Here is a 72,089-nt window from a genome sequence, read left to right as displayed (position 1 = left end):
AAAGCACAGGGATATTGCATATTGAACCCCCTTATATCACTATATCACTGAAGTATCAATTTTGATTCAAAACATTAGAAGGTGAGATTTTGGGACTCAGGTATGGAATTCATGGGTTTTGCGAAGAAAAAAGAAGGTTTTCGCTTTTCATGTGGTATTCTCTTAGCTTGTAGGTTTATACTTATAGGCCAGTTATCGCTTTGTATTCAGTTATTGCTTTACACATAGTTTTCGCTTAGACCAGTTATTTCATGCCTCTAGCTTTCACATTTATAGAGTTTTCGCAAAGGGCATGCAAAAAACTATGTGGTGCGAAAACTACTATTTGTGATAACTTGGTTCCATCTTATTCTAATTTAAAGCACGATTTTAAACATGTTAAAAGTATAGAAGCGCGAGCTTCGATGTTACGTTATGCTTTATGCCTGTAGGGGTATGGTACTAAACCCGGTTTTACGATCCAGAATTTATTATGTTTGGCTTATTTTATTATATGGACTAATACAATGTTATTGGGCTGAGGGGGTTTTGTGGAGGTAATCCTAATTGGGCAAGGCCCATTAGGGTACCATGATGGTGGCCATGAGACTCTCTATATAAGGAGGTCTCCACCTCCTTATCAGAGGTGATGCTCAATAAGAGCCACCACCACTTTTTTGTGTCTGTGAACAAGAAATCCTCAGGATATCTTAGCAGTCACCTCCACACCCCCAAAAAGCCATCGCAGGTCTCAACATCGCATGTCTCAAGCACAGCCGCAGAAGATGATCAAGACGTGGTTCGTTCATCTCGAAAATCCGTGGAAACATTGTCATGGATCAGGTTAGATTCATTTCGTGCTTCGACAATGCCTAAGGACAATTATGCGCTATTACAACATTAACAACTGTTATGAATGATTGTTTTGACTTAAAACTCACTAGGCAAATTAGCATTACTGATTTTAGTATGCACATCAGGTTGACGGCTAAACTTATAGTCTTAATAAGGAATGGTTGGTGCTGAGGAGAGTTATCCTACTAAAGTGACTGACATCCAAGTTCTGAAGAATTTCATGTTACAGTTATCTTGATAATGGATTTGTATATTTATATAATTCAGTTGTACCTTGTCCTGTACACATGATAAATGTCGGTAGTTTTATGATTTTCAAGCCTCCTATTATATACTTAGATATATGTACTTCATTTACTAAGATGAAATATTTGATTTGGAGCAAGCAGCTTCTGGCCAAGTGTGTTATTCATTTTTAGAGGGCGGAGATGAACAAAATCCTAATTAAAATGATGTTAATAAAAATAAACATTCAGGTCCCGGATAATACATGTGTTCTTTTCAACTCCGATGTTGAAACAACCAATCACATTTACACCATGTGTCACTTGGCTTCGGCGGTTTAGAAAGCTCTAATTTTGTGGTGTAAGTTACCCTTTTCTTTTGCCTTCTCAGTTATAGGCTTATTACAATTGCACGTACAACTGCACTTACACTTGGGATTGAAAAATATTTGATTTATCATTTAATATATCCTCAAATTACTTTTGTTTGTTAACATTTAAAATATTTTATATGCATATCTATGTTTAATTTCTTTCACAATACAAATTTTACTAAAACATAATTGTACCAAAAAATAAAGTATATTTTGATATTATAAATCATTCTTACATGTGCTTGAATCGATAATTTTGATGGGTTATACTTACATATTTCGACTATCAAACGATGAAATGTAATCGCTTTGATATCGTTAATATGATTTGTATATAAAAAAAGGTTTGAGTGAGAAGTAGTGGCGAGTGAAGTAAATTGTGTTGTAATAAATACCGAAAATACATTTTTTTTAACGATGTCATATCAGTAATATAGATTTCTTCATGATGGTTTAAACTAATTTTGTTGTATACTCTTATGGTTATCAAAAAGAAAGAAACGGACAAGACATGCCAAACGATACAATAATATATAATTTTGTTTATTTGTACCTTTTTTTAATTATGAATTAGAGAGTATTTAAGATAAAGCAACCGGTGGGCAACTGGGCAGGAAGAACCAAACTAATTATTGTGGGATATCTTAATTAATTTCCACTTCTTTGTGGCATATATAGTAGCATGATTTATATTATATTAATCCCATGCTTAACATTATCTCAATGTTTAAAATCTCCAATCATATCTAATTAGATTTTCTACATAAACTATATGTATGTACGACAAACATATAAAGTCCAATATAATTAAAATATAGGAAAAAAACTAAAACTTAAATAACCACAAAGTTGTTGAAACATTAGGACAAGGTTTGCTTTGCTGTTCAAAAGGGGGTTGTGGCGCAGCTTGTTGCCCGTTTGCCTGTCACTTTATTGTAATCGTTTTATAGTAAATTATATAAAACTTCGATTATTTAAAAAAAATATATATAATATGAACTAAGTAGGTTATTATTTATTTGTCATGTTTTGATGCAAATTAGCATTCAACAAACAATAATTGTGTAGGCCGTTGAGTTCTTTATCCATGACAAGATGAAACTTTACTTGCATAACTAGTATGAAATCCTAATTTATCATAATTGAAATTTCTAAGTCATTAAAGACCTCATATACTCATATGCTTTTTGTGAACCGTGAACCGACGAAAAAAACACATTGCATTCTAAAGGATATTTTGTTTGTGACTATGAATCAATATTGGTATATATCTAATAATATAATAAATTGAAGACGGTTAAGGGGGGTTTTCTCTAAAGGGTTTAACTTCTTATGGGGAGATCTCCAGTTCAATATCAATATATATGGTTTTTGACGGTTGACTTTTAATCTAAACCATAAATGAAACCAATTAGTCCCATTTGAAGATTTATAAGTTGACCGACTATACATTTTAAAATAGTGACCGTGAAACCGGACTTATAATTAGTTTAGCCGGTTTTATTGATTTTAAGTTAAGCCATAAAGCCCAGTACCTTAATTTCACCTTTAATTTTATTATATATTTCACTCTAAATGAATATATTGATTTTGAGTCGACAACAACAGTCTTAGTTTAAAGGCTTAGTAAGATTATGGTAGTAAGATGATGCACTGCTAACCAGATGAGTGTTGCGAAGTATTGTGGTGATTTTAGGAATAGCGTATGTATAGAGTGGAGAGCACGTGTATTTGCCGGTAAAAAAATATCTTAGCACTTGATTTACCCCGCTTTTTTTCAATTATAGTTATCTGTTGAGTTATTTTGGTATATATTAAATTTAACAACAATTATGATGCCAAAACTAAGTTAATTATTAGGTTGGTTAATTTATTGTTTGCCATCAACTACACTTGTCTGATGGTGTGTGTTTGAACAATAATTAGGGACACCGACAGTTTCCTTCACCTTAATTTGATATTATTCTTTTTCTTTTATTTATATAATCGTATCATTAGTTAATTTATCCACTAACACCATATTGCTTCTCTTTACTTAACTATCTCCCAAGCCTAACTAACTTGATATAAATATTTTTTTAATATAAATATCATAATTAATGTTTTAAAGAGTTTGGTGAGGAAAATAGGCAAATTCCCGAGATATATGTGTGAAAAATAAAGTATAAATATTTACATTGATGACAGCTTACAGACAATCGCCAAATGTGACAATCGAAACATGTTGTTGATTTTCTTTCTGGTGTCACTTCAAGGGGTCGCTAAATTGGTGCATTAAATACATATCTTCTAAATCTATAATACTCTTTTTCTTTACCATGATTTGAGATTTTAATATGACTCAAGTATGTTTACCGACAATTTATCAAAATCATATTTTTTGGCTGAGATGTTTTAGCATTCAAGCGTTTTAAGGTGTCTTTTTATAGAAAAATAAAGAAAAAAAAATATCAATATATCTAATAAATATTGTTCCAAGTTCCAAGTGAGGTTTATAGAAATTAACTTTACAAATGTAACTATACTATTAAAGAAATAGGCTTTAAGTCCGTTTCCTCTCTTTCTATTGGTTGTTGATTAAACCTTCCATGTATATCAATCACTTCTCTAATTTTCATCTTAATAAAATAAATCAGTAATATATTTAAATAAGATACAATCAATTCTCTTTAATTATTCTCTTTCATATTTAATTGAATTTTAATCTTGAATCTTTTATAATTATCTTTCAAGTCAATGATTATAATTCATACTTTTGACTTCGGCTAATTATATTCATTTTCGGGAATTTCTAGGCAATTAATGATACTTACGAAATTATCACTACTAAATTATATCATATTATAAGTAACAGGTCAAATACTTATTCATTTTGGTGAGGTAATTACTATTTAACATTTCTCTTAAAATAGTGAATTACCAGAAAAATTACAGTCATGTCAAATAAACAATTCAATTTTAATGTATTTTAGATTATAGATAATATTGATAATTAATTTATATTTCATCAATAGGATTCAATATAAATATATTGCGGATTTAAGTTTAGTATAATTAGTTCTAATATTATATTTCTGGAAATTTATGAAATTCACCGATTGACTCACACAAATATAAAATTTTACTTATATCAAAAACTATACTATGCATAATTATTAAGCAAACCTTTAGGAATAAAATAATAAGAATCATCCACAAATGTCAATTTCATCATATATACCGTTCTGAAAATTTAAATTTAAAACCTTTTTAAGAACCTAACAAAAGGAAATATTTAATTATGGAATTTCTATATTCTAATTAATTATTAATTATTATTTGATTAACTATTTGACTAAGCATCCATAAGGCTTACTATAAATACTTATGTTGACCGATTGACTTATTCTAAATTTAGCAATTAATGATTTAAATATATGAGGTTGATTTCAAATTTAAATTTTGTCATTGGAGTATTATAAAATGTAATTGATGTAATTGATGTATATGAGGCTGATATGTGTTTAAATATATATAGTCTAGATTTAAATATATGAATTTAATTAATTTGTATTTATAATATAATTTAACAACATTACATTTTAGTATTCAAAATTTGAAAAATAATTAATTCTCATCCCCTAATTTTTGTCCAAACTTTAAGGTAATTAAAATTCCCTAATTTTTTGTTCTTAATTAATTTCGTATATACATTTCTTATTTATTCAAGTCTCCCAAAATTCAAATACTTTACTATTTATGTATAAATACTTCACTTCCACACAAAAAATTCTTACACTATCACACCACCACCAAGCAAAAACGATTATCTTTGTTTCTAAGGTTTATATTTTTTCTTGTGTTTATATCGTCCATTTTGTTATTTAGTTTTTTGGGTTAAAAGTGTTATTGTTTTCATATGGTTTTCTAGGAAAGAGGAAAAACGAAGATTATTTCTAAGTCATGTAGGTTGAATTATATCAAGGCAACGGACAATAAGGTTAGTTATGATAATTTAAATGGAAGATTTCAACTCTATTTAGGTTATAATAATATGGAATTTTGGTGTTTCACTGTCAGATGATATTATTAAAATTAGTTTTAGATTTATGTAAAATATATTATTAAAATTAGTATGAATATTTAATATGATATCATTTTTTTATGTAGACAATCTTTCAAAAGTATCCATGACTCGAGAAGGAGCATCAATGATTTTGTCTTTGGGTTTGGTAAGCACTATAAATTAAATCATATTCCACATTTATATGTCTCTAATAAATATATGCTTTAATATTTTGGTTTTTTATTCAAACTGGTGTTCAAGCTATTTCGGATGCTCTTTTTACTGTGCCAATGACACCGGCTGAAAACTCCAAACTTAACACTTAAGTCGCTATAACTTCTTTGACTGTAAGTTTTTGTACCTTTGACTTATTTTGAATCAATTGGTTAAAAGACTTATATTTCATACTCTATTTGATACTCTTATCATATTATTCCGGTAAAGTTTTATATCAATTACAATTATTTTGTTTTCCGTTTTTGTTTGTATTTATATTAATAGTTATATGATTTTTTTATAATCTCTTTAGGTTATATATCAAAATCGAAGATTCAATGGAGATCTTCACTATTTCGTTTTTCCGGTAACGTGATTCAAATTTTCCGGTTGCAAATTTTAACATCAATTTTACAGTTTTTCACATGATTCAAATCTTCAATAATTTGTTATTTATTTATTATGTGAAATTAATATTAATATTTAATTTTATCATTTCAGGTACTTGTCCCCAACTTGATATAGCTAATTTCAAGGATTGAAGATTGCTTGATAAGATGCCTTTTATTTTGTTTAATATTGATGTATATTTCTGTTAGTTTCATGTATTTATTTATTTTACATAATTTATGTATTTCAATTGATTATTATATAATTCAGAAATGAAATTTAGTTGATTATTCTATATATGCTTTGTTATTGCTAATTATTATTATCAAAACAAAATGAATATAATGTTTATTAATTATCAGCATTAAATATTAATGGCAAATTAGAAATTGATTCACTATTTTCAAAAATATTTTCATTTCAAATTCAAATTATTACTTAATAATTAATGTTACTTTGATGACTAGATAATAACTTTTTAGTTTGGAGTTTACTTTTTTCCAAATTTAAATTATATTCAAAGGCTTTTTTAAATATAATTAAATCATTTAATAGTTTTCTAACTTTTCTTAATTTACATTATGATAGTCATTTATCAAAATTAATTACTTCATATAATAAAATTGGTGAGATGAACTTTTCTAATTTCATCAAATATCTCAAAAATTATAATCATTTGAATGACCGGATTAAAATCACATTTAATTACCAAAATTGCATATCATTCAATTTACCATAATTATGCAAAATCATCGGTTTATGAATTAATTGTAATTAAAACTTTTAATTATTACATATATAAACAGGAAAATGTGTTGACTTTTTTTATTTTCAAGAGATTAAGAGATCCAGTTTCATAACATTTGGTACTAAGCTTATTAACATCTTTTCATATTAATTTATTTATTATGCCTACTTAAATTTATATCATCGACTGTTGTAAGAATTATCAAAAGCAGTTTTAATTTCGAGTTCGAATTCAAAACAGTTTTTAAAATAGACATGATTTTCAAATTCGAATTCAAAACGGTTTTAAATTTAAATAATTGACTATTAATGTTTTCTACAACACCTAGGTTATTTGAACTATGAAATAATAAAAGTCACATTTAATCATACATTATGAATTATGTTTAATGTCTAATATTATTTCTTTAATGTTTAATACGATCTGATATTACTATTCACGTAATGTGAGATATAATTTATCAGGTTGCAACCAACTATTTTAAAGAACATGAGGTTTTCAAATGCATCAATGTCATATGTAATTCACATGTTATATTGGCATTGCCAAAGTAAGCAATTTTAAAGTATATGGAAACTTTGAATGATTATATTGTAGTATTGTTTAAAAATGTTTGTCAAAACAGAATCGGGTCACATATCAAAAACATGTTCGGGAAAATGTGAGTTCCGAGTAAAATGATTTTAGTTCAAACGCGCATTTAAGTTAACAAATAAATTATTATTAATTAATCAATGTATTTACGTTTTTATAAAGATTCTTATAATACGTGTTTTAATTACGTTAACCAAAAATTAATTATTAATTAATGTATTATTGTTTCTATTGAAATTTCTATAATTTTCATGTTTTTATTAAGGTAAAAAAAATTAATTATTAGTTAATGTATTTTCTTTTTTTATACAATCATATAAATCCATATTTTAAACTTTTAATTAAGGTTACAAAACATTTTTAAAGTTATTGAACAAGAAGTATGTTCTATAAGGTTATGAGGTTAAGAAAGGATATGTAGTTATAAGTGAAGCAAATAGCATTTTGTCTTTTAAAATTTTGATGATTGTCTGTAGATTAAAGAATGGGCAAAGACACATAGTATCAATGATTCTAAAGTCAGACACTTTAATTCTTATTCATTAATGTGACATTACTCAAATTTCAGATCGCGAATTATATTCGTTTTTGTAAACTTTTAATACGTATACCCAACTCACCATTTTAGAACCTTATTTATTTATTATATAATATTATAATAGACATCGACCATAAATAAACCGATGTTTGTCATGTTATACTATCGTTAAGAAAATCATAAGGAGTTCAAAACGATTTTCGTAAAGTCGTTACGAGTTGTACAAACTTTTAAGCTCGTTTAAACATTCATTGAAACTTGAGGGGGCTGTTATGAAAATATACCTACATATATACCCAACCCAAAACCCTAACCCTACCCTTAACATAATAAACTCAGCCTCCCTCTTTCTCTTTTGTTTTCCGGCAGCCGCCGCCGCCACTTCCGGCCACCACCGCCGACGCCATCACCGTCTTCATATCCGGCAACCCGAAAACCCCCCGTTCACTCACAACCAAACCCTTTCTTCTTCTTTCCGGCAAGCCCGAACTCCGGCAGCCACCTCCAGCAACGCCACCTGCCACCACCATCCACTACATCACCACCAACTCAGCCACCACACCCCCTTTTCCCCGTTTTTCCGGCGACCTCCGGCCGTCGTGGCCTCTCCCCGCCGTCCTCTCTCTTGACGGACTCCCTCTCTCCCGCCGGCACCGCAGCTCTCTCTATCTCCCCCCTCTCTTCTTTCTCTCGCTGCTGTTCCCTCTCTCTCCCGCAACTCTCTCTCTTTCTCGTATATCTCTCTCTCACTCACACTCTCTCTCAGCCGCTCTCTCTCTCCCTCTCAGTCGCTCTCTCTCTTTTCCGGCTATATGAACGTATGATAGGTAAGGAAACTTGGGTTTAGTATTATTAGTATTTCGTATATCAATTTATCGGGTTTAAATTGTTAATAATTGGTTGGGTAGTTCGGTTATGTTTTTGGTCAAATACCTTGAAACGAATCGGGTTTGCGTTGTTGGTATGAATTGGGTAAAAGATGAACACGCGGGAAATGGATATAATAAGTTCTTGGGTTTAATTATTTTGGTTCGGTTTTGTTGGTACGTTTATTAAATTGGAGATCTCGGATTCGGGTCATCCTAGATCGGTTTTTGGTATTGTTTCTTGTTATACTTAATAAATTTATACTATTAGTATTAACATAAATACGTAAAGATTATTATTATTATTATTAACTAGATTATTATTATTATTATTATTATTATCATTATTATTCTTTAACTATTATTATTATCATTATTATTATAAATATTAAAGTTGTTATTAATATTATTAAAGATCATATTATTATTTTCTTCATATTATTACCATTAATTATTAGCAATAATATCATTATAGTTATATTATGAATTCGTTTAGAAATCAAACCGACATCGAGTATGATATCATTATTTACTATCAATATTATTTATTATTATTATTATTATTATTATTATTATTATTATTATCAACAACATCTTAATTAATACTAAGATCTTTATTCTTTAACTATATTTATTAGTTTTATTAATAATAATTAAGGTTATTAATTTTACGTCATATCTTACATATCTATATATATCTATATATATATATGAAACATTTCTTTTTAAAATTATCATTATCATTATTATCATCATCATAAATAATATTATTATAAGCTTCATTATAAATTCATTTTCATGAAAACCGAACTCTTTATTTAAAACCGCCTTGCTTATATTTAATATTGGTTAGTTATTTAAAAGCCCAATAAAATAATATTATTTTATTTTAATTGTCATTTAAGTACGAGTCTCTAACCATTAACAAATTAACCGATAATCCGATTTACAACCGAACCTTCTCGTCCAAAGTTTCCAATATAGTTTCGTTATGGTTTCAAGTTCATTAATATATATTACGTTATTTATTTTAGCTAAGGTGTTTATCGTTTCAAGTCGGATCTGTTCGTTTACCGTTCGAGCTTCATTTATTTATCCGTTTTGTTCTCGGTTCATCAATCGAGGTGAGTACTTTCATACCCCCTTTTCCATCTTTCGTTTTTGGGTGACATTTCATGCTTATCAAACTAAATGCTTTATTTACTTGAGTCTTAAACCCACGAACGTGATTATATACTTGACTTGAATAATTGCTCGATTTGGTGTTCTATGCTTATTTGCCTATGTGTTTACAGCTTTTGGATGGTGGAACTATAAATCCTATACCATTTGGCAATGGCAAGGTGTCGTTAACGTAATGCAATTAACGATAACTATAAAATCCTAGACTACTTGGCAACCCCTTGTAGCTAGGTGGTGCTAATGTAAGCTTATTAGCAATTGTCAATAAAATCCTAGACTAATTGCCAATAGCTAGGTGTCGCTAACTTGTTTAGCGATAACTATTTTATCCAGGTTTATAGCTCTTATTTATTGTTTTGTATACTAGTTTTGTGACTTTTTATTACTATATACTTATATGCTCAAACTTATGAATTGCTCACCAACCTTTGTGTTGACAAACTTTATTTTATGAAATGTTACAGGTTTGACTTTTGTTGACGAACAATATGAATGCTTTTTGTTTATATGAACAAGATGTGTCGTTATTGATTTGATGAAATAAAATGATTTGAATAAATATTGTCACTTTAAATAGTGTCTTGTGTATTTGTCCAATCACGTTGCACCCCGACATGTTCCGCCGCCTTTGGTCGGGGTGTGACAATTAAGAGGTTATTTTAAATGTTTGTTTTTTAGTTTTAGTTTAACACTTTTTGACGTTTGTATCTTAATTTTTTCTTAATATTCATAACACATTTAAACCTGATTAAATACAGAATTTGACCAATTAGCAACAAACTATTAAATCTTTCTATACTCTTCAACCTCACCAAACCTTTTCATTTTCTTATATTTGACCATTTTTTTAATTATGCCTATATGTCAAAATTAATGTTTAAAATAAACACACCATTTTATTATTTCAAAAATAATAAAACTTTTCATATGTTTTGGAAGTTGACTAATTAACCAATTTGATTTTAAAATTTTTATAATTATGTCAAAATTATCTATTACAATACAACTATACTAAATATTTTTTTTCGAAAATTTACTAATTTTTTTTATTCATAAAAATGAACCATAGCTTTGGATTTAATAGATCTAACCATAGAGTCATTGAATGTCTCTTATACAAAATTTAAAATAAAAATTATTTTATAATAATTTGTATATTTATTGATTACAGTTTTATATAATTATATGTTTTTGTTCATATACAAAGCATGTGTGTATGTTTTAACTTCATTCAAAAGTTTATTAACAAATACTATAATTATGATTTGTCAAATTCTAACAATATAATCTAATTCTAGTAGTATCCCAATATCAACAAACATTATTTGACCAATTCTCAACGACATCTAAAAGATTTTGATGATTTTCAATAACAGAAAAAATTTCATTTTTTTTATTTGTCCAATTTATAATTATGTTTAAATGTCAAGATGCATGCCTAAAATAAACCACACATATTTTCGATAACCATTTTATAATCATAGCTCATTGTCTCTTAAAAATAACAAAATTCAAATACGAACCAGTCATGAGCAATACGAAAAACTAGCTCAAAAGAAAGTGTATGGAATTAATATGTATAATTTACCGAAACAAATATGACATTTTAAAGTTAAAAGTTAGACATTTTAATTAAAAAAATGATTTTTTCTTGATGGTAAGTTACTAACTATATATTTTTTCAAGTTTGACATTTGTTAGAAGTAATTCGAATTTGCAGCAGCCAAGTCCAAGAGATTTGCAATACAAACTTTATCATTCATTTCAAAGTTTATACCGTTTGGATAAATGAGACGAATGTGTGGGGTATTAGTTTACTTGTAATCGTCTTTGCATTTACACATATAAACGATTTTTAATATATTTATTATTAACTACATTATACCTTTTTCATAAACAAATTTTAAATAACATTGAATATATGCTTACACTTTTCTTTTTTCTATTTTCTTTTTTAAAATGATACGAAGCACAATTTTCAGTTAACCAATACTATTTTATTTTCTTAAAACTAATTAAAATATATGTTTTAATAAAGATGTGTTATATAATAATTTCAAGTATTAGATATAAGATCATCAAATCTTGTGGTACTCTGCTCAGGGTAATAAATAGTTTATGAATAACGGCAAACATGTTAGTATGTCATTTTCATCTTTTTGGCATTAAAATTCCTTATCTAATACTTTCAACTATTTGATATGTTGCTTGATTATATGATATTTAATTGTAAATATATTTTAAAAAATGTAAATCATTCCTATACATTTCGGTTGGTGATAACAAATTTATCATGCTTAATCAACTTTCAAGTTCTAAGGACTGGATGACTCTATTATCGGAGTTTGTGTAATCCGATTGTGGGTTAATCATGTTTGTGATAACTTGATCATATCATCTCAAAGGATATGATATTAATAGAAAACCATGGTATGATATTAAAGATTTTGATTCTTGATAAACAATGTATATTGATCAATACAATCACATATGTAGTTTACAAGAAAAATTTTAGTTATTTGTAAAATATTTGTGTAATGTTTGTTTTGTAAGTCCTGTAAATTAAATGTAAATTGTAATTGTATTAACAATACATGATAATCGTATTGTTTATTATATTTTGCTTAAAGATTAAAATTTTTCAATTTCCGTGTAATACACGGGTCTCAAACTAGTGTTTTAATAAGGATGTGTATACAAATCAATTTATGTTAATTAGAGGTGCAAGGATATTTCTTCATTATTTTTTTTACTAATATTTGGTTAACTCAATTTATATTGTTTCCATACTTTGCAAGAAAGTTCACAAATTTAATTGTGGTCCATATAAAAAATCACTTTTTTGGTTTTTAAGTAAGATCATACCAATTATTTTTTTAAATTTTAATTTGAACTAAAATTTTCATAAAAAATTATGCTAAATAAAATTAAAAAGACCAAAATTATTTTGACTCATAGATTGGTTTTAAAAGTCGGTGTGCCAATAATGTTACTAAGGAATATGGATCAGAAGAACGGTTTGTGTGATGGAACTAGATTGCGAGTAATTAATTTGGGCAAACGTTTTGTTGTAGTAAAAGTTATTTCAGGTACTAATACCGCTTATAGAACTTATATAATTCGTTATGGTCTAACAACTTCAGATAAGAAACTTTCATTTAAATTGAAGAGAATGTAGTTTTTTCCAGTTATATTCTGTTTTGGAATGACCATTAACAAAAGTCAAGGTCAATCTCTAGCGAGAGTTGACATATATCTCATAGACCAGGTGTTTACACATCGACAACTCTATGTAGCTTTATCAAGAGCGAAGAGTGGTGTTAAAATTTTTATATTAAACAAGGAAGACAAAGTTACAAATAAAGTAAATATGGTTTCCAAGGAAGTCTTTTTAGTAGCTTATGAATTTTACATTTTTAACCTTTGAATATGTTTTCAAATATTGTAATTTGAATGTTGTTTGGGTTTATCTTTGTATTTCACAATCATTGGTTTACGTACCAATATTATTTACAACTTCAAGTTTGTTGTCGTCTCGAATAACATATAACAACTTATGTTGTCCTTTCAAATGACATGTATTTGTTCAAAAATTTAAATATTCTCACCCATGTCGTACACGAGTTAATAACCTAGTATCTCATATAAACCCATGTATAAAAGAAGTCATCATTTCAAACAGGTAAAATGTAAAAAAAAAAAGTCAGACATTTCAAATTCGGCAGAATCTGGACTAAAATTTGTTTACAATACTATGAAAGTATATACTTGGTGTTCGATATAAACATTATTAAAAAAGTTTATACAACAATATATATATTTCATTAAAGCTTTGGTTAATAGGGATAAATTTAATTAAATTACACAAGTCGAGATATAAGTGATTAAAATAAATAAAATAAAATAAAAGGCCTTTATAAATCAAATAAAAAGACTTGACTATCATCGAAAAGTATCTCCCACCCTCACCATTTGTGGTCAATATCGCCTATGGGATCACGTCTTCTATTCCTCATGTGATATTTCAATTTTATACATTAAATGCTAGTGAGCCAACCGTAGTATCACCATGCTTTCTTTTCTTATCATCACTTATATATGTATACATTATATATACGACTTTTACCATCAATTATGTATCTCAACATAGTTACACCTTAACACCATTTTCAATGCCAATGGTTTTTTTTTTCCATCCTATGTGACGCTTAGATTTTTCTTTGAAACGGTGGCAATTACATAAAAAGGAAAGAACTAGCATGATTGTAGCAAAGTCAGTACAAATTAATAAGTAAAGGGAAACAAAGAACACCAATCATGACACCTAAACTTGCCGTTATGTAGCTTCTTTTTTTTTCTTTCTTTCTTATAATATATTGTCGTTCTTAAAAAAGAAACTAAACATAACCCTACTTTTATCCAATGAAACAATAAGAGCTTGATTCCGTACATTGTCTTCAAAAGAGAGCAAGTGTGTTTTTTGAAAGTTAGTGTGTTTCTAGCTTTCTAAATCAAATAAAACATTTTAAAGCTAAGATGCACCAACAAGAAAAGTAGAGGGTTCATACCGATTTAGAGGTGATACATTCAATAATCCACACCATGACCGAAACAGTTGTAAATCTCAATCGATAAACTACAACAGAAAAAACGAGATACGCATCTTCCTTAGCTAATTCAATTAGCATGCATTTAGTACAGGGGATTGAGCGAGAATCAATTCTCATCAAACGCTAAACAAATTAATTAACCTTCAAGGGAACCCATTTGACCCATTGGACAGCTGTGGCCTAATCTATAGAGTTAACACTCATCAAAACTTCTCTAAAGCATTTAACTTATAAGAATCCTCCCGAAACTTATCCGGTTGATCCGATAATTGGTAAAGGCATGAATGCCCAATATTAGGTTGTTCATCTCCATCGATTTTATTCCTCTTCTCATTCCCCTTTCCCATCCCCCAAATTATTTAAACTCTCATCTATGTCTTCCAGTTTGGACACTCATTACGAAACAAGACAAATTATAACCAACTTCGTCGACTTTGAAGGGGGCAGGGTGGTCGAAGGTCCTCGACCCGATCACTTGGTAGGCCCGAATTATACACACACAATATATATGTGTGTGTGTGCAAAAAATATATACTTTTACTGTTTAAACTCAATTACTCAACTCATTTAAAAGTCTCTTTTTATAAGAAAATTTTTTACATAACCCAAGTCATAACCAAGTAAGCCAATTTAAAAGTTTAATTGTTCAAACCCAACAAAAAACCATTTTAGTTAAGGCTAGAAAAATTTTAACGACTATCAGAGACGACCTTGTCACGGCATGAAAATCTAGAAATATAGATATTTTCAAAGATGGGCCATCGTACCAGTTGTTAATATGAAAGAATTTTATTCTTCACTCTAGTATGCTTTTGAAAAAAGACTATGAAGGGATATGTCGAGCTCTTCAACTTATTTTAAGATATTAGAAATATCACGCCACACTCCCGGCCGGTAACGTCTTTATGGCATTTGGCTTTCCATTTACAAGAGTTATTTTGTGCACTGCTCTAATGCAACAGGACCAAAAGGCTATTGCCGTCTTCTAGGACGCGTACGCTCACGATGTTTTAACAGTATTATGCCGACCGAACAACTAAAACAAACGAAAGACACTATAAACTAAATACAAGCAACATCCTAATGAATTACGTGTTACATTGAAACTATCCCTACCATATTGAAGCATCAATTTTGGTCAAGCATCACAAAATCGTTGGGAACTTGGTCCTTTAGTATTGCACCAATCCACTACTTAACACTTTATTTAATTTACCATTTGATAAAATGTCGCAAAGAATTAATAAACGATGTGTAACACCCGACTCTTCGTACCACCAGCACCAATATTGTTTGTTCTGCTCTCAAGTGATGGCCCATCCAAGAACTTACGAATTTGTTTTTGGTTGCTCCGGTGGATACTTCCCATGAGGTCACTTATCATATTACTACTTTAACCTAAGCACGCTTAATTGTGGAGTTTTCCTATGTTTCACAACCAACTAAGCTTAAAACGCGTTGATGATTTAACAAATATGGCATTTCTTATGAACCAACAATCTCATATCCACAGTCAATGTGAGATTGTCTAGATTTAATCAACAATTCAAAGTGTTTTTCTTGCGTTGTCTTGATATACCAACATGTACATAGAGATGTAGTTGGCGCTTTCTAACATTATACTATTATTACATGATGAGTATGATAATAGGTCAACTTTAAATTTCATTTTTATTAATTAAATACTGCATTTGAATTTTAAAATGTTACAAAAATGCAAGTTTATAAATAAACGAAAGTGTCTACTACATAAGAATTTGATATTACTTTAAGTTACCAAATGGTCGATATTAATATGTGCTTTTAGGAAAGAACAAAACTTAGGTATCTTTTATAGCTTGAACACCGAGTGAGTACTAATGTTTGATATTTTCAAAACTCAGAATCACTCGTCTTTTAAAAAATGTATTTAGTATGTAATATTTAGTTGTTGTATATTACTAAGGGTGAGCAGAAAACAGAATTAATCGAACCGAAACCGAATTAACCGCACCGAAAAATACCAAACCGACGGTTAATTTTTTGTTTTTTTGAACAACCAAATATTTGGTTATCCATTTTAAAAAATCCGAACCAAATCGATTGATGGTGATAAAGATTATCAAAATGATAAGGATGGACTAAACTTTGAAGATAAATAAGATGATTAATGAAGATTGATGCTAAACTTATAATGTTTTTTAATTAAGAACTTTGTTGAATTTTAAACTATATTTAACAACTTTGTATTCGGCTATTCGCATAGTTCCGCGTAACATGTGTCTATTTGTTTTTTGAATTCAATATATATGTGGTACTTTAATACGCTCTTATACAAGCTTTAAATATGCATTTTCATTTTTTTTTGCAATGTCTACATAGAATTGAAAAAAAAAACGAAAATAACCGGAAAACCGAAAACCGAACAATTTGTATATCCAAATAACCGATTAATTCGATTTCGCCTAATAACCAAACCAAGCCATGCCCAGCCCTACATATTACACGTAGTGTGAGTAATTCATATGCGCATACATATTCATGTACTTTGATGATCAGAAAGTGTGACTGATTTGGCATCCCAATTTATAGAAGTCAAATTGGATTTAATAATCTCACATTTTTTAGTTGGTCCGATAATAATTTTATTTTAGAAAACAATTGTCACCAGTCCCACCTTTCATAGTAATTGTTTTCAATGAATATCCGTTAAAAAAGACTTAACTCTGTTAAGTTTTTTCCAAATTTCAAACTGATGTTTTAGGGTTTTTATCATAGCGAGGATACGAGTCGATTGATTTAAAACTTACTTTGAAATGGTGTTTCAAACGACGAAACAATGCTTCAATTAAGCTAGATGTTTAAACTTTCAATTAACAAAAATCAAGTTGTTTGGGGCACTATTTTGAGGTAAGTTTTACATCAATCGACTCGTATCCTTCTTACAATCAAAAGCCCTAAAAGAGCAGTTTGAAATTCGAAGAAAAAAACTTAACTGATCTGAGTTTTTTTCTTTCCTTTTTTTCTTGTTTTTTTAACGGAAGTTCAATGAAAACAATTAGTGTGGAAAGTGGGACCGGTGACAACTATTTTTCGATGTGAGATCATTATCGGCCAACTTCAAAAATATGAGATTATTAAAATCTAATTTGCTTTTAAAGAATGAACTAGGGATGTTAGTAAACAAATATTAGACCCCGTAAGCATAGTTATGTACTTATGTGTGGTTATTATGTACACAAGCACATAAAACTCAATCAACACGAAGAGTTTTAATTGTTTTTAGCGTGAACAAAAGATGTTAACAAGCAAGAATTACTTCTTGATACACCTTTAGAGCTACATTATCTCCACATTACCTTAAGACTTTCAAAGCTTTTAGACCGAGACAAATAGCTTCTTGATCAATGCTTTTCATCAAAGAGATATCATTGATTGCTAGCTGGATCGATAGTCCGAGTTCTGACCCAAATACTTGTTCAAAACATGCACCTAGTGTAATCGTTTATTATTTTGCATTCTTATGAGGATCAACCCTGAACCCCTTGCACATATATATAGATTTACTCTACTAAAGCAACTTTTTTGTTACGAACTATCGACCCTAATATGTTTATTCCATCTAGAAAAACTTAGCAATGCATGGTTGGATGAGAACTAGACAAATTCACCCAAGATAGCTAGGACCATGTGTCCATTAATGTGTGCATGCAGGCGTATTGTAGTACGGTGGGTTGGTAGGGTAGACCCGTGCACGGGCAGACAACTGAAATGGACTAGTTAGAGTTAGAGACTTAGAGGTGGTTTCCTTTGTGGTGTTTGTCTAATAGGTAGTGGATGGATCAAGGTTCTTAAAGACGTGTGAACATCACCATAACGAATTTCTTAAAGACGTGTGAACATCACCATAACGAATTCGTTGGATTCCAACCAAAATCCACACTAGGTTTTGTTGGGAAACGATATATAAACCACTGGAATTGCAGAATATTGAATACGTGTTGTGATAGTTTTAACGGCTGATTTGGTTAATAATATTGAACTAGGATTTAGGACTCTGCGCTTCGCGACGGAACCGTTAAATCTAACAAAAAACATAAGTAAAAATGTTAAACCATAAACTCGCTGCAAGTCGATGCGAAGTCAGTCTGTATCAAGTTACGACATCGAAACTAAACAAAAGAAATAAACTCGTCAATGCCAAAATACAACAAATTTTCATATGTGGAACCAAAAAGACCGGCATGTTATTGTTGCGAACCAACACAAATTCGGTTCGTATCAGCGGTACCAACACAAATTTGGTTCATATTAGCGGTACCAACACAAATTTGTAAACATAAATTAATAATCCAAAAAAAATATTTTAAAGGCGAGCTAGGTATAAACGTTGAAACGCGGATATAAACTATGCGACATGAGATATTTTTAAATAAAAAAAAAGTTTCGGTCATTATAAAGACGAACTATAAAAAAATATGAAAGTAAAGTTTAAGAAAATTGTTTAACCAAAAATAAGATATGTAAAATTGACACTTGTCCAAGTTTAGTGTTTAAAAATATAATTGGTTAAATATTTTAATTAGTTGATAAAAAATTATAATAAAGGAAGTAAACACTATTATTTTTATTTATGAAATTATGATTAGTGAATTAATGGTTATAATATTAATAAAATATTATAAAATGAATAGTGATTTTGTGAGAGGGATATAATTCCCTTTTTAATATATATATGAGAATTCTGCAATTTGTCTCCCTGGTATATGGACCAATTCGACAGGTTTGACACTGAAAATGATTTTGCGAAGTATGGACCATCGTGAAATTTCGGCGGGTCAATCGACTCCTTGCCGTCAGTTGACCGTGAGTTGACTGACCAAAAAACGGTGAAATTACCCTTTTACCCCTGAGTCTATAATTAAACCTAAAACTAAATATCTAAATTTCGTGTAGTGGGTGGGGTTCGAACCCCCGACCCCCAGTTTAACAACAAACAACACAAACCAGTTGAACTGAGCTACCATTTAATAAAACTACACAATATGTAATATATATTAAGTACCAGAATGTGCTGTATATGCATGTTGTATATATGTTCTGTATGTATGCCGTATAGTATATATATTGTGTATATATACTCCGTATATATATGCTGCATATATACATATGTTGTATATATATGCTGCATATATACATATGTTGTATATATATGCTGCATATATATATATATATATATATTTATATATATATATATATATACTGTATATAATATTTGCAGATCGGGTTTTTTTAAAAGGCCAATTTTTTCTAAAAAATCAAAACAAGTCCGAATATGACGAAACGGCCCGTTTTTTAACAAACTTTTCGTCTGAATACGACGAAACGGCCTGTTGTTTAACAAACTTTTCGTCCGAATACGACGAAACGGCCCGTTTTTTAACAAACTTTTCACTAAAAAACGACGAAACGGCTCGTTTATTAGTTAACTTTTCACTAAAATACGACGAAACGGCTCGTTTTGTAGTTAACTTTTCACTAAAAAACGACGAAATGGCTCGTTTTTTAACAAACTTTTGGTTCAAAAACGACGAAGCGGCTCGTTTTTTAACAAACTTTTGGTCCGAATACGACGAAACGGCTCATTTTTTAGTGTCATTTTAGCTCAAAAACGACGAAACGTCTCGTTTTTTAACAAACTTTTGGTTCAACCACCCGAACCCAACCACCCGAACCCAACCTCCCGAACCCAACCACCCGAACCCAACCCAAACACAATTAACACAAACATTTTTTTATATATATAACACGAACACAAAATACATATATCAAAACACCCGAATTATAAACTTCGGGATTTCACATCCATAACATACCTAATAACTAATTATTCACCCGAATTATAAGCTTCGGGATTTTATAAGGGTAGCATCCGGAGACGCGACCCCAAATTCAACGTACGATGGAAGTTAATTTGGTTATGGCTGGCTAAATCGACCACAAACCAACCCGTGATCTCTCGGATACGGAACTCAATCCGGAGATTGAGTTTGATTGGGACTCCAAAAAGAGCCCTATTGAAGTTCACGTTCAATATTAGAACCATCTTGCTTGAGCCGGAGACGGGGAGCCAGAGACGGTGGTGAGCCGGAGACAATGGGAGCCGGAGACGGTGGTGAGCCGGAAACACAGTGGAGGAGCTACGGGTTCGGGTCTTGGATGAAGATGTGAAGTGTTGTGTTGAGGATGGAAGATGGCGACGGTGGTGGGTATATATATATGAAGGAGTGTTGAGGAAGAAGGAGAAGTTGATGTGGGTAAGGAAGAAGATGTAGGTAAGGAAGAAAGGAAAAGAAGGGGAAGGTGGGTAGGGTAGTCTTACGGTGGAAGCAGGGGATGAAAAAAATACCCGGTGGTCGGACTGCCATTTTTAGCGTCAACCTGGTTTTCCAAGCTTTCAAAAAAAATTAAAAACAGAATGACACATTTTTATCGTCAAATTTTCATTTGTAAAAAGACCAAAACACCCTCCATCTTAACAGCCTTTAACGAAAATATTTAACGTTTGGGTACAGATTGACCCGCCGAAATTTCACAGGGGTCTGTACTTCGCAAAATCATTTTCAGTGTCAAACCTGTCGAATTGGTTCATATACCAGGAAAACAAAATGCAGATTTCTCTATATATATTAATTATTAAATAAAAATTTGGTGATGGTTTAACGACAAGCTTTTTAATATTTTTTTCAATTTTCTTAATTACTAGTTTTGGGCCCAACACATATCTTTTTTAAACTAATAACCCTAATCTACAAGGGTTTGTGATGGAAAATAGCCCGTTGGACTAACCGTCGCAGTGGTTTTCATAAGTGACGGATCCATCATTGATTTCTATTTTTATAGTTGGATATCTGTCAACTTGAAGCCTGGATTTTCGGTTTGTGTGTAACATAAATAATGGTACATTGTTGTTGTTACAGCAAGTAAAATTAAAAGCTTTGATGAGGTTTTGATGTAATAATGATCAAGAAAAAAGGTAATAAACATTCAAAAACCATTTAAAAAGAATAATCAGATAAATCAAATTTGAAACTCAGTTTATGCTTTTCACTCTGTTTTTAAACACAACATGTGTATATTGCTCTTTTTAGGTATGTTTGATAGAAGGGAAAAATCTCAAAATAAGCGTTTATGAAAACGTTTTTCAGGTTTTAGGTGTTATTTGCAAGACATTCCCAAAATAGGTATTATAATCCGTGACGAGTAGTTTGTATAACCAATTAAAACTTGACACGTGTCTTTAAACTAACCAAAACGAGCAGATTTACTAACCATTTACTCGTCACGACTAAATAAGTTTTATGACTCGTAATCAACGCCTACGAGTAATTCATAAGTTCTTTAGTCGCGATGAGTATATTGTAAGGTTAAACTAGTCGCGGCGAGTTAACTACTAATAAACTACTCGTGTAGGGAATGTAAACCAGGTAAACTAGTCGTCACGACTAAAGAACTTATGAATTACTCGTGGGCGTTTATTACGAGGCATGAAACTTATTTAGTCGTGACGAGTAAATGATTAATGAACCAGCTCGTTACGGTTAGTTTAAGGGCACGTGGCAAGTTTTAAATGGTTCTACAAACTACTCGTGCGTAATCATAAACTACTCGTCACGATTAGTTTATAATACTTATTTTGGGAATTTCTTGCAAATGACACCTAAAACATGAAAAACGTTTGGGAAAATTCCCAAAATAGTCGTTTATGAATATGTTTTTCAGGTTTTAGGTGCCATTTCAAACAAATTCCCAAAATATGTATTATAAACTAGTCGTGACGAATAGTTTATGATTGTCCACGAGTAGTTTGTATAACCAATTAAAATTTGCCACGTGTCTATAAATTAACCGTAACGACCAGTTTCACTAATAATCTACTCGTAAAGATTAAATAAGTTTAAAGCCTCATAATCAACGCCCACGAGTAAATAAGGTATCATATAGTCGTGACGAGCAGATTATAAAACCTTAAGAGTCACAAGTAGTTTATCAAACTAACCATGACGATGAGTTTGAATACCAGATGCATCGAGCCGGTTTGTTTATCAAAACACTAACCGGAATGGTTAGTTTGCTTGGTCAACTAGTCGTTACGAGTAGATATTGGTCAACGATTACTTTACATCCATTATACGAATATTTTATTGGTAATTAACTAGTCTCGATAAGTTTACCTGGTAAACATTACTCATACGAGTAGTTCATATGTAGTTAACTCGTCCTGACTAGTTTACCTTGTTTATATTCCCGATACGAGTATTTTATTAGTAATTAACTCGTTCTGATAAATTTACCAGTTTTACATTACCCATACAAGTAATTTATTGGTAGTTAACTCGTCCTGTCTAGTTTACCTTGTTTACATTTCTATACGAGTAGTTAATTAGTAACTAACTCGTCTTGGCTAGTTTAACATAACAATCTACTCGTCTCATTACTTCATAGTCTAAACTAGCTATTGTCGACGCGCCCATCTAAAGGGGACTTTTAAGGGGACAATGTTTCTGGCAGTCGGTATGGATGGGAACAATCAATTTTTTCCCATCGCATACGGTTTTGGAAAGACGGAAAGTGGTCCATCGTGGACATGGTTTTTAATGAAACTTAAAGAATGTGTGGGTGATCATCCAAACTTAGCAATAATTTCAGATAGGGTTGCATCGATTGACTTAGCGATCCGGACCGCCTTTCCACTCGCGTATCATGGGGCTCTATTGTCGACACTTGATGGTTAATCTCCGGAACATACTCAGTAGCTCCTTTTGTTTCTTCCCACTTTTCTCAGTAACAAACTACAATATTATCAATTTCCCTCTCCATTGATGTGTGGGTTCAAAACAACAAGAACAATGACATTTATATAAACCTAAGAACTTCAAAACAACATTGTAACGACTAGTTTAGACTATAAAGTAAGGAAACGAGTAGATTTTTATGTTAAACTAGCCAAGACGAGTTAGTTACTAATTAACTACTCATATAGAAATGTAAACAAGGTAAACTAGACATGACGAGTTAACTACCAATAAATTACTCGTATGGGTAATGTAAAACTGGTAAATTTATCAGAACGAGTTAATTACTAATAAAAGATTCGTATCGGGAATATAAACAAGGTAAACTAGTCAGGACAAGTTAACTACATATGAACTACTCGTATGAGTAATGTTTACCAGGTAAACTTATCGAGACGAGTTAATTACCAATAAAATATTCGTATAATGGATGTAAAGTAATCGTTGACCAATATCTACTCGTAACGACTAGTTGACCAAACAAACTAACCAATCCGGTTAGTGTTTTGATAAACAAACCGGCTCGTTGCATCTGGTATTCAAACTCATTGTCATGGTTAGTTTGATAAACTACTCGCGACTCTTAAGGTTTTCCCAAAACGTATTCATAAACGCCTATTTTAGGAATTTTCCCAAAACGTTCTCATAAACGCTTATTTTGAGAATTTTTCCCTTGATAGAATCTGGTGTAGGCATTCAATGATTTCAGAGTAGTGACATAACCGGATATACTTTACGTATAAGAACAATTAAAAAAATCCATATCATATATAGCGGGTCTGTCCATGTATGTCATCACAAAAACCGTGACAATTTGTAGTGATTTTCTCAATTGGGCGACAATCGAAACTAAATGTGTTTGTTTAGTAGTTTATTACGAGTCGAAGTCAATTTCTTGTATCATTTATCTAATACATTAACCTTTTTAACAAAATATCTTTTTTTATAGTTAATTTGAGGATAAGTAGATGTTTTTATCTGCATTTTCTAATAATAAGAAAAATGATCTAGTTACAATATAGAGGCAGGTAAGCGGGCAACAAGCTGCGCCGCCACCCCGTTTTGAATACGCATTTAAAATCAATTATAATACAATGTATATTAGATACTTTTTTGTTTTGAAGTATGTCATAGTGATTTATGCACACTGTTATGAATTTATTTAACTAATTATAATACATCAAATTTAAGATATGATGGTCTTCCATGAAGCTTCAAATTACTCGTGTGTGTAAAACTCGGTTCATATATTATTAATTAAATCGGAGAACTAATTCGAAAGCACAATGGACAGCTCTTTCATGGTCCATTTCTATTCGTGCCATTCGATTCAAGTTTGGATATTTTTGTTTTCCATTTTAATGATATGTCGCTGTTTAGGTAAGGAATTAAACTTCAATTACTAACCAATAGCTTCGAGTATGGTTCACCGTCATGATTGAAAACGAGCTGGTTCTAAATAGATACCGAACTCGTTATATTTCTTATGTAAGATCATGTAACCAAAACAAGACTTCTAATGAGATGTAAATAGATTGTATTAAAGTTGTAAACAAGTCATCAAGGGATGTAAATGAGTCGTGGTAAGGTTAAACGAGCCGTAAACATGTTAACAATATAATACAATTTTTTATTCATATTTTGAACGGGTTGACAAGTCAGCTTGTTTAATTAAAAAGTGGGGGTGGGGGGGGGGGGGGGGATTTGTGTCATGTGGTTTTCTCACATGTAGGTGGATTTCCTCCCAAGGGTGGAATGGAGATATCGGGTGGGTCAGTAGCTTGTGGGTGATCCAAATCGGCACCCGTATCAATAAAACCAAAGCAGAATGATTATTTAAAAGAAACGTGTCATTCACCGATTTGGATGTAAAACCAAAACTCACCGCATCATTAGAGTTTTGGGCTTAGTAAACAATTGAAGTATTTTAGGAATCACCCATTTACTTCACTCATTCATTCAATCAAAAATAATAATGAGAAAGCAAATTTTAGACACGAATCACCGTGAATTCGGTTATAAATAAGGAATGTAGCTATCTTTATTCAAGATAACCACTAGACTACTTAAAGATATGAAGTATGTGACACATTTTCATTTTGGTCTATAAGTTCAAATATTATGTCGGATATCCCCTAGGAAAGGAATAACATATTTCCTTTGATTCTCGGAATTGCTTTGCCAATGTCCGAATCAGTATTTACCCCCTTACAGTTACTACGAAAACCCGCCACACATTTCTATATTTTAAGGAAGAATGGAAAATAAAAATTAAGGGAATTCTTAACGAATTTCCCAAAATAAATAACAACTAGGGTTTTGAAAATAATTTTAAGGATGAGGTAAAACCTTGGAGTGGTTTGTGTGTGTACATCAATTATAAAAATTTAATAATTAGGCAAGTTATGAACAATCAAATATAAACAATTAGGGTAAACACATAAGCACGTATGTAACCCTAGTCATGTTACTAGATTGTTATATCTAACCACCTATCTAATAGCCTTCGGCTCTGATACCAATCTGTTACACCCCAACATACGGCGGAAAAGTCAGGGCGCAACTAATTGCATAGTAGCTCACAAGACACTAATATTAATAATGACAATAACTAATTAATTAATTTCATAAAAATCCAAACACATACATCACCATATTCAAATAACACCATCCAAATAAATAAAATTCAAACAAACATCCTAAAAATTATTTAGCTTGTTGATATCCTAAAGGCAATCAATTACTTGCTTGTCTTCACTCATCCCATGTAATTACCTTCAACATGTATGAAAATAAATATTTGATCAACACAAGGCTGGTGAGCAAAAACATAGTTTGATATATAATATACTAAAAATTCAATTATCATGCGAATGCGTAATCACAACAATTATCTTGCAACAATAACAATTAAAAACCTATTCATCATGACACTAAGTCAAACTACTAGGACGAGCGTAAAATCTTACTAATGAGGATGAAGATGAGGCCACCAACAATAAAACAATAAACACTTTAGCACATTACATGTAACAAATGATTGAGCAATACACATAAACACATATATTAGAATTGTGGTTGAGGATGTGTTATAATAATAATGAGGTTATATAATACATGTTATCCCCAAAACATTTAAAAATAAAAATGGGATGTGATATACTCAGCTTAGAAAGTTGGCTAGTGAAATAAAATAAGTAAATAGAAGAGGACCGACTTAAGCGAGCTGATCAAACCGAACTTGAAGATGCCCTAAAATATAAATAAATATGACACAGTTATAATTAAACTAAGCCGAACCAAAATGGTTAACAAAAATGAGATTTAATCTAAAATAAAGAAAACGAAACTTAAGCGAGTGTTCGATTCGAGTGAATATTGAAAAACCCTAATTTTGTTCTTAACATAAACCCTAAATTGAAATTGATTCAATTGAACATGAAATCCCACAACCATTGAAATTGGATGATGGCTTCGTTCATGGGTTGGGTTGATAACTAACAATAAAAACACAAACTTATTCGAGGATTGATGGAAAAGACGAGATGATTGAAGCTTAATACCCCCGTTTGACTTTTGAAAGTCAAAACTTGAAAAACACTTGATTGAGCCTTGAATTCATCAAATTGAGAGAAGAATGAGATTGAGTAGCAAAGAATGAACAACAAACTACCCTTGTTTATGTAGGAATCATATTTAGCTTTGAGTTTATCATAACTTTAGAGATAATTTAATTTTGAAACTTAAAAAAACGATAAGATAACCATGAATTAGAGGTTGAACTTGGTTAATCCGGGATAAAGATTGTTGATTTATGATAGAACTTCATCTAGGAACATTCCATAATCCAAGATTTGAACATTAGACAAGATTTGGATAAAGATTGAATGATAAATGAGTAAAAACGAACTTAATCTCAAAATGCTGATATGCACTATTGGCCGGGCTACGTGCCACCATCTTGACCACCCCTATCGCGCTATGTAACGGGTAGGTTTACTAGATTTATCATTTTCTTGACAAATTTGACTCATATATTTCCCGAAACACGTTTTAAGCTCGAAATAATTGTTTTTAAGGATTGTTTAGCATGACTAAATATCAAAACAATATAAAATGAATTGAACAACATAAATTACCAATAAACACTCATTTTATTAATAATACCCGAATACAAGCCTGAGTTAGGTAAATGAATACAAATAATAAATCGAAATTGATGGATGTCACACATAGTAACCAATTAAACTTCTTTTGTTATTTTTATAATTTTTTTTATCTATTTTTAGTTAACTCATAAATTATAGTTAACGAGTTAGTTAGTTAAAACTCATTGCTTGTGTGATATGACGTTATGTAATTTTTTGTTAACCTAAAACGCATAGTCTAATATAATTTTAGCACTAAAATTTCATATATAATAATAAATGGTTAGACAACATTCCTTTAAGAAAACAACTTGTTTTAATAATGATTAATTCTTGACCATTAATCATTCTAATTGCTTTTACTTTTTACTTAAATAAGTATTGAACTTTAATTTTTAGTTTTCTTTTAATTAAAGAAATTAATTTGATATTAAACAAAGTTTGCTTTCTTGTATTTTTAAATTGAATTTGAAATATATTTAATTGTCTTTGTCGTGCTTATCTAACTCTTCAATTATGATGTTTCCCATATAAATACAAACATAAAAAACAATGTGTTCTTTGGATTTTAATAACAAAGTGACTTTTAATTTAACCTTAGGCCAATTTTGAACACAGGAAAGCATTCAGTGTTATATATTAAATTTGGAAATGAGTTTTTAATACTTTGTATCATTTTATCATAATTAAGTATTCAAATTATGTCATTAGTAGAGTGGTGGGAGTGGCCATCACATCTATAACCATCCTTTCCCTTCATATAAACACCGCGTCAAATTCCCACCATGGAATATTTCCCAAAATGCTCTTTTTATAAAAAAAGAAAACAAATAATTGTCCTTGGATTCAAATTCTACCAAAATGCTCTTTTTATAAAAAAAGAAAACAAAGAATTGTCCTTGGAATCAAATTCTACCGATATGTTTCTTTAGGTGGCGTCTATTTTTCATTAAAATCACTTCCTCACCTCTTTTGTCTGCGACGCGCAGACCACGCGCAGACGTTGTGCTCTGCAGTGTGTTTGTTTTTTAGAAGACACTTCATTTAAAAATGTCTGCGCGTCCTCTTCTTCTATAAGTCTTGTACATATCTGACCTCTTCTCTTCTTTTTCTTCTTCTTTCATTCATCAGACAACAACTCCAACCCTAACCTTCTCCCCCTCCAAACCTTCTCGTTTTTAAATCGCGTATGGATATTGCCAAGCTCCTTATCCACACGAAGGCGTTCATGCTCTTTATTCCGGCAATTATGAACGTCGGATATGAACACCGATAAGCCTCACATACTTGACATCGCCATGTCCACTCTACTCCGATCAATTCGTTCGGTTAATCGATTGTGATATGAAATTAAGTGGTTAGTTAAGCATAATAAGGTAAGTAATTAAGTAATTGGAGTGAAATTGAAGAGGATTTGATGAGAGAGAAGATGCGATCTAGAGAGAGAAAGTGATGGATGTCTGTTTGGAATATAGACATCGGCGGGTGAAGATAAAGAAGACTTTCTTTGTTTACTTTTCTTTGAAACTTAAAATGGGTTCGGGTTCAGTTTGGTTAGTAAAAGTCAAAAGCGGTTTATGATTGGTTTTGGTTCGGGTTAAAACTGGTTTCTTGACCAGGTCATGGTTAGTTACGGTTTGGTTTTTGATTGGTTTTAGTTTGGGTTTTGAGCGGTTTTTTACCACTTTCAGTTCGGTTAACTGGTTTTTGAGTGGTTTCGGTTTGGTTACTTATTTCAGTGTTGTTGACTATTATTTAAATTTCGATATTGAAGACCTTTTTTATTTAAGTTTCAGTTTATTTAAATTTCAGTTTATTTTAGCAGTCTGCAAATGTTAAAAAACAAACAGTCTTCTTGTTGCAGACTGCAGAGGTTTGGTCCACCTCTTCTGCTACAGATGTTTGCAGATGTGGTCCGCAGACTGCATACATTTTACATCTGAAAAAACAAACAACACCTTAACCTCATTGTCAGCACCGTGTTTTTTTTCCTCCAGCAACCGTTTTGCCGGCCAGTAAAAAGATGACATTGTCTCCTTTGTCGGCGTCTCGATGTAATGATGCAAAGTTTATGTGGTGACGACGGTTTGACATGTGTGTTTTTGTCATTGTGACGTCATGTTGAAAAATGGCAGAACCGACGATTCATGGAGTATATAGGCGGCGACGACGGTTTGTTAAGGGTTTTATAAGTGTCAGAATCTAGAAATCGGAGATTCACTTCCACTTCCATGGTGAAATAAGGTTTTAATCTGTGCGAAATTAGAGGATTATGATTGGATGCGACCGAGGAGGAGAAGGAGTTGAAGCGGTGGTGAGAGGTGGCACCGATGGGATTGAAACAAGATTCCGGCGGACATAAATTTCCGTTCCAAACCCGTCAATGCTGCAGTTCGTCTAGATGCAAACTCGTCTGATGTGTTATAAACAGTCAATAAATATTAACTAAATTAAACAAGTAATAAAAACTAGACCTAAGACTCAACTAAACAAAACACCGGCAAGTGAACCGGTCAATTGTATTAAAGCTAAGTAAGTCCGGAATATCGAACCCACAGGACTCTATAAATCACGTTAATTAACTAATTAGACTCGACTTACGACACGACTATTTAATATTAATGTTTTAAGGGGGATTTTAAAACTAATATTAAACTAAGAAAACAAATAAACATGTAAACGAGAAACAATAAATCAAACACAAGATTAGAACCAATAAGAGAAGGAATCTACCTAGGTAAGAATCCCATGCATCAACAATCATCAAGCAATGGACAAATAACATGATTATGGAAACTGATTTCTAAACGTATTCATCTAACAAACCCTAAGGACCTTTGACTGAATCAAATGAAATCCCGAAGAACAATTATTAGATAATTAAGCAATCAGTATTATTGATTTCCACAAAGTCATCAATTAGGGTTAATTAATTGTATCTAAAGCAAGCAATCTTACGAAACACTAAACCCTAGATAACTTGATAAGCTAACATGACATCATGAACATGGATCAACACAATAAGCAAGAATATTGTCACTAACTATCCTAGCATGCAATTGACCAAGACACATGAACAACTCCTCACCTTACAGCTATTGGAATTTAGCAAAGCATTTAAAACCCTAACCAACAATTAACAAGCTTCTATTATCTAATAGGCCTATTCAACCATAATAATCAAAACACCAAGTAATGATTAAACATAAACCCTAAATCTAAAGAACACAATCAAAAGATAAAAGATCTATGTGAAGCAATAATTAATAATCAATCAAGATAATAAATACTTATACGCATCATGAAAACAAAACCAAGTCTTTACTATTAAATAACGAAATCCATAATCAAACAATAGTCCAAAGCAAGAATCAAGTCTCAAACATGTTCATCAAACCTAGGTAGACATGAAGTCTAGCCTAGAATCATTATTAAAAACAATCTTAAACAAGTATTAAAAACAAAGAGGAAAGACATGACAAATAATGAACAAGGAACGAAAGTTAGAGCGATAAAACCCTTTGCGATTGACCTTGAACACCCGGATGAAAGAACTCTTGATCCTCCTTGGTTCCTAGCTTCAAATCACCTTCAAACCCTTAATAATTCTCTCAAAATCGGCTGCCCCAAAGTTGTAGAATCGGATTGGTTATAAAGATGTATATATAGAACGCATAATGGGCTTGGACTTGCAAAAACGAGTGACCAGAGAGGCCTAGGCGCCCCGCGAAGGCAAACTGCCTTTTGCCTTAGCGCGGCGCGGCTTGCTTTTTCTTTGATGACCAGAAGGCCTAGACGCCCCGCGAAGGTATACTGCCTTTTTCCTTAGCGCGGCGCGGCGCCCTTCAGATGTAGCCCATGAATTATTTTTGTTATTTCTTGTTAATTGTTGCTAACTCATCTTAGATATCTTTCTTGAACTCCAAGTAACGCATAGAAACTTCTAGACCTCCCTTCCCTTGATCACCAAGCCACTATCTACATGAACATATATCAAAACTCGTAAGTGAAGTAATCATGTAACAAATGATGAGCAAAACAACTTAAACTTCGCATGAAAAGATAGAAAGAATTAAGTTTAACATGCAAGACACCAAACGAGTTGAAACACGATAAATATATAAAACTTGACTCAAAACCATAATTAATAAAAGATAAACCAAAACACGAACTAATACGAACTCGAAACATTAAATAAACGTAACTTTACAAGGGACCCGAGATGTATAAATACATGTATATCAGTTAACGCCTGAAGTTGGAAGACATATATGGGATTTCTATAAAGAATGGACAATTCTTTGATTTCTTCTTCTATAAGGGACAAATGGGGATTTTCCCTTTCTACCATTCCATCTAAATCCACCCCAATCCATCTTTCAAGCGCGTAAATGGTTATCTTTCACCCCGATCCATCTTTCACCTATTTAAAATAATTAAAAGGGAGAATTATCGTTACGTTCATGTGGATTGTGGGCGGGACCACATTGAGTCATTCAAACTTAAAATAAAGCAACTAAGTCCTTGTGGTTTTTTGGCGGGACCACTATGAGTTTAGATGAGTTTATACAGTCATCTAATGTTTATTCGTTTCATCAAATGATTGGATGGGCTGTCCAAACCTTTAACTACAATCCTGTATGTGATTAGCTTTAGACGGGCTATCTAAAATGTTAGATGGCCTATCTAACGATACGCACAAAATTGAATTTTGTAACAACAATTTCAAACACAAATGTAATGTTTGTTTACGCATTATAAGCTTCTATACTTACATAAAACATATTGATGGATTCTTGATATAATGCTAAATATATATGTTTCCCTTGTTTATTTTATTTAATATTTTAATTGTTTTTGTTCGTTTTTAGTCAAGATTTGTATACTACTAACGTTTTTGTGTGTCGTAGGTTCCGGGAGTTGATCGTGATTAAAAAGGGCGAAAAACGAGCTAAAACGATCCGAAAACGGAGATCCGGAACGCGTCAGGAAGGGTCAGAACAGAGAACCGGTCAGACCGGGCCGGTCTGACCAGCCCCCATGGAAAAGCCCGCCGCACCGCGCGGAGGGGCACCCTATTTCCCGTCGCGCGGCGCCTAGGGGTCACTGATGGGTTTTTAATTCGTTTTTGCGACTAGTTGGGCCTTGTTTTGGGTATTTAAATACCTTTAACTTAAACCTAACATAACCTGAAGCCACCAGACGATTTTGGGAGTTCTTGGATCTATCTTACGAGTCTTGTGGTGATTTTGAAGGCAAGAGAACATCCTGTGAAGAGCTAGACGTTTAAGATCGAAGAATATGAGTTTTATCGCCTTTAATCTTTCGTTCTTTATTATTTCACCATGTTTTTAGTTTTTATTACTTTGTTTGATTTAGACTTTATGATGCTAGGCTAAACTTTATAAGCTACCTAGGTCGTGATGAACCTTAGTTCGGTTTGATTTTATTTGGATTTTGTTTCGTTATGGATTTTATGTTTTAAGTAAACGGTTGAATTTGATTTAATTGATGCGTTTGATTGCTTGGTTTTGTTTACTTGAATTTATTGTTTCACATTGACCTTGTTGATTGTTTAATATGATAGGGTTTTGTTAGGTCATTTACTGTGTGTTCTTGGCTAGTTTGTGATTAATATGCATTATAATCATAGAAACAATAAAATCAAGTAAATAGATAAAAGTGAACTGCCAGCCTAGAAAGCTGTAAGGTGATAGATTGTTGATAGATCTTTGCTTGTCAGAATTGCTAGATTTAGTTCTTCGTAAGGAGTCCGTCTATGTTTGATTATCAGCTTAGTCTATTAAATTAATTGGGTCTGCTTTGCTATCTTTTGAATTTCGCGCTGTAAGGTAGGTTTTCGTCATAAAAGATACTTAGACATAAGCTATTAAATAACCATAAGGAAGTTTAATCCATAAAACTGATGAGTCTTAAAACTTGTTAGAAATCCATAGGCGTCTTCTTGAAGTTCAAGGGTCCTGTTCGGGTTTTCTGTCAAGAGTCTATTTTATGATCTCAATTCCATAACGTGAGTTTTCCATTTATTTAATAACTGTAACTTTGGAGATTTTGGCCTGGGTAGTTATCTTCATCTTCTGAATTAATCCAAGTTTTCTTAATTGTTTATTAGTTAAATTAAATTAGGTTAAGTTTAATTAATTAATTAAGTTTAAGTAATGATTATGTTTTATTATTATTATAATAATTAGGTTTAGGGTTTATTATTATATTATTTGTTTTATTAATAGTTAAATAAAGTAATAATTAGTTAATTATTATTAGAGTTTTAATTAATTAGTATTAAAGCCCCACTCAAATATTATTAATAAATAGTCGTGTCTTGTAATTGAGTCTAATTTGCTAGTTTCGTAATTTAAAGAGTCTCGTGGTTCGATATCCAGACTTACTTAGCTGTACTAGAGTCGACCGGTTCACTTGCCGGTTAGTAGTTTTAGTTACGTTTAAGGGTCTAGAGTATTACTTAGTGTCTAGATTAGTATAATTTTAGTTAATAATTAATTGACTACTTTTAGCACATCAATTCTACATCAACATTTTACCAAGGTTTGATCGATATAGCTTAGATTGTGGCTTAAACATTAAGAAATGAACTTTAAACGAGTCTTAAACGTGTTACCTTACTTCCAAGCTTGGCGAAAACCTAGTAACAACTTACTATGACTACTAATACCACTGGAATGCTCGATCAAAATCTCTTAAGGTCTGTACACCTTGTTATGGCTTGAAATTGATTAAGAACACCAATGATTAAGTTTTGTGGTTATGGTTTAGCTTTATATGATCAAGAACTAGTTTGTGCATGAAATGGACGTTGCTTGCTCTCTATTTATAGGCCAAGATCACCTGGATAATCATCCATACTTGTTTAACACGTTAGGGGCTTGTGTGTCAAATTTTACGCTGACTCAACTGATTAGACAAGTCGTTTTCATAGTACGCGGATTAAACGGTCTATCTAATGCTAACTTTGTGGCTAAGAAAGCCTTTAGACGAGGTCACCTAAAAAAGTAAGCGGATGAGATGGTATGTCTAACCTTAAATCTTCATGATAAAGTCTACCATTAAACGAACCGTCTAATTCTTTTGACGTTCAGTCTAATTTGCTTTTTCCGGAATTACAAATTAGGTTCGGGACTTTAGTTTTGGCATAATTACAAATAGGACCTTCAACTTTTAAAGTTGGCAAATTTGACATAAAATTTTCAGGATGTACCAAATCGTTTATGACACAAAGATTAAGAATAAAGAAAAGAAAAGGGTTTTTGAATGTGAAACTTCCATGATAATTGTAGGCTTGATTTGGACTTATCAAACACCTCCAAACAATACCTAAATGAGTATGTATGATGATCATATGTTCATATCATAAAGAATTGAAAAGAATAATAATAATGTTCTTGCCAAATATTTTAGGGTTTAAAGTATTGATGTTAACATGAAGCTTTCTTGCACCAACACCACTTGCACATGAACTTGATTATCGAGTGTTGATACACACTTTATCCTAACCGAATAATGATGAAGAAACATAAGGAAATGCAAGTTTTTTTTTCCTTTATAGAGTCAAGAGTGTTCTTGAGATAGATTTGTAAATAATGAGAGAGAGAGAGAGAGAGAGAGATTTAGCCGGTAAGGATGTAAGGTGGATCAATCTTGAATTCTTTAAAGATTTCTCTCTAGCTAACTCTACACACATGCTAGGGTCTTCAAATTAGCTATTAGGCTTCGATAAGTGTATTGGACTTAAATAGTTAATGGGCTTGTCTATGGTTAATGGGCCAGACCCATTTGTTATACAAGTTAATAGAGGTTAACCATTAATGGTTTATGAAGAGGTAGGTCCCAGCAGAGACCAGTTGGTCCCGCAAGACTCACCTTGAACAGGGTTGTCTGCGCAAAGGCCATCTGCTCCCGCAGGACCCACCATGCTCATAGAATCTTACGCGCAGTACGCAAGCTGTACACGCAGGGAAAGCCTCCCCATGGTGAAGTACCCCGCCTGTTCCCGCAGTTGCGGATACAAGCCATCAGGGAAGGCTACCCGCAGACAGCAGGGCTACACGTACAAGATTAGCTACTTCAGCAGTCACGTGAAGGCATGAGCAAGGCGGGAACAATCCCGCCCAAATGAGCCAGTCCGATTCTGAAAGATCTTTTGTACCATACCTACCAAGGTATGGATAGGACAGACGATCTGACCAGAACAGCCCATGAGCCAATCACAGGGTGACAGCTCACCGACAACAGTGCTAGGAGGAGCACCCTCTAGTACTGTTTGTCACTATTAGCCGCTGCCTACTCACCAACCCTCACTGTGGAGCAGGCGCAGCCTACAGTTGGTGGAATAGTATTACTGTTGGCCGTAACCTATTCACCAACCAGCATGGCCTGCGTACAATCCACAGTCAGTGGGACGTGCATGGTCTACAGTTGGTGGAATAGTGCAGCCGACTTTATTACTGTTGGCTGTAACCTACCCACCAACCAGTATGGCCTGTGCGTAATCCACTGTTGGTTGAACAGGAATACTATTCAGCCGGCTGTACCTTCTAGAAAACCTACCTTCGGCTATAAATACTCCAATATCTTGGAATGGTAAGATCATCTACAATCTCGTATAACTTACTTGATAACTGCTCTTATAGTATTCATATACTTTTATATTCAAAGAGCAATATAGACTGATTCTCACGCCGGAGGGTGGTCACAAGGAGGAACCCCCCCTTCTCAGTGACGAGCTTACGGTGTCTGTTTTGCAGGTTCCCTGAAGTACAACTTACTCTGCTGGACCTAACCTTCGTGGGAAACATTACCTGGCCCCCAGATTACCTATAATCTGCCCGGGGTTACTTAGTGTTTCTTCATTGGCGCCATCCGTGCATAAAGCTAGAACTACATCCTTCTCCAGTTTTTCAAAACTTCCAAGATGACTAGAGAAATTCCGGTAACCACAACCCCAGCCACTGGGGTAAACACCGGCAACACAATGTTTACAAACACTACCCCAGCCACCCAAGCTGGGGCAAGTGAAATACATTTTACGAACACTACCCCAGTCACTCATGTAGGGGCAAGTGGAGTAAATATTCCACTGGGATTCACTGATGCCCAGCTGGAAAAACGACCTCGAGCCCCTCGCCAAACACTTGATCAAGTGAAGGCATGGGCCGAGGCACGTCAAAGAGAATTTCAGGCTGAGTTGGACGAACGCTTGCGTTCAGTCCAACAAGCTGAGGAATTCGGTAGTACTCGCCAGCACCTCAACATGAGTAGTGAGTACGAGTACTCAGACGGCGAGGGGGAAGACTCCGACACCGACGCGAACCCTCGCCATAGGACGAAAGGGAAGCGTAAGGAAACGGATCCCCAGCCAAAAAGGAATTTTGGGGAAGCATTCCAACCAGTCACAGAAAAAAGCGAGCGTGACTTCTCCAAGGCCTTTAGACCTACTGCTACAAACGCAGGAAGGTCAAAATTTGCAAGGGACATTGCAGAAGCAATCGCCCCGAGGAGTGCCAAACAAATGTCCAATATTGGCACATACGATGGTCTATCCGACCCAGATGACCATCTGAACAGGTTCATTGCGGGGGCAACCGTCAGTAACTGGACGGAACCCACGTGGTGCTACATGTTCCAGATGACTCTGGTAGGAGCAGCCAGAGCATGGTTCGACCGTTTACCGGTCCACCACATTTATGACTGGGCAGACTTCCAGAACAAGTTCAGTCAACAGTTTAGTCAACAGAGGAAACACACTGAGGAGCAGTGGACGATCCTCAACTGTGTCAGAGAAGAGGATGAATCCTTACTGGACTTCATCACCCGCTTCAACTCCAAGAAGGTGAGTCTGGGCAACATCAGTGAAGACCTCGTTCGCGCCGCTTTCATTCAGGGCGCTGAATACCCAGAACTCATCCGCACTCTGACGGGTAAAGACGGTATGCCATCCACGTGGGATGCCATAATGACGGCAGCCAAGCGCTTTGCCGAAACAGAGAAACAGCTGGGAAGAGATCTCCCCCACAATACAAACCTCTACACGCAGAGGACAAGGGAGAATAATGTGAGAACCGCCCGGCTAAACAAAAAGAGGCGGCAAGGTATTTGGCAGTCAAGGATAAACTTTGACGCCCCCTCAAGCTCTCGCCCTCTGGTTGGCGGAAGGGACAAAACGCACCCTTTGAACCGGAAAAACCGCTGGACGCCACTCACCAAGAGCGTCACGGAGATATTTGCCACGGAAAAACTGCCATGGCCAAAAGCTCCAGTGATCCGACAGAAACCCAATGCGGATCAAAGCAAGTCTTGTGACTTCCATGGGACAAAGGGCCATAGCACTGAGGAGTGCACATCCTTGAGGGACATCGTCGAGACATTCGTCAAGGATGGGAGGCTCGCACACCTCGTGGCATCTATCAAGAAGGGAGGAAGGAACGACAACAGGTACAGGGGTAACGGACGGAAGCCCGTCGACATTAGCATCAACATGGTCCATGGTAAGGTCAGAGGAAGAAAGAGACCAATGACCGAACCATGCGCATGGAAGGAAGCAGAAGTGCGCTTCCCGCGAGTGCCGGGAGGCCCAAACAAAGAAGGCCCCATTGTCATTAAAAGCCAGCTGGGGCACTACATCACCTCCCGCACCCTCGTTGACAATGGCGCATCGTCAACAGTGATGTACAGGCAGTTCTTCGACAAGCTCGATGATGAAGACAAGGAACGCCTGGAGACGGTCTACGCTTCAATGGAAGGGTTTGACGGCAGCATGAACACTCCCTTGGGCATCCTATCTTTCCCCGTCACTCTCACTGATGGGAATTATTCACGCACGGAGGATGTGGATTTTGTTGTGATGAAAAAACCACATCATACGTATGACATCCTATTCGGGAGAGACGGGATGGCAAGATTCAACGCTGTGGTATCCTCAGTCCACGGCATGATGGGATGGCCAACAACTGAAGGCGTAGCGATGATCACGGGCATTCCCCAGGTATGCATCGCATCTGTCTCCTCTAAACCCAAACCGAAGATGGCCAAACAAACCATCACTGAGCCTGAACAGTGGGCATTCAATGGGAAATATCCCGATCAGGCCGTTACCATTGGCCCGACAATTGTTGATCCAACACGCACCTTACTCAAGCGCTTACTGCAGCGAAACGCAGACATCTTCGCGTGGACACCAGCCGACATGACTGGTGTACCCCGGGGAAAGGCAGAGCATAAGCTCAAATGCGATCCGGCCGTAACGCCGATCGTACAAAAGCGCAGAGTAATGGGGCCCGAGCAAACCAACGCGTGCAGAACCCAAGTCAAGGAACTCCTTGATGCGGGCATCGTGCGCGTTAGCAAATATCAAACATGGGTTGCAAATCCCGTAATGGTACCGAAGAATAACAAACAATGGCGCATGTGCATAGATTTCAAAGATTTGAATAAAGCATGCCCCAAAGATTGTTATCCGTTGCCAGAAATTGATCTCAAGGTGGATTCGGTGGCACCATTTCGCCTTAAATGCTTCTTGGATGCGTATAAGGGGTACCATCAAATCCACATGGCTGTGGATGACCAGGACAAAACCGCCTTTCGGACGCCCGATGGCACATTTTGTTATAAAATGATGCCGTTCGGACTTAAGAACGCGGGGTCCACGTACCAACGACTAATGGACAAAGAGTTTCACGCCCAAATTGGGAGAAACTTGGAAGTCTATATGGATGATTTGGTCATCAAAAGCCCCGAGCCAGAGACGATGTTGAAAGACATTGAGGAAACTTTCAACACGCTCAGAAAGATAAACATGAAGCTCAACCCGAGCAAGTGTTCATTTGGGGTGGAAGAAGGGAAGTTCTTAGGGGTCATTATTACTAAAGATGGCTTCAGAGCGAACCCTGAAAAGGTCGAAGCCATTGTCAAAATGGAATCACCTACCACCATAAAACAGGCTCAAACACTTAATGGACGACTAGTCGCGCTTAACCGCTTTTTGGCAAACCATGCGGATAGGTCGTTCCCTTTTGTGTCAACACTAAGAAATTGTTTAAAGAAAACGCACTTCCGCTGGACACCAGAAGCGGAAGCAGCTTTCCAGGAGATTCGATCACGCCTGATCGAACTCCCAACACTCACAGCACCACAAGCGGGAGAGGAGTTAATCCTATACCTCTCCGCAACAGATAGAGCAACCGGGGCAGTCCTGCTTGTAGAACGAAAAGGCATCCAGATGCCAATCTATTATGTTAGCCGCGTGCTGGCAGACGCGGAAACCCGGTACTCTACCCTGGAAAAACTGGTCTTGGCACTTATACACGCTTCACGCAGGTTGAGACGATATTTCCAGGGTCACCCAATCACTATTCTCACCAACTTCAAACTCTCAAATGTTCTAGGCAAACCCGAGTTATCGGGACGCCTAGCCAAATGGGCAATTGAATTGGGAGAATATGCGATTCAATACAAGCCGAGACCAGCCATTAAAGGCCAGGTCCTGGCTGATTTTATTGCCGAAGTCCCCGCTGCGCGGGAGAAAGAGTGCCAGGAGGAGGTTCAACCCTCCCCAGCACACGAAATCGATGAGGTCTGGCGACTCTATACTGATGGAGCAGCTAGTAACGAGGGTTCAGGCGCAGGGTTAAAATTAACAAACCCAGCAGGCCAGGAATATACTTATGCTATTCGGCTGGATTTCCCAAGTACGAATAACGAAGCTGAATATGAAGCATTCCTGGCCGGATTGAGGATTGCGCGTAAAATGGGTGTAAAAAATTTGGAAGCCCATGTAGATTCCATGCTAGTGGCAAACCAAATAAACGGGACGTACACGGCTGTAAATGACACAATGGCCCTGTACCTTGCCCAGGCCAAAGCCATCATGCGCGATTTTAATGATTGTAAAGTGATACATGTCAAGCGCAGCGAAAACAAATCTGCGGATGCGTTAAGCAAGCTTGCATCACTGGCCTTCACCCACTTGGGTAAGGACATCCGCGTGGAACTCCTCGAAACACCATTAGTCCCGCACAAGGAAATTTGTGTCATCCAAACCGGTACAGAAACATGGATGACCCCAATAATAAAATACCTTGAAGCAGGAACGTTACCAGAGTCGAAGTCACAGGCAAGAAAACTACGCTGTAAAGCACTGAATTATCAGCTGGTCAATGACACCCTTTACAGACGTAACTTTCTTGGCCCATTGTTAAGATGCGTGGACAACCAAGATGCTGACTACCTCCTAAGGGAGGTTCACGAAGGCATCTGTGGAGTACACGCAGGCCCCCGCGCTGTGGTAGCCAAGCTAAACAACGCGGGATACTTCTGGCCGGGTATGCATATGGACGCGTTGGCATACATCAGAAAATGCAGATCTTGTCAGCTTTACGCACCCAACACGCATCGCCCGAAAAATGAACTTGTTCCTGTCACTTCCTCATGGCCATTTCAGAAGTGGGCCATTGACGTGACAGGCCCATTTCCAACAGCAGCTGGGAATGTTCAGTTCCTAGTGGTGGCCATTGACTACTTCACCAAATGGATAGAAGCGAAACCTTTAGCCCAAACAACCGCAAAGCATATCAAAAAATTTATTTGGGAATTTATTATTTGTCGTTTTGGACTTCCACAGAATTTGGTAAGCGACAATGGCACCAACTTTGCTGACAAGAAGCTACAGCAGTGGCTGAAAGAACTTCAAATCACCCACACCTTTACCTCAGTGGCACACCCGCAAGGTAACGGTGAGGTAGAAAGAGCAAACAAGAGCATCGTCGAAGGCATCAAGAAAAGACTCTTGGAACACAGATCCGGCTGGGTGGACGAGCTTCCGCACGTCCTTTGGGCAAACAGAACGCTGAAGAAGACCAGTACGGGAGAAACCCCGTTCAGTCTCACTTATGGCACTGAAGCCATGATCCCAGTCGAAATCGGTTTACCCTCACCAAGGGTCTTAATCCAACCAGAAGACAATGATGCGGAAAGACGGTTAGACCTTATGCTAACCGAAGAGCGCAGAGACTTAGCCGCCGTGCGTGAAGAAAACTACAAACGACAAATGCAAAAGTACTACAACACGCGGGTAAAACTCTGCAACTTCAAGGAAGGAGACTACATACTGCGTAACAACGAGGCTTCGAACCAACAACGCCCAGGAAAGTTGGCCCCGATTTGGGAAGGGCCATACATCATCAAAGAAGTTCTGGGAAAGGGCGCGTACCGGCTCGAAAGGCTCGATGGCACTCCCATCCCTAGAACATGGAATGGAGCTCAATTACGCAAATGTTATATGTAGATCAATTCCAACTTGTAAAGAAAAGGCCTAGAGCCACTTCTAATGGAAATGATTCTCCTTTCATGATGTATTGATAGCTTGTAACCTATGAACTTCCCTTACGGGAAGAAGTAGTTGCGTGTGGAAGGCGGCAATACCCGCATAAACACAACGCCAAAATGTTAAAAAGTTCTAAGGAAAACCTACACGCAGGTCAGATGAAGGTAAAGTTTAGACATCCTTGTAAGTGCAAGTGACGGTCTTACCCGCACAATCACGAACAAGGAAGCCAAACTTAACTTACCATCTACCACGTTAAAAGGTTAACTTATGAACACTTAAAAAAGAAGAAAAACCTACACGCAGGTCAGATATAGGTCTGAAGTTAAAGCCATCCTACTAAGTGCAAGTGACGGTTACACCCGCACAATCACGAAAGAGGAAGCGAAAACTTTAGTCCATTATCAACCACGTTCAAAGGTTTAACTTAATGCCTTAGAAATTTCGAAAAGGAAACCTACACGCAGGTCAGATAGAGGGTAAAGATTAGCCATCCTACCAAGTGCAAGTGACGGTTTTACCCGCACAATCACGAGGGAGGAGGCGAAACTTTAACCCATCATCAACCACGTTCAAAGGTTCTTATTCTAAACACTTGGAAAATTGCTAAATCAAACTAAGTATGCAAGTCATAAGTTTATAAAGCAAGGAACCCAAGGAAGGAAATAACAATCTTATACGCAAAGAGATTAATATTTCACAATCAATTACAAGAATGGCTGGGTAACTACCCGCCTAAAAGAAATCTATACAAAGCTAAGTCTATCCTAGCAGCGGGAAGGGATCTTCAGGATCAGGCTTCAGGGCCACCTCCGCTTGGGCCAGCACCATCAGAGCGCGGCTGCCCAAGGAAAGCCTTAAGGATGTTTAGCCCATCATCAGCAGCAGCGACTTCATTCACCTTCTCCACCACTGGATGCGGGAAGGCAGCGTACTGATTCACAGCTTGGTCATAAGCAGCTTCAGTATTAACATTGAATAAAGGGAAGTTGGAGGGCGGAAAGCCTCTCTCAGCAAACCCTAGACCAAGCAGGAAGCCAGTCTTCTGCCCATCCTCATGAGAAGCGTTGAGGGCTGCGCTCATTGCATCGTCGTAAGAGGTCTCTGAGAGGACCTGACGCACAACCTACAAAAGAATACTTAGAACATTTTCTAATTACGAGCAGAAAGCGTAAAGAAAAAGAGGATACCTGAGGCAACGCTTCTCGAAGCAACCATTGGAGGGTAGCTTGACTTTCTTTACAAGCACGTTCGGCTCCGCTTTTATCAAGGTTGGCAAGTTGAACTTCCTTGGCGGCAGCTTCTTCGACGCTTTTGAGTTTCCTTTCAGTACGGTCAAGCACCCCCCTCTGGTCAAGGATCTCCTGCAGCTTCTTGGCATCTTCCATTGCCAAGGCGTCATGAGCATGCTGAAGAGCCTTTAATTTGCATTTAAGCTGCTCATTCTCTTCGCGAAGTGGCTCAGCAACAGCTTCAGCCTTGGCAGCCCTCTCAGTTGAGTTTCGCGCAGTCTCCTTGGCCAGCCGAAGCTGTTCATTCACAGCTTGAGCAGCCTTGGAGCGGGCCTCAAGTCGCGCCTGGACTTCAACCTCGAGGGCCTTGAATGCCTTCTCCTTCTCGGCTGCGGCAGCGGCCAACTGCCGGTTCTCCTCCCGAAGAGCCCGCGCTTCAGATATATCTTTGGCGCGAGCTGCTTTTAACTTGTCGTTTTCACGACAAAGCAGCTCGACGCGGGGCTGCGTTCGGGCCTGGAGAACCCGAAGCTCATTGGTTAGCCTACCCTCTTGGTAGCTAGCCATGGCTTCCCCCAACGCACCATGAGGAGCGGCGTGGCGAGCCCAGTCCACGCACTCCACAGGGGTGCGAAGGGTTGTTCCTCGGCGTATGTTCCATCTTGGAACATACACTTCATTGGAATCCGACACTGCAAAAGAAACAAAGGCAGTTAGGAAAAGATGATAAAAATATGTAAAGGAAAAAGAACCCTACGTACCTGTAGGGTCAATAACAGGCCGATAGCCGCCAAACCCATCACCTGAACCTAAAGGAAATCCATCCAACAGGTCAGGCAGACGGGAAGGTGGCATAGATCGGCGGAAAGCCTGGCGCATACCTGAAGGTCCGGCCGTCGGTGCCGGTGGCGCAGGTATAGTGGCAGCCGCTGTGGTAGCCATGGTTGGCGCCACCTCCTCAGCAACAGTAACCGCCGGCTCCGTGAAAGATGCTGTAAAAATTGCACTCACGGCCGGCGGAGACACCTTCTCAGCTGGAACAGCCTCAGGAAGGCTGGAACCAGCGGAAGCAGGCGTAGACGCCTGGGTCGATGCCTCGGGAAGGCTGACCGAGCCTACCGTCATTGGCGGGGGAATACTTGCTCCAACTCCACCCTGGAATGCGTCAACATCCACACCTACACAAGCAAAAGTGTTAGAAAAATTTATTTTAAACAACAAATCTAGACAAGAATTATGGGGGTACTTACGGGGTTTCTTGAGCTTGAACGCACGGACGAGCGGGGGCGAACCCGATGGAGCCGGCCTCTTGACACCGGTAACCGTCGTTGCCGCTGCCTCCTCGGAGGTGACACCTGCAGCCTCCGGAGCGGTGGTCTCGTCACCACCGGGCTTCCCCGCCACCTCTGCATTATCTGACTCCGAGTCAGATAGGACTACCGGGTCGGCCGTAGAGGCCACCTTCTCCTTGCCCTTCGCGACGGCAGCCTTTCTCTTCCGCACCAGTGGAGGACCTTCTGCGGATTCCTCAGAAGAAGAAATGTCATGAACTCCAGCAGCAGGCACAGCTTTGAGAGGTTCAGGGTAGAAGATAGGCTTACCTGGCCGACGGTGGCTCAGGATCTCTTGGCCTGGCGGGTAAACCTCCACGAACCGACCCGCAGTCTGCTCGAGGATGGGCAACTCGTTCTCGTCCAGAGCACGAGTACCCATCCGCGCAGGACCATCTTCCTCCCGCGGATTCAGGAGTGACTGAAGATCGTTACCCTCTGAAATCAACAAGAAAGTTAGAAAAAATCGTAGTCAGCAAAAAAGAAACAAGACATACCATAAGGGGTAGAGTTCGAACCATATTCAAGGACGATCGGAACCTTATCCGCATTCGCCGCCTTCCACACCCGGCTCATCCCCAGCATCACCATCGCTGACTCCGGAAAACGGAAAACCGGGGACTGGACCCGGGATATCTTCGAAAACCATTCCGCCTCCTCGTAGTTAAGGGCGGGAAGGTTCGGAAGCGCCTGGCCATTCTTAAACTTCATGGCGATGGGGACGGCGCGAGCGGATATGAAGAAGAACTCTCTTCTCCATGAGCGAAGACTCCGCTCGGTGGTACAAATCTTTAAACCCTTTATACGGGTTGTAAGAGTGTACCACCCCTGGATGCACCTCCAAGTGTAGAAGGTCATCAGACGGTCAACAAAGGGCTCAAGGCCCAGTATCCGGCACACCCACTCAAAGTGCCGGACCTTGGCAATGGCCATGGGGTGCACCTCTGTCAGGTGCACACCGTGCCTCTCCAGGACACGGTACACAAACTTTGTCAACGGAAACCTAAGGTTTCCGTAGACAAAGAATGCAGCATAAACCCCGATCTTGCCACTAGGGGCATCGTACACAGTATGGTGGGGTTCAGGAAACTCAGGCTCGAGAGACTCGAGCATGAACTTCCTGACGATATACTGGTACAGATCGACAGGAAGAGAACACTGGCATTCGCCAGCAGTCTTCTGATCATCAGTATCATGAGAAGACATGGTGGAAAAAAGAAAAAGATTTCAGAGTAAGGCTTTACTGAACAGAAAAATTTGCCGGAAATTACTTGAGAAGAAGAAGAAAGGTGAAAGTGTGAATTACAGATAACTCTCTTCCCCTTTATATAGTAATCGCAATTAATGCGGTGAATTTAATGCGGAGGAGAGAGAAATCAAAGGTGCAATGAAACTATGACACGTGGCAAAAAGCAGGCTGGCAACAGCTGTTGAAAGGACGTGTGCCAGTAATTTCGCGGCCACGCGCCAGAAAAATCACGCCCACGCGCCTGAAAAAGCGACTGGAATGACCATGTTCTGTCACGTCACCATAACTTCCTGCACGTCCTGACACAGTCAGAAGAAACTGTCGCGCGACGTTTCAGAGGTTTGGACTGTTCTTATCTTTTCACCAACTCTTCGAATTTCAAAATTCAAAATTCGAAAATATTAAAAAGTAAGCGGGAAAATCCCCCCTTACCTTGGCAAACAAGTAACCGTAAGACGGATGCGGGTACAGTGTTAAGGCGAAACCCTTTACACACCTAGCACCCGCAGGGAATTGAAGCCAAGAAAACCTTGGCAAACAAGTAACCATAAGACGGATGCGGGTACAGTGTTAAGGCGAAACCCTTCACATACCTAGCACCCGTAGGGAATTGAAGCCAAGTATTCCTCGGCAACCAAGTAACTATAAGACGGGTGCGGGTACAGTGTAAAGGCAAAATCCTTCACATACCTAGCACCCGCAGGGAATTGACGCCAGGAATACCTTGGAAGTAAAGTAACCGTAAGACGAGCGCAGGTACAGTGTTAAGGCAAAACCCTTCACATACCTAGCGCTCCGCTGGGAATTGAAACCAAGAAGGATCTTCTGGGCAATGCTTGCGGAAACGGAAATAACATCCCCGCATAGCGGGAGCGTCGAGAACTACGTTGTTTGAAGCTCCAAGATGGAATTGGTGGTCTTAACATAATTGATCACTATGTTCGAAACTACCAAAACCTCATGGAAAATACATACAACTGGGACTCAATGCTCCTGACTTGCGAGGAGGTTACAGACCTACCCGCATCATACCCAAAGACCAAGCAGGAAACTCGGGCATTTCTGCAAGTGACAAGGACTTCCCATGGAAAACCTTACAAAACCCCTTTTCAAAACCCTTTGCTTAAGTCCAAAAGTTCACCTCACTTTATTAAACACGCATGAGAAGAACATTGGACTGGGGGGACTTGAAGAGGTAGGTCCCAGCAGAGACCAGTTGGTCCCGCAAGACTCACCTTGAACAGGGTTGTCTGCGCAAAGGCCATCTGCTCCCGCAGGACCCACCATGCTCATAGAATCTTACGCGCAGTACGCAAGCTGTACACGCAGGGAAAGCCTCCCCATGGTGAAGTACCCCGCCTGTTCCCGCAGTTGCGGATACAAGCCATCAGGGAAGGCTACCCGCAGACAGCAGGGCTACACGTACAAGATTAGCTACTTCAGCAGTCACGTGAAGGCATGAGCAAGGCGGGAACAATCCCGCCCAAATGAGCCAGTCCGATTCTGAAAGATCTTTTGTACCATACCTACCAAGGTATGGATAGGACAGACGATCTGACCAGAACAGCCCATGAGCCAATCACAGGGTGACAGCTCACCGACAACAGTGCGAGGAGGAGCACCCTCTAGTACTGTTTGTCACTATTAGCCGCTGCCTACTCACCAACCCTCACTGTGGAGCAGGCGCAGCCTACAGTTGGTGGAATAGTATTACTGTTGGCCGTAACCTATTCACCAACCAGCATGGCCTGCGTACAATCCACAGTCAGTGGGACGTGCATGGTCTACAGTTGGTGGAATAGTGCAGCCGACTTTATTACTGTTGGCTGTAACCTACCCACCAACCAGTATGGCCTGTGCGTAATCCACTGTTGGTTGAACAGGAATACTATTCAGCCGGCTGTACCTTCTAGAAAACCTACCTTCGGCTATAAATACTCCAATATCTTGGAATGGTAAGATCATCTACAATCTCGTATAACTTACTTGATAACTGCTCTTATAGTATTCATATACTTTTATATTCAAAGAGCAATATAGACTGATTCTCACGCCGGAGGGTGGTCACAAGGAGGAACCCCCCCTTCTCAGTGACGAGCTTACGGTGTCTGTTTTGCAGGTTCCCTGAAGTACAACTTACTCTGCTGGACCTAACCTTCGTGGGAAACATTACCTGGCCCCCAGATTACCTATAATCTGCCCGGGGTTACTTAGTGTTTCTTCAGTTTACATGTGAAATCTTATGAACGAAGTACCTACACTTTTTCATGATATCAACTTTGTTAACCGCACTTTTAAACAAAAAAAATGCCAAGTTTATTTGGGGAACCAAACAAGAGAAATTTCAAACGCAGAAGTAGAATCTAGTTAGTGCACCTATTCTTTCCTTTCCATAAGAAACTAAGGATTTTGTAGCTTATTACAACCCATCACATAGTGGACCACAGGGCCGGCCTATGGGTGTGGCCGGGTAGTCGACGACCACAGACCCGACATCCCGCTAGACCCGAAATTTTTTTTTTTGTATTTTTATAAAAAAAATTATGTATAATCAATGTTTCAACATAATTTTATAACCACTAGCTTGGTCTAGTGGCAAAGAGGTATGACATCTAACCAAGAGGTTGTGAGTTCTAGTCTTAGTTGAGACATTTTTATGTTTATTTTTATACACAACTCAAATCATAATAAGTAGTAAGTAAGTCCACTTAAAATTAAATTGTTTAAACAAAAAAAAATGTTTCTTTTATTTAAGGCCAAAAAAATTTTCGCGTTTAGCCCAAAATTTTTTTCGTTTTTTCGGAGCTGGCCCTGGTGGACCAGGATGCCATACATAGCCTACGCATCCAAACAACTGAAAGTTCACGAAAAAAACCGCACAACTCATGATCTAGAGTCAAGAGCCGTAGCATTTACTTTAACCAAAAAGAGATGAACATGCGAGGTTAAAACCATGAATGACTATAATTGCGAGACTCGTTATCACCGAAGTATTTAAACTGTGAGGACTGTCAACAACCTTCATACAAAACATAAGGACCTAAAAAGTAATAATTTGTTAATCCATTTTTCAGATTATAAGTTGTAACCAACAAATTACTAGTTGAAATTGAGAATTCAGAGACGGATACAGATGTCAATGAGGGGAATCTTGGCTGCTCGTCGTATGCTACGAAATGGGGTTTACTGTGGATCTCTGTTCTCATCTGTCGGTGATATTGTGTCAGCTTCTTCATCCAATCCAGCAACAATAACAATCCCGTACTCATACTCGTACTCGGTTTCTTCTGTCACTAAACCCTTGTGGTCCAAACCCATCTCTAAGTTTCAATCTGGACAGCATCCTTCCACTCGGAATCACTGCTCATCAGGTTATCTTGTTACTGCTTCATTTCTAATATCAGTCTGTCTGCAACTGGAGTTAGGGTTTCTCAATTGGGGATTTACAATCCGACCCACATATTTATTCGGGTCTGTGTTTCAACTGGACCATTTTATGATATGAGTAATACACAGTGACTGACTTATTAACAATGTGAACAATTAATTACTCTGATTGATACAAAAACATTTTTTGTAATTTGTGTTGTTTTAATTGCTTGTGTATTTATCTCTCATTCACAATGAATAAATATGGGTTATGTATCTAGCTCGAGAATAGAATAAGCTAATTGGTTTGGTTGGGTTCATACTTTATATATTCACTAGCTTCTGGAAAATAGTTGTATAGTCGAAGTTAAAACAACTCGCAATTCATAGAACAAGTCTGGAACTTGTACCTTAAACACGCAAGAATCATTTAAAACAACTTGCAATTCATTGAATGACCGTTTTTTGACTTTTGTGAAGTTCATTGTTGAGTTTGAATAATCAACATTTGGTCCTATGAAGCTTCTTATCGAATGTATCAACTTTAGAGTACGTTTTGTGTGGTATTGTACTAAGGAATTAGGATTTTGATAAAATATTCTAAGTTCTAACAAATGCTGTAAGATTCTTTATCAACCTTATTGTGTTATGTTATAGTGTAAGGCTTACAAGTGGATAAGTAATGCTAACAACTTAATGGACACGGCTTTATTTATAAGATTTAGAAGTAAAGACTATCCCCAAAATATTAATCTTTAATCTGATATTTTGATTTAATGCTTGCCATAATCTAACAAACGGGTCAAAATTGCCACCTTTTATTTTGTATGCAAACACTGTGTATACATTATAGCTAATAACTTAACAGGACATGCTATTCCAATTAATATACTTTCTTATAGAGATAGTGTACATGCATTACAAGCTTTTGAATATTTACTAAAAGAACACTTATAACAGGTGAATCTAGAGTAGTGACAGTCGATTCAGAAGATCAGTTTAATACTTTACTTCGCAAGGTGCAAGGTAAATAAGCATTCATCCATTTAATTGTCAACCAATAGTATTTACTTACATGTTACCTGACTCATGCATATTTTTACGTGTTTCATCTAGATGAATCTTTGCCAGCAGTCTTCTACTTTACTGCCGCTTGGTGTGGTCCATGTGAGAATATTTTATTTTACTATTTATCTAGTTTTTCGAATGACGATAAAATATTTATATGCTCTGAATGCTTGAAAGTATTTTCCAATAATTCATGTTTTATATGCACAGGCAGGCTATTATTTCCACATATTGTGGAGTTGAGTGAGAAATACACTAATGTCACAACCTATAAGATTGATATTGATCAAGTAAGTGTTACTATTATTTGGAGGCATAAGATAATTAGATATTATAATGTTGCGCCTCTTCTCAATATGTCTGTATGGTTAAATGAAATATAAACATGTTACGGGCCAATTTGGGTTTAAAATATGTGAAAATATGTTTTTTGTTGCATTTAACTTGAGGCTAGTGTTTAAATCCATATATGTGAACTGGGTTGTTTTGGGTTATGCATTATTGCTAACGGGTCAAAGGGCTAAAGTTTTTTTTAATTAACTACAAAAAGCGGATAGAACGTTTTAAAAGACATCAATAAAAATCAAATGAATCAGATGATTATTCATGTTGTAGTTCTTGTTAAAAATTTCTTTTAGGAACTACACACTAGTGTGGTAGAGGTGATAAGGCATAATGGTAGAATTATGGTGTTGAGGCTAGTACTAGGGGAAGAAGTTGTGGCAGTGGTTTGCGCTTACGTACCACATGCCAGACCAGGGGACCAAGAAAATAAAAGATTTTTGGGAATGCTTAGATGCGATTGTGGGAGCCATACCGAGGGAAGAGAGGATATGTATAGGAGGTGATTTTAATGGACACATTGGTAAGGATAACGATGGCTTCCAAGGCGTTCATGGGGGTTTTGGTTTTGGTGATAGAAATGAGACCGGCACGGATCTTCTAGAGACTTGGCATTATAAACTCGTTCTTTAAGAAGAGATTCACATTTTATCACTTTTAGGAGTGGGGGACGCAACATGCAGATCGACTATCTATTGATGAGGCAAGGAGATAGACGTTGGTGGAAAGATTGCAAGGTTATACCTGGGGAAGCAGTTGTGGCTCAACATCGTTTGCTAGTGGCAGATATAGGCTTTAGAAATACCTTGACGGAGCAGGAGAAGAGATTTAGACCTAGGATTCGCTAGGGAAATCTGAAGGACGACAAGCTTTCACTTTTCAAAGAAAAGCTCGTATCATCGAATATGGTTCAACTCCATGGGGACTCAAGCCAGATGTGGGAAGCTTTGGCGACAAATATTACTCAAGTGGCGAAGGAGACTCTAAGGGTCACAATAGGAAAAACTAGTGGGCATAAGGAGCCCTGGTGGTGGAATGAGATAGTGCTAGAGAAGATAAGAGATAAACAAGGGAGTTTTAGGGAGCTTATGAGGAGCATGGATGAAAAGGAGCGAGTCATATTGAGGGAGATCTACAAAAAGACCAAGAGAGAGGCGAAAAAGGCAGTGTCAGAAGCAAAGAACACGACCTATAAACGGATGTACGAACGTTTAGAAACAAAGGAGGGGGAACATGATATGTTTAAGATTGCCAAAGCCAGGGAGCGTAGAAGGCAAGATCTAGGGGCTGTGAAGTTTATAAAGGGTGAGGATGGGTGTGTATTGGTCAAGGAGTAGGACATCAAGTTGAGATGGCAAACCTACTTCTACAACCTTTTCAACAGTGGGAGCGCTCACCAACCACAAAATGAGAACACAACTATACAACAGAATAATTGCTACTGCCGACGTATCACACAGGAAGAGGTGAGGAATGCACTTAAAGGGAAAGTTTTATAGGGTTACGATTGGACCTGCGATGCTATACGAAACAGATTGTTGGGCTATCAAGAAGACACACATGCGTAAGTTGGAGGTAGCAGAGATAAGGATGCTAAGGTGGATGTGTGGGCACACAAGGTTAAACCGAATAAGAAACGAGGTTTTTGGGGAAAGACTAGGGGTGGCTAGTATATTAGATAAGATAAGGAAGACAGATTGAGATGGTTTGGACATGTAAAGAAGAGAAAGGAAACGACTCCTGTTAGATCAGTGGAAACTCTCATTATAGAGGGGAGGAGGGGTAGAGGTAGACCCAAATTGACATGGGATGAGAGGATTAGGTGTGATTTGCTAGACATGCACATCTTTGAGGACATGATTGAGGATAGGAGTTACTGGAGACGTAGAATTAAGGTTAACGACCTTTAGAAGGAGGGGCTATTTCTTGTTATGGCCTTTTTTATTGTTGTTGTAAATTTTACCTTAGTTTTATGTTAGTCTATCTATAATGAAATGTTGCTTGAAACGTACTAATATCATATTGTTTTAGTTTATTATTTACTGCTATACTTTTTATTTATTTTGTATAAAATTATTTATTTATTTTATTTGTTTATCTATTTACTTTCGAGTTGGGGGTCTCGCTAGAAGCAACCTTTCTATCCTTAGAGATAGAGGTAAAGTTTGTCTACATCCCACCCTCCCCAGACCCCTAGACCCCTACTGATAGCTTAGGCTATTTGTGGGAAATACTGGGTATGATTGTTGTTGTTGTATGTTCATTTATGTCTAATTGCAGGAAGGTTTGAGGAGAACATTGGAAAAGTTGGAAATTTCTTCTGTGGTAAGCAACTTTTGTATAATTTTATGATAATAGTCTATACAATAATCAGAAAATTAAAATAAATATTGACATAATTTGGTAAATAGTGATTGGTGTGTTGTGTGTGCAGCCGACGCTTCACTTCTTCGCAGATGGAAAGAAAGCGTCAGAAATGGTTGGGGCGGATATTCAAAAACTGAAAAACACTATGGAGAGTCTGTACAAGTGAGGTGAGAGTTTTCTATTATGTCAGAACCGTAAGGAATACAAGTTAAAACGATGTGGATTGTTTTCAAATAATCTATTTCAGGGCTCGACTTCTGCATAGCCTTTTTGACTGTAAACTTTACTTTAGTCAAACACTTGAAGTGTCCACCTGAATGCATAACTTTCACTTGTTTTTTTCGGTCAACCCTTGGGTTGCATGAATGTGTTGATCTTAGAATAAGAGTAGAGTTAGTGTACACTGAGTTTGAAGAGTGGGTGGTTTACTGCGCATGGTAAACACCAATAATGACACAAGGTTGTTTATTGAGTAATCCAAGCCAGCGTCACTTGTATAATTCTTAAGCCTAGCTCGTTAACTTTTGATTATTTTGTGTTTCTTGCACATAATGATTGATACAACGGCAAAGATAATTCTTACACATATACAACAAAAATAAGCCAGGTTTTTTTGGCCTATACAAGTAATGACCAAATGAGTAAGCTCTTCATGGTGCTCAAGCTCGACTCAAAATTTAAACAAGCCAGCCCTGCTCGCGCCGACTTGTTTATTATGAGCTGATTGCTTGCAAACGTTTTTCAAACTAGTTTCTAGCCATGAACTTGAAACATATTGGTACTGACTCAGTTCAATTTATTTGTCTGATTTACATAGCTTTGCTTCCTCTTGTTTTATGCATCGAAATGATTTGTTTAATTTAATTAGAAGACATGTTTATAACTTGGATCGAATTGAGTTTTCACTAAAAATTAAATAGATTTATTCAAGATATTCTAGAAAATTTAAAATGCTACTTAAATAACTCATAAATGTAATAAATTTATAATCTAGACTGTTAACAAAAAGAATGTTATTTTACAAGCAATTCGTTTTTGTCTCACTCATCTTATATTTTTCACATCATAATCACGTTTATATTCATTTGTATAATCAAATTATTTATGATTATCTATGCACTTTACATATATATACACAAAAACATTTTTACATGTTTATTCATATTATGAAATTTAGAAAAAAAAATATCCATTACATAGCCTAGATAAAGAGTTATTATTTTTTGAAAGAGCACAAATTTTCATTTCAAAACACTAGCTAGAAGCTAGCCATAATAGTTACAACCATTACATACGAGTTTCAACTATCATCCATCGGGCGCCCGAAGCCATGGATCACCTCATTCCCACAACCTCCAAAGCAAAATCAACATTATAGCATTAAAGGCTTTAGCCTTCTTCAGCAAAGAGGAGAATTTATATAACTCAAGTAGATTTTCTAAAAAGCTTATATCACGAGGACCCGACACCAAAGGGAGATGGCATGCGTTACCGCTTGGGCAAGGCCACACGACACAAATGTAAAAGAGATCAATAAAATTAAGTTTATTAAAGAAAAAAAAATGAATTCAAGTTGGGCCTAATACACTTGCTTATCCTTGATCTTATATGTCCTTAAATTCATTTCCACAACAGTGTTACAACATGTTCTTGAAATACAGTTACATGACTTATTCACTGATTCACCCATCAGAGTTGTGTAGCATGAACAAATTTCTAATACATTTATTTAAACTAAAAAAAAAAATGAATTACACAAACACTACTTGCCCAACATTCAAAAGGCTTTCATGAGGAACATTAAAGATGACACTATGCTCTCTGCATATCTTCCTCAAAAATGCATACAAGTAATCAATACAAATCTTGTTACAAAGCCCCGTATCCCGCTTCGCTTTAATAATCGTATTCCCCAATATATGCACCACCCCCGCATCCCGACACCGCGTTAAAAACGCCAGCTCATCAATCTTCACAGGACTCGAAGACCTCCCGAAATTACTAACCGACTCGTTTGACAAAACTGTTATATCAACAACCGACGAAAACGTATCATTATTATCCGAATGACCGGTTTCTTGATCATACAAACTATAATCATCCGAATCCGAACTTCCATCCATTAACGACTCGAGTTTCGCAAACAAAAACACGCTCTCGAGTATTTTCTTTTCAAACTCATCGTCTCGTTTACGGTCTTTATACCCATATCGGGCGACACATCTGAACATATGGTAATTCGTCGGCCCGATTCGTCTCACAAAGAATCTTTCATCCTCGGGTACCGTGTAAACGGGAAGCGATTTCACGCATACCAAAATAACTACCGAATGGATCGCAGGTAAGTTAGTTATAAAATGTGAGAAAATGCGTGGGACCCCACTAACGAGCTCGGTGTACACGAGCCCGATACCGGGGACACGTACCAGGCCCAAACTCGGGCCCAGGTTTAGAATCCATGCCATTGAGATTCTACTTTGCATTTCAAACTCATATCTTTTAACTGTGCCATAATGCCATACATACATGATGAGAAGAAAGGCGGCTGCTATCGCGAGTGGGACCCACGCGCCTTGGTCAACCTTAATAACAACTGCTGAAAAATAAGTGCATTCCACCACTAATGATAAGAATGTCATGATGAATACAAGAAACCAGTTGCAGTTCCACACGAGTATCATGATTAATATCATGAGGAATGTTGTCACCAACATGACTATCACAACTGCTGTGCCTGTCACACAGAAAATAAATACATAAATAGGGAAAGTATTACCATGACATGAATGCTAACTTGTTAAGTAGATGTTAAATGACTAAAATGCCCCTTAACGTCTGTTAAGCGGATGTTAAATCACTTTTGGTCCATTGCCATCATCACTCATATACAAATGAAACTTAACCTACAAAATGCGCGAAGTGAAGAGAAAAATCCACGCAGTGGTAATCATAATTACTCTAAATAGAGTAATCACACTATAACAAAATACAAGTAGAGTAATTATAAGTATGCTACTCGTAAACGGTAGTTTAATTACTTTATTCAGAGTAATAATGATTTTTTTGTCTTTCACTTCCTAAACTTGAGGACCAAAAGTGAACTTTGGACATACAACTGGGACCATCTGAGCAATTCTTTCTAAAAAATATTATTGCAAAAAACAAAAGAAGAAAACTTACCATAGGCATTACCAATTTGGCTTTGATTTTGGAATCCAGTTGTTACAAGAATGCAAAGAATCATAAGGACCCAATTAATATCTGGCACATATATTTGACCAAGAAACTTCCTTGATGTATGAACAACTTTGACCCGAGGGAAACACCCGAGTGCACACGCCTGATTAATTATTGAAAATGTAGCCGATATAGAAGCTTGACTCGCGACGATGGCGGCTAATGTTGCAGTAATAAACATTGGCCAGTATATACCCTCTGCAATATTATTTATAAGAATCTATATTTACTTCAGTCTTTCATATACATTAATCATTACATGGATGGTCCCTCTGGTGTCCTCATATTGCATGTTTTCAAATCTAGAGCGACTAAACATGCAATATAGGAAAATTACAGAGACCATTTGTGAAATTAACTCTAAATTTATTTTAACAAACCTGGAATAGAGCGGTAAAATGCATCATACACTTGTTCCTTGTTTTTCATGAGGTAGGCTGCTTGCCCACAATAAGCTAAAAGAAGACAAGGGAACACAACAGTTGTAAACGCCAGTTGGATCGCCGAAAGTGGAAAATGCACCAGGTCAGCAAATAGTGCCTCCGTCCCTGTCCATGTCAGCAACCAGGAGTTATTCTTTCATATTAAGATTATGAAAATATTAATTATATTAACTAACACCTGTGATGCTCAACATGATTCCTCCGAGGGAAGTCCAACCATGTTTTCCTCTTCTTTTGAAATACCAAAATATATATAACGGGTTAAATGCATGTAACACTGTCACGTCATATTTTAAAATGTTGTGAACTCCAACTCCACCAATTAATATAAACCAAAGCAACACAACTGGAGCAAAAAACCATCCAACTTTATCGGGACCGTGATGTTGTAGGCAAAACAATCCTACTAGTATGAAAACCGCAACAGCCACAATAAACTCTGCAATATAATACACTTACCATAAGCATATTATATTGGAAAAAGTATAAGAATTTTTTGTTTCATACCATTTTTTATCCCCGGGTGGTTTACCTTGATGCCGCCAGTAGCTGATAGAACTGTTGTAAACAAAATTAAATTAGAGTTAAGTTCGGTTTTCATTCCTAAGGTTTGCCCATTTTAACTAATTGAGTACCAAGCCACCAAGGTCAATTTTTTTGTCACGTCGTGGCATGTGGTTTAAAATTTAACCCTTTTCGTCCTTTGCGATGACTTTGTTAGTATTTTGTATCGAGTTACGGCATTTCAGCCATTTTACACCTAAGGGCATTTCAGTCATTTAACACTAAGGGCATTTCAGTCACTTTACAACTCTGTTATATTATTTTTGTAGCTTTTGTTTTCTATATACAAGAATATATTGAAACCAAATTTAACTTTAAAACTTACATTAACGATACCTAAGGCGTAAAATGGCCTTTCATTCAACAGAACAACAAAATTAGTGGAAAGGATGAAAAGGGTTAAAAATTTCGAAATCACATGCAATGAAATGACAAGATTGGCCTTGCTACTCAAATAGTTAAAATGTGCACACCTCAAGGACGAAAACCGGACTTAACTCTTCGAATTGTAAAGATCGATAATTATACATAAGAATAATAAGGGGAATTTACCTGAAATAGCTGGAGTTAGAATACCATCACCAATCACCATGCAAGTACCGAGAAGGACAAGGACAAGAAGTGCGTTTTTCTTTAACGCGTTTGCTTCCAACCATCTTTTAGTCTTTGCAGCAAGCGAGTGCTCGTGAATTGGGGTGCGACTATAAGTAGTCAACCTCTCATCCGTTCGATGTTGATTTGGAATCGTTTTAATTTTTGCATGCCGACACAATAACGAGTAAAGAGCAAATGTTCCACCTGGAGGAAGTTTGTTAACCATGAGAACTTGTTATGGAAAACACATTGGGCACCACCAATATTGCTAATAAGTATGACCTTTAGACCAAGTAACGGGCAGCTTAGACGGGTGGCGTTAAGGGATTAGGATTTGTTATTGTATTGTGTTATTAATCAACTACATATAGGGATACCATAAGGATGATTGCAAAGGATACCTAATCAAATAATATGTCCTACATGTTGTAATAATAAGCCCTCATAATACATTGTCTCTTAATAGTTTTAGAATCAATTACTAGAAATGGAGAAGTGTACCTTGACCATTATCATTTGCGCGACAAACAATGAAAACATATTTGATGAGCGGGATGAGTGTAAGAGAGTATATGATTAAGGAAAGTGCACCGATAACATCTTCAGTGTCATCGATTCCTTTGGGGAAAGTATTGTAAAATACATATAAAGGGGAAGTTCCCAAATCTCCATACACAACACCAAGACTTTGAAATGCAAGTCGCACAAGCATCAGCCAAGAACAGTTCTGTATCAACAGATAATTCAAACAAGAGGGTTATGAACTCCATAACCATAGTAACCACACCACCATTTAAACATGGACATTTTAATATAGAAAATGTTGCAGCTATTATCGAACGAAAAGAGTAGAACTATAAGTCCCAATCAAGAAAAACCTAAGAATTTCAAGAATATGATTTTAATGAAAACTTCATACAAGTATACCTCACAAACAAATAAACAAGCAAACAAACAAATCCCACTTATAGCAAGTTATTAGTAGGGTCTGGGAAGGGTTAGATTGGGGGCAAACCTTTCGCTGGATACGCTGCTTCCGCTAAGACCTCTAACTTTAAAAACATTTTCTTGACATGTAAAGTATAGTATCCAGATAACATAAAGTGTGGCACAAAACAAAAGGTATCAAACATAGCAGCAGTAAACTATCAAGAAAGATGAACCATCATACCAATGCCACAGAAGGTAAATTTTATTGAAACAATGATCTAAACTAGTATGTCAATCTCACAATCAGTAAGTTAAGTACCCAACTGTTATAAGGATCATTCAGCCTCAAGGTATTTGTTTCAAAATTACCAAACTAGAAACAATATCATTATTTTGCTACCTATTGCAATTTGACCCCAAAAACTCAAATAAATGACCATCATGAGCCATTATACAAACACCACTAATATGTTATCTAGACAACAGTGACGTGCCATACTGTATGGTAGGGCGAAAATTTGTCAAACGGGTCGATGCAAAGAAAAAAGGTGTTACGTACATACCTTGTTATCTGTGTGCATGTTCTTGAGCTTGCTAGCCTCTTCATCCATTGGCTGATCTAACTTCTGGTGCAAAGTCCACATGCCACCGTTTCCTTCATTATTCTTATTATTATTATTATTGCTATTCATACTGCCTTGATCATCCATTGCCTTGTAATAACCTTTTAAAAGTAATGTACAACAAACACCATCATCATCATCATCATCATCATCATCATCATCATCATCATCATCATTATATACACAAATGCAATTGTGAACCGTAATTAATTCACCCTCAGCTGATATTCAATCAAACTCCTCAAATTGAATCAAAGCCACCACTTTCTATGTGATTGATATATAATATTATTCGATCTACAAGCCCTAAATGTATGGAGAGAGAGGGGATTCAACAGCAGAAACGATGAGAGATCGATTTGGTGATCATGCAGATTGTTTGATCGTTGGTGACGTGCCTTCTTCTCGTCGTTCGCATGCAAAGTTGTACTAGATTGATGAACACGAAAGCATATATAGTTATTTATTTTTATTTTTTATTTTTATTTTAACCAAGGTTGGTTCATTGTATCTTAAATTTGACGTAATTCAATGACTTTGTTAATTAACTTCTAATTAACATTTATTTAGTCACTTGGATTCAACCCAAGATAGATATTTCATTTTAAAAACATATAATCAAAAAATTAAAAAGGGTGGGTTTTAAATTGATTTATAATTAAAGTATTTTCATGGGTAAATGGAATTACTCTTATTATATATATATAATAAAATAAGAGTTTGATATGATTGGTCTATTTGGTGGCGCCTAATTGGGCCAAGTATTATATATAGTTTTGTTTTTGTTTTAAGTTTGATGATTAAACGTTTATATGTGATGACTTACCACTACAACTAGGGCTGACATATCGTGTATACCCGTACACGATAAGACACGAACACAAAATATGTATATGTATCCAAAACCCGAACACGACCTGTTGATACCAAGTATACACGATAAAATCTGTTTAGAAACATATATTTAGCAACCTGTTTAGAAGGGTTGGACCGTTCGGTGGCCAGTGATGCCGTTGCAACTTCGAGAATGTGGAGAGGTAGACTAGAGAATCGAAGGGCGACAACTACCGGAGATGTGAAGGGAAACCACCGGACTACCGGGGATCTAGAGAGGGAGAATTGGAGAAGGGTTTGTGCACCGTCTCCTTGATGTTGAATTCGAATGATGTGCCCGTGTTCCATTGTTTATTATAAAAATTTAGTGTTAATTATTTAGGGTATATAGCATATTATATTATTATATAGTTTATTTTATTAATAAAAAAACTAATCATAGTGGAGATGAAGTTTATGAATTTGAAGGCGGGTAAGATGACACACCGCGAGTATACTACCGAATTCAACCGTATGGCGAGGTTGGTGCCTAACATGGTGAACACTGAAGCCAAGCGAATCAAGTGTTACATCCGAGGGCTACCACATAATGTCCGCACCTTAGACAGGACTAGTAAACATGTTACCTTTGACTCTGTTGTTGAACTCGCAGAGATGGTTTATGACGATCTGGCTGTGGACGATGTGGTGATGGTGAAAGAGAAGAGAAGAAATGGGTTGTTCCTGTTAAGCGACCCGGTACCCAATCATGAAACCATAGAGATAAGAAACATAAAGTGGGGGAGAAGAAGTCGTGTAAGACTTGCGGGAAGATGCATGCTGGTGAGTGCAAGTGGGGAACTGGTTCTGATGTGTGTCACAAGTGTGGAAAATCTCATGGTGGGGAATGCATGTTAGGGTCAAATGCCTGTTACAAATGTGGAAATATGGGACATTTCGCTCAGGATTGCCATGCAAAGCCCACGTGTTATAAGTGCGGACATACATGTCACCTAGCAAGGGCTTGCACGGGTGGTGAAGCTGGAGGAAATGAGAAAAAGGATGCTGACCAGTCTAGGCCAAGGACCAGAGCCTACATGTTGACTTAGGAGCATTCTAAGAAGATCCCAGATGTTGTGACATGTACGTTTCTAGTAAACGGTATTTCCACTTCTGTGTTGTCAAATTCAGGTGCAAATAGGAGTTTTGTAGCTACAACCTTTAGTAAGTTAGCCAAAATGAAATGTTGTCGTGTGTCTTAAACTTTTAAAGAAGAAATCGCTAGTGAGACCTCAGTTAGGATAATGAGGATGGTTAAGGATTGTAAGATAGAGTTAGAGGGACGTGAGTTCCCTGTCACCCTGTATGTTATGACCTTAGGAGGGTTCGACGTGGTTATGGGAATGGACTGGCTATCTGAGTCTGAGGCTCAGATAACGTGTAAGAGTAGGTTAATAAGGTTAAAATCCTTGGATGGCGGTACGGTGACGGTTTATGGTGATAAAGAAAGTTCATGGCTTAATGTCATTCCGAAGATAAAAGGTGAAGGATTGTTAAGGCGAGGGTGTGGTTCCTACCTAGCGTATGATGTCAAAGCTACGACCGAGAAGAAAGAAGTGAAAGATGTTCATGTAGTGCGCGACTACCCAGAAGTGTTCTCTGAGGATCTTCCGGGGTTGCCACCGGAGCGAGAGATAGAATTTCAGATAGACTTAATACCAAGAGCACAGCCCGTCGCGAAAGCACCTTACCGCCTGGTGCTGTCCGAGATGAAATAACTGATTTACCAACTACAAGAACTCCCCTATAAAGGTTTTATAAGACCGGGTGTTTTCCCGTGGGGCACACCAGTGTTGTTTGTTAGGAAGAAGGATGAGAGTATAAGAATGTGTATAGACTATCGTGAAATAAACTAAAGGACTAAAGGTTCAAATGTTTTATATAAACAAATGGTTTGTCATGGTTAAAGCTATACAAAACAGACTAAAGGTCTAAAGCTAGATCGTTGATCTAGATATTTATACAAAGGTTATTCTCGTACTATAGGTCCGAGGTAACAATCACAGAAAAAACCAGTAAAAGAAATCACTAACGAAAACCGATCAGAGATAGAAAAAGTGAATACACCCTTAACTTTTACAAACTCTTTTATAGTCAGAATGCTCGCATAGGATCTATATATCCTTAAAACTTTGCGTTACAATAATAAGAAACTGACACTCTGATTAAAAGTATACATGTGTCTGGATCCATTCATACATGGTGACTCAAAGTTCCCTGAGGCCATGCATATCATCAAATATGCCTCTGAAAGTCTACAAGATTGTTAAGAGAAAGGATATTGTGTATATGATTAATTGTACAAGTACTTAGGGTAATTTTATATCAATTTATTTGGGTGCCTAATGAGTATTCACAAAGGTATTATTGTTTATTTCTCAATGGTATTAAAAATATTTTACAACAGAGTCAACGCCATTTACCAGTCGGGTACTGACGTATTTTCCAACCCATTTTACAGGAAATCAGAAAGATTAGAACAAACAAGCAAGACAATATATAAGATTAGAGATATAGTCTTTAGATGATATGTGATGGCTCATATATTTTATTTTAGAATGTTATAAAGAATTATAATTTCAAAAGACAGGTGTTTAAATATCAAAGGGGTCCAAGTTTTCAATATAATGAATATTTTTTTTGTAACATACCAAGATTTCTTCGAGTAATATTAAAATATTAATTGAGCTGGAAGAATTAATTTGAGTTAGTAGAATAATAATAATAATAATAACGTTAAAAGGTTGTCGGGCTAAGATAGATGGAATTAATTATGGACTTAAGATGAAGATGGGCCTAACGTCCATGGGCTTAGGGAGTATAAATACCCATTAAACCCTAAATCCTTTCCATCTCCATCATTCTATACCTTAGCCTACACCATTAAAAACACACACTTAAGCCAAACGCTCTCTACACTGTTCTATTCAACGATCCAAGACCAACCGAAGGTAAGGAATCATATATCTCAGCAGACCCAACAATTTAGAACCCGACACCGCAGCCCCGGGATGCCGAATGAGCCGTTTAATCTGGATCTAGCTTTATTCGGGTGTTTAATCAACAAAAAATTAGCTTAAGGGCCACCTTAACTTAGATCTGGACACCCCGAAGCTACCTGGGTCATAAACGATCAAACTCTGATCAACCAGGGTGGTTAATTAACGGCGGCTGATGGCGCCGGAATTGAAGAAAAACACTAAAAACGCGAAGAAGAAGAAGGCTAACCTGCGCTTATACGGGCGTATATGTATACATTCGTATAAGCATGTATGGCCGTATAAGTATGTATGGCCGTGTAAGTATGTATGACATATATGTATGGGCGTATATGCATGTGTATGCCGTATATGTATATGTATGAAGTATTTGTATGGACGTATATGTTTGTGTATGCCGTATATGTATGAAGTATATATATGGGCGTATATGTATGTTTATGTCGTATACGTATACGTATGACGTATATGTATAGGCGCATATGTATGTGTATGTCATGTATGTATATGTATATGTATATGTATAAAGTATATGTATAGGCGTATATGTATGTGTACGTCGTATATGTATACGTCGTACATGTATATGCACGTATGTATGCCGTGTATGTGTATATGTATATAATGTATATGTACTTATGTATGTCGTGTATGTGTATGCATATAACGTATGTATGTATACCGTATATGTATGTATGTATAACGTGTATGTACGTATGGCGTATATATATATATATATATAGAATGTATATACATGTATAACGTATGTGCATGTATGGCATATATGTATGTATGACGCATATGTATGTGAGAAAAGAATATAGACTTGTACGGTATATACGCTAAGAACAAGGAACTAATTAATAATGAAGGTAATGTTTTAAATAAGAAAGACCTAGGGCCAAGTACGCAAACGAGCACTAGAGTAGTAGTTAACTTATGTGCCTTATTACAGTCAGTCGTGCACAGCTAAGGAAGGGGATTACAATTAGCTCCGAACATAACATAATCCAGGTGAGTTTCTAGCCCCATTTCCTTGTTATGTATTCGGGGATGTGTGCATACTCGATGTGAATAGTTAATACGCTTACCTAAAGTGGTAAGCGTATGATATGTGATTGCTATGAATGATGTATGAATGTTATATGAATGATATAGAAAAGGTTAAAAAGTATGCGTAAAGGTATATATAAATATATATATAAGGAAAGGTTTGGCTGTAAGATGAAATGTTTGTATGATTAAGAAGGGAACATACCTTGGTAATATCTGCGAATGTATGGAACATACCCTAATAATATCTGCAAAAGTAGGGAACAGACCCTAATAATATATGTGAACATAGGGAATAAACCCTAATAATATCTGTGAATGTTATAGGGCGAAATGCTCTTCAAAACATATAAATGATTATGTAAGAACGAAAGCATTAAAGAAGGAATGGAAGTATGTATGTAAGTAAGTATGAAAGAAAGGTAACATGCTAAGTATGTTATATGTATCTTTGGATACGTATATATGTAAGTATGTGAATGTATTGCATGTCGTCTGATTAACTAGAACTCACTCAGCGTAGCTGACTTTTAGTATGCACGCATGTGAGTAGAATGAGACAGCTGGCTTGAGGAGGGACACCTGGCAGAAGAATAAAGAAGCTGTCATCTGAAGACTTAATTAATAATGCTTGAACTTGAAGACATGTTTTATATTGTTTAAATTTTAAGACTTATGTAATATATGTTTGAAGTTTTATATTCCGCAAAAAGTTTTAATTAACTCTGATATTTAGAACTGTGTTTGTGAGTAAATCCAACGTCCAAGTAGGGTACCGGGATCGGGGCCTTACATTATTCAAAGATTTCTGCTAAAAGAACGTAACAGGTATTTTTACCCAACATTTTATAAAAGAATATTTTATATGTAAAGACCGCTAAAACGAACTTGCAACTCTGATATATTTACAAAACTCGTACCAACTAACGGGTGTCGCACATAGACCCTAAGTCGGGCCTTTAAGGATGAAAGAAAAACGGGCAAAGGATTAATGAAAAACGAGTATAGCCGAAAGGCATTAAAACCAAATTCGAATGAATGCGGTTCAATTCGTTTATAAATTCGATTCGATTAGTTTAAAAAGTCTATTCGATATGTTTAAAAATTAGATTCAATTCTTTTAAAAAGTCAGTTCGATTTGTTTAAAAAGTCGATTCTAATGAATTTTTAATAAGCCTTTATTAAAAAGTCCAAGGGTCAGCTTAACCCTAGCCAGGGGCTGCCCCTTGGACCTTGCTAGGGGCCTCTAGAAATCGTTGTAGTAGTAAAACGGGCCTTTAAGGATGAAAGAAATACGAGTATAGCTGAAAGGCATGAAGACTAAATTCGAATGTGATTCAATTCGTTTAAAAAGCCAATTTAACTCGTTTAAAAGTCGATTTGATTCATTTAAAAAGTCGATTTAATTTTTTTAAAAAGTCAATTTGATTTGTTTAAAAATTCAATTCATTTACAAAGTCCATTAGATTCGTTTGAAAGTCAATTCTATTCGTTTAAAAAATCGATTCTAATGAATTTTAATAAAGCCTTATTAAAATGTCTAAGGGGTAGCTTAACCCCAGCCAGAGGATTTACCCCTTGAAACCTGCTAGGGGCTGGCCCCAAAACCCTGCAATCAGGGGCGCTGCCCCCGGACCCTCGTTTGTTATGGGCTTCACTAACCTAGAAATATGACCTAGTTAGGAGAAGTTAAGTGATGATTATAATTGTTGTGTAGTTAGTCGTGCCCAACTGAAGAGAGGTGTCACCATAAGCTCTAAGAGGAACATGATGCAAGTGAGTTTCTGGCCCCATTATCTGTTATGTTTTTCGGGGTTATGTGCATACTCATATGTGCTTAGTTAATACACTTACTTTAAGTGGTAAGTGTATGCTATATGAATGTTTATAAAAGATATTTAATGATATATAAAGGTTTAAGAGAACGTACGTAGATGTATATGAAAATGCATAACTAAAAGTATATATGGATGTAGGGATGCATGGCAAAGTATTTATGGTTGTATGGTACGAAAAGAAGAGACCGGATTCTAATAATATCTAAGGAAAAAAGGGACCGGACCCTAATAATATACGAGGAATTAGTGACCAGACCATAATAATATCCGAGGAAGAAGGGACCAAACCCTAATAATATATGATGAAGTAGGAACCAGACCCTAATAATATCCGAGGAAGGAGGGACCAGACCTTAATAATATCCGAGGAAGTAGGGCGAAATGCTCTTTAAAACGTAGAGATAATTATGTATGAATTGCTAAGTTTAAACAAGAATGTATGTAAGTATGAAAATATGAAAGTATGCGTATGAAAATATGTAAGTATGAAAATATGAAAGTATAAAACTATGAATGTATGTATGTATGTACGTATGAAAGAAAGATAAGAAGGTTAAGGTTTTAGTATGTGTCTTCATATATGTATATGTAAGTGTGGGATTGTAATGTAACATATGTTGTTTGATTAACTAGAACTCACTTAGTATATCTGAATTTTAGTATGCATGCAGGCAAATATAGGCTAAAGCAGCTGGCTTGAGTGAGACACATGGCATGAACTGAAGAGCCTGACATCTGAAGATAAAGAATGCTATGATGTTTTCTTTTGTTATGTTCTGATTAGTTAAAAACAAGTGAATGTTTATTAAGACAAGATTTGAAGTGTTACATAATATATGGTTGACTTTTAATTATTCCGCGAAAAGTTTTAATTCACTATGATATTTAGAATGTGTTTTTAAGTAAATTCAACACCAAAGTAGGGCACCTGAGGCTCGTGTCCTTACGATCTATAATGAATCTTAAGGCGAAGACATACTTTAAAACCATAGATAAAAAAAGTTATGAACTTCTGTTATTTTAAGAACAAGCACACGTGAAAACAGCAAGTACATAAATAAAAACTACAAATATAATGACAACCAGAAAAAGACTTTAAGTTCGTCGAGAATGACCTCTAATATCTAGTACGGAGGACCGGGCTATGTTTGAAGCTTATAAAGAATTAATCCAGATATCACAAAAATTAATTTCAATTGTAGTAGATTTTTTTTCTTATTTTTTAAATTTAGTTTGTAACTTATGAAAGATTTGTTTATGAATTTATTTACATTTTTGCGGTGTTTTAATAAAAAAATAAACTAAATAGGGTAGATTGATTAAAACATCACTAATTACGTGACGTGTAATCACGTGACACTTTAACTCACATTTTTTAATTTGATCACATACATAGCCTAACTATGCTCAATGGTAGTCAAAAATGGGCTTTAATCGCATGAAAAACCCATGGTTGCATGCCTTTGGCTATGCATATTTTTTTCAGGTCAAGTGTGAGCAAAGGTCGTTGCATAATATGTATAATACCGGGACATCCGTTAATTTTCGGGTTATTATTTGTACTTGTTTACCCGACTCGTGTTTGTATTCAGATGTTTATTATTTATGAAGTCGAGTGTCTATTAGTAATTTATGTTGTGTAATTCACTTTATATTGTTTTAATATTTAATCATGCTAAATAATCCACAAAATCACTTAATTCGAGCTTAAAATGCATTTCTGTAAACATTATGGACTAAAATTGCCAAAATGGAAATATTAGGGAAATCAACCCGTTGTGTGGCGCGACGTGGATGTCCACAACATAGTGCGTAGCGCGACCAAAGTGTCAGATTAGCAGTTTTGCGATTTAGTTTGGTTTTGACTCGTTTAACATCCACTCTTCATCCTAATCTTGTTGTAATTCAAACTTAGAAGTTCCAGAACATTCCTGGGCATACATCGTAATCTCACGAGTTTTATCCTCTAATTTAAGATAATGATCAAGATTTAGTGTTTGTTATACTTCATTTTTGAGTTTTAAACAAGTTAGATGATTTCTTGATGAACATGAATCTTTATTCTGACTTCTATTAAACAAATTATTCTCCACATTCATTCTCTGCTACACAGTTCATAATCCTCACTCTTTTTCATGAATTCAAGGTTTAATTAATGTGTTCTTCAATGTTTGACTTTCAAAAGTCTATCGGGTTGTCAAATCTTTAATCAAATAGTTCCTCATACAATTCTCGAGTAAGCATTGGTTTTTATTGTTAATTAACAACCATTGAACAAATCCCTCATATATTTCAATAGACTTGGGGGATTTCATAATCAATTGAATTAAATTCAATTTAGGGTTTATGTTAAGAACTAAACTGGTCTTTTCAATTACACAATGAATTAACCCGAATTAGCTTCTGACTTTTTAATGCTTTGTGTTTGTAATTATGTTTTGGACATGTTGGGCCGAATATGATCTCATATCGACATTCAGACAGACTACAAACCGAAAACTCGCTTAATTTTGTTTTCTTTATGTTTTATGTTTAATCTAAGATTTTGTTAGCGATTCTTGTTTGGTCTAATTTAATTTTGACTTTTGGATTATTATCTAAATTTTAGGGCGTCCTTATGTTCGCTTTGGTCAGCTCGCTTAACTCGATATTTTCTTATTTACTTATTTTCTTCCGCTCGCCAACTTTCTAAGGTGAGTAATTCACACCCCATTTTACTTTTATTGTTTTGGGGGCAACATGTATTAAAACCAAATTATTATTATTATTATTATTATTATTATTATTATCATCATTATTATTATTATTATTATTATTATTATTATTATTATTTTGACATCCTTAACCACAATTCTAATATACGTGTTTACGTGTATTGCTCAATTGTTTGTTACATGTAATGTGATTAATTGTTTATTGTTTTATTGTAGATGGCATCATCCTCATCCTCATCCTCATTAGTAAGATCTTATGCCCGTCTTTGTAGTTTGACTTAGTGTCATGATGAACGGGGTATACGAGTGAGATAAGAGACGGGGTATACGTGTGGTGATCCCCATGATGGAATCTAGTTCTTGATGAAGTGATGAGTAAGCTGAATTGTTACCATTTGTTAATTGCTCCATTCTGACTAGATTAGTTAATTGAGTTTTAAGGTCCAAAAATTATTAAAATTCAAATATCAGGCCCAAATCAGATTGATCAGGCCCAAACAGCGATCACAGATTACCAAGTTGACCGAGAACTCGAGTACTTTGACCGAGAACGATCAATGTTGACTGAGAACTTAAATATTGATCGAGAACCAGTTAAATTTGACCAAAACTTGACCGAGAAAAGGGTGAAAACCGAAAACCCAAGTTAACTGAGAATTGCCTTAGCCGAGAACTAATCTTGGCCGAGAACTGAGCTTGGCCGAGAACCAACAGTAGCCGAGAACTAATCTTGGCCAAGAACCAACAGTAGCCGAGAACTAATCCTCAACAAACTCAAACTTTAGTGTAACAAACATCCGAGAAAAATGGGATTTAATTTCCTTTCCTAACCAAAACCAATCTTTACCCAAAATTTACTCTTTCTTCTTCTCCGAACACTAACCCACCGGAAATCAAGAACACCACCAAACTTTGATATCTTGAATCCGTTGATATCACAATAACAAGCCTGAATAGGTCAAAGGCTCTGATACCAATTGTAAGTCCTGAATCTGGATCACTACAACTATGATATCAAGTAACCAAGTATTAGTGCGGAATCCTAATACACGGTGATTCAAGAACACGAACAAACACAATAATGCAACACAAGCAACGCTTCAAAACACACGTATTATTATACGTCGGGTTCTTAAGCACAAATACAACCTCGTCTAGTAAACACGTAGACGGCCAAACTAACAAGTGAATGAACAGCCAAAACCCTATACAAAACACGCTATATATAGGGAACCAAAACAACTAGCCCAATAACTACAAAAGCCCACCGAGATCCCTTAGTATCGCGGTTTACATACGTGGCCCAATCCCAATATTACATGCTTAACCCAAACATAAATAGACTAAGTACAAATCACTCTAATCTAGGATCAACACAAAGTGTGATTTTGTTCACCAACTTTGTATTGATCGAATATTTATTTTCATACATGTTGCAGGTGCTTACATGAGATGATTGAAGACAAAGCAAGTAGTTAATGGTCTTTAGGAAATCAATAAACTCAATAAATTACCATGATAGATGTTTAGTTTGAATTTTGTTTTTTATGATGTTTTATCTTGGATTTTGTGATGTGCATTGATTGTTCGAATTTAAATAATTGGATGTTGTCACATTAATATTAATAAGTTGTGCACTGGCATTTTTGCTGTAGGTTGGGATGTGATGAATACGATCACACTAACATTTTAGTGGCCAAAGCAACTTAGAAGTGTGGCTAAAGGGTACCAATATTTGTTGATGTAATCACTCCCTTTGTCCCAATAAGTGTGGCCAAAGGGTAACAACGCCACCTATAGTTATTTGAAGTGTGGCTGTTTGTGTTATATGATCACAAAATGTATGTTTAGGCCACATATATTTCAGAAAACCATGGATAAAGGGTTGTCGGAATCAAAATAATAAATGTGGCTAAAGGGCATCAATAGCCACATGTATATGTGAGGCCCTTTATATCAAATAGTCACAAAAAGTATATTTGGCAACATCCATTTAAAAAAATCTAGACTAAAGGGTTGATGGAATATAGCTTAAGAAATGTGGCTAAAGGGTACCAATGGCCATATCTAATCTTGAGAAGTATAGCCGTTTGTGTTATATGGTCACAAAAAAGTATGTTTTGGCTAAATCCATTTCAGGAACTAACGTAATAAATGTGGCTAAAGGGCACAAATGGCCACATGTTAATGAGTCGGTAAAAGGATGTATTTTTAATGTATAATATCGTGGATTTTAACTATTTATATGTATCTCACATGATTACTTTGAGTTCTTTTACTTTTGCAGGTGATCGGAGCATAAATGAGATATTTTGGAAACTTGAAGATGAAGAATAATCAATTACTATGAAGAAGGAAGCATGCTTAAGTCTTGGACTGAAGATATAATTAAAGATGAAGAAAATGAGCATTTTGATATTGAGGAATAAGGTTACTTTATAAAGACGTAGCATTGCTCTGTACTTGAAAAACCAAACATACTTCAAATTTAATGGGGGCGTAATGCGAAGGAACAATGGAGTAACCTATTGACAGTTTACCAAGGTAGGGCGTAGCCCTAATCACTAAGGGTGTAACCCTATGCCTAGATGTTTATGATGAACCTATTTTTTGCCACCTTGATATGGTCTAAAGATATATGCTATTATATAAATATGTATTACATTTTCTAGTATTTTGAGCTTGGTTTTTATTGAATATATTTCTATTTGGCTTATAATTGGATTTTAAAGTTTAATTTTTTAAACGAGCTAAATTAAAGTATTTATGCTAAACTTGAGACCACAATGACATCAAAGTAATAATTGGTGGAATAAATGACCACATATTTTGTAGAATTTCATGTTCACATGCTTATTAAAGATAAAATTCTACGTTAATTGGGCTCCAATTACTTATTTATTAATATGTGATAAATCTTTACAAAGTGCTGGAGGGCTTGTTAAAATATATCAAATGGGCTGATGGTTGGTGGCCCACAAGAAAATACAAAGAAAGAATTAAAAAAACCCTAATATATGATGAATATAAAGAGAGGTCATACGTAAGTCAAAAAAGATATATATTATTTTGGGGGGTTTTTGTTTTGTGAAGAGAAGAGGCAGACGAAAGAAAAAATAATAATATATATTATAATTTGGTGTTGGCGGCTTGAAAAAAAACAAATCCCATCAATAATTGAAGGAGGTGTACGGCTTGATTGGTGGGTTCGTTGAAAAATATATCTACTGTGGAGTGATTGAGAAAGAAGTCAATGAAGCCAAGGATTATTATTATTATTACTTCCTCTTGGCACACATTCAAA

General features: G+C 35.9%; 2 protein-coding genes across 2 annotated transcripts; one reads left to right on the top strand and one right to left on the bottom strand.

The window, feature by feature from the left end:
* Positions 1 to 48,877: 48,877 nt before the first annotated feature.
* Positions 48,878 to 53,318, top strand: LOC143623705 (thioredoxin O2, mitochondrial-like). Its single transcript, XM_077094550.1, has 6 exons — positions 48,878 to 49,142; positions 50,101 to 50,166; positions 50,257 to 50,307; positions 50,419 to 50,498; positions 52,831 to 52,875; positions 52,985 to 53,318. The coding sequence occupies exons 1-6, from the start codon at positions 48,905 to 48,907 to the stop codon at positions 53,081 to 53,083; spliced, it is 579 nt and encodes a 192-aa protein (XP_076950665.1). The 5' UTR covers positions 48,878 to 48,904; the 3' UTR covers positions 53,084 to 53,318.
* A 1,182-nt stretch (positions 53,319 to 54,500) lies between these two features.
* On the bottom strand, positions 54,501 to 59,439 carry LOC143623704 (potassium transporter 11-like). Its single transcript, XM_077094549.1, has 8 exons — positions 59,249 to 59,439; positions 58,257 to 58,482; positions 57,714 to 57,959; positions 57,105 to 57,155; positions 56,776 to 57,036; positions 56,535 to 56,702; positions 56,098 to 56,352; positions 54,501 to 55,651 (listed from the first exon to the last, which is right to left on the bottom strand). Exons 1-8 carry the CDS (start codon positions 59,393 to 59,395, stop codon positions 54,669 to 54,671), a joined length of 2,337 nt encoding a protein of 778 aa, XP_076950664.1. The 5' UTR covers positions 59,396 to 59,439; the 3' UTR covers positions 54,501 to 54,668.
* Positions 59,440 to 72,089: the final 12,650 nt, after the last annotated feature.

Source organism: Bidens hawaiensis, unplaced genomic scaffold, assembly GCF_021521415.1.
Source record: "Bidens hawaiensis isolate Kalapana, Puna unplaced genomic scaffold, B.hawaiensis_p1.1 tig00003536_1, whole genome shotgun sequence".
NCBI classification, from domain to species: domain Eukaryota; kingdom Viridiplantae; phylum Streptophyta; class Magnoliopsida; order Asterales; family Asteraceae; genus Bidens; species Bidens hawaiensis.
This window is presented reverse-complemented; position numbering and strand designations above follow the sequence as displayed.

Coding starts and splice junctions, on each gene's coding strand:
- LOC143623705 (XM_077094550.1), top strand. CDS start 48,905: ATGTCAATGAGGGGAATCTTGGCTGCTCGTCGTATGCTACGAAATGGG. Junction 50,167..50,256: donor TTTACTTCGCAAGGTGCAAG/GTAAATAAGCAT, acceptor TGTTTCATCTAG/ATGAATCTTTGCCAGCAGTC. Junction 50,308..50,418: donor TGCCGCTTGGTGTGGTCCAT/GTGAGAATATTT, acceptor TTATATGCACAG/GCAGGCTATTATTTCCACAT.
- LOC143623704 (XM_077094549.1), bottom strand. CDS start 59,395: ATGGATGATCAAGGCAGTATGAATAGCAATAATAATAATAATAAGAAT. Junction 58,483..59,248: donor ACATGCACACAGATAACAAG/GTATGTACGTAA, acceptor CTGTTGATACAG/AACTGTTCTTGGCTGATGCT. Junction 57,156..57,713: donor TCTAACTCCAGCTATTTCAG/GTAAATTCCCCT, acceptor TGTTTACAACAG/TTCTATCAGCTACTGGCGGC.